This window comes from Aulonocara sp. 'chitande type north' Nkhata Bay, linkage group LG5 (genome assembly GCF_057382095.1).
Source record: "Aulonocara sp. 'chitande type north' Nkhata Bay isolate Kocher_YH1m ecotype deep benthic linkage group LG5, A_spYH_male_GT1.1, whole genome shotgun sequence".
NCBI lineage: Eukaryota > Metazoa > Chordata > Actinopteri > Cichliformes > Cichlidae > Aulonocara > Aulonocara sp. 'chitande type north' Nkhata Bay.
Window position 1 is genome coordinate 32,086,447 of NC_141348.1, and position 66,408 is coordinate 32,152,854.

The 66,408-nt window shown below is 40.6% G+C and overlaps 2 protein-coding genes across 2 annotated transcripts; both read left to right on the plus strand.

Annotated features, from left to right (window-relative positions):
* The first annotated feature begins 26,400 nt into the window (after window positions 1-26,400).
* On the plus strand, window positions 26,401-28,550 carry LOC147331033 (uncharacterized). The gene is made up of 3 exons (XM_086294083.1): window positions 26,401-26,748; window positions 26,838-28,486; window positions 28,534-28,550. The coding sequence occupies exons 2-3, from the start codon at window positions 27,085-27,087 to the stop codon at window positions 28,548-28,550; spliced, it is 1,419 nt and encodes a 472-aa protein (XP_086150209.1). The 5' UTR covers window positions 26,401-26,748; window positions 26,838-27,084.
* A 3,593-nt stretch (window positions 28,551-32,143) lies between these two features.
* Window positions 32,144-56,615, plus strand: LOC147331034 (sodium- and chloride-dependent taurine transporter-like). Its single transcript, XM_086293040.1, has 15 exons — window positions 32,144-32,390; window positions 41,843-42,072; window positions 42,161-42,295; window positions 45,787-45,875; window positions 46,201-46,346; window positions 46,526-46,658; window positions 48,115-48,249; window positions 48,637-48,740; window positions 48,852-48,976; window positions 51,503-51,615; window positions 52,714-52,851; window positions 54,620-54,722; window positions 55,381-55,481; window positions 55,778-55,948; window positions 56,178-56,615. The coding sequence occupies exons 2-15, from the start codon at window positions 41,844-41,846 to the stop codon at window positions 56,334-56,336; spliced, it is 1,881 nt and encodes a 626-aa protein (XP_086149166.1). The 5' UTR covers window positions 32,144-32,390; window position 41,843; the 3' UTR covers window positions 56,337-56,615.
* Window positions 56,616-66,408: the final 9,793 nt, after the last annotated feature.

Below are 66,408 nucleotides of genomic sequence, written 5' to 3' on the forward strand. Positions count from 1 at the left end.
CGGGTTTCAAATTGATCTCTTCTTTTTTTCTGTCCTTTTCCCATCCTCATTTAACTCTGTCTTTGAATTCTTATGAAACATCGAGGAACAAAAGAATGTTGTAATGTGCTTTTGTTAAAATGGCTAATAAAGGAATGGCCATTCTACAATAATAAACGCCACTCTATTTATAAAGTTGAAGAAATTTCTTTTTTCACTCCCTTCTATCCTCATGCATAACTGATGTTCTGCATGGTTTTCCTTTACACTGTATTAACTGACACTACCAGTTTACACTGTGAATCTTATTCAGTGCAAGCACAGAAAGATTGCATCATTGAGAAAGTAGACCTATCTTTTAACTAGATACTGAGTGTTACATATAATATGAGCACATATTATTGTAACCCTTCCTTGTTGGTGTAGAAGGCAACTTGTTATATTCATTTCTTTATTTTTGGCACCAAGGCAGATCTCAAAAGAGTAGATAAACATTGTGGTAAAACTATGCTCATTGTCTGATTATGTAGTGCATGAGTAGTGAGTAAAAAGTTGCTATTGCTAAGTGGCTCTGCAGCATCTGCACTCTTCTATTAGTTTTATACATATACAAACAGCCTACAATAGCTAGTAGATTTAGAAAAAGAAACTTAAATATCTTGTATTGGAACTATAATCACAAGATACAGTTGTGAAAACATTTTTTTCACATGACCATGAAGCTGACCTTTGAATTCCAGGTGGATGCTATCTGTAGAAAAGCTGACAAGCACATATATTTTTTTTTATCGGAAGCTTTGGGTGTTTTATGAGACTTTTATGAGAATGTTTTATTACTTTTTTATTGAATATGTTCTCACATTACATTTTGTCAGCTGGGTTGTCCAAATGAACTCGTACATTCACAGTATACAGCAGAATTGCTGGTGCTACCTTTAATGACCTTCCTCACCTTTATGTTAGCACTTTGAAGAGGCCCACTACAGTAGCCCTGAAAGGTCAAATGCACTTCAACTTAAAAAAAAACAACCCACCAGCAAATAGAAAAATAATGCAAAAGCATGCAAAACACAACAGAAGAACGCAATAGAAACACTGCAATAACTTTAAAAAAAAAAATCAACAAAACATAACCGGTTGTGGCAGACGGCCTACCCTCCCTAATCCTGCTGGAGTTTTCTTACTGTTAAAAGGGAGTTTTTCCTTCCCACTGTTGCCATATGATTGTTTTTCTCTGTATGTGTTATTGTAGGGTCTACGTTACAATATAAAACGCCTTGAGGTGACTGTTGTTGTGATTTGGTGCAGTATAAATAAATAAATTGAAATAAATTGAAATTGAATAATGGAAGACTTTGCGGGGGAAATTCCTGATGAAACACTTTCGGAAGTGACTAACTGTCACGGCTGGCGGAGAGCCGTGTGGAGTGGAGGAAAAGGAGGACCCAAAATGCAGCAAACTGATGATACGAGTGACGTTTATTTACAGGGTGGTAGTGGCAAAAACAGGCAATGAAGCATGAGTAATCACAAACGGAAACCTAAACTGGGAGAAACTAAGTGACAAACCTGAGACCATACAAAAGGGGTGCGGGGCAGAGAGACGCAGAGACAGGAACACCATAGAACGCAGATGAATGTAGATTAACGCAGTGATACATGGATGAACGCAGACGAGCCGACAACGAACACAGACCGACACCCACTAAATATACACACACAAGGTAATCAGGTAATCACACACAGGAGGGAAGAACAGCTGAACCTAATACACCTGGGGACCGGAGGAGACAAGCTGAACACAATAACAACAGACACAGACCTTCAGAACAGAACAGGAAATCCAGAACACGAGCCTTCAAAATAAAACAGGAAACAGACTGATGTACAACACAACACGGGGACATGAACAGAGCACCAAGGACAGACACAGGTAGGGCTGACAATACACCAAACTTCAGGTTAACCCTAACTAATACAGATCAGAAAAAACGCAAGACGCTGGGTCAACGACCCAGGACCATGACAGTACCCCCCCTCCAAGGGCCGGCACCAGACAGCCAAAAACAAAAACAAACGACCAACCCAGGGCGGGCGGCGGGGGCCCAGGACGGAGGGACCAACACCGAGCAAAACAAGCTCCAGCGGACCGAGGGAATTGTCCAAAACAAAAACACACATGCTGGAGTACAAGGACAAAAACACAGTTCAGGAGGCCGGCCCAGGGGCTGACAGCTCAGAAGTCCAGGACAGTTCATCTTCTGAGGCCGGCCACGTCGGCGACGCAGATCCATAAGCCGACCGAGCGGAAGGCAGCGGTGGCGGAGTGGAGGCAGTTCAGGGGGCCGCCCGTGCACACGGCAGCGGCGGCAACAGGGAAACCGTTCAGGCGGCCGACCGTGCGGACAGCAACGGCGGCGATGACAGAAGTCTGGAGGCCGACCGTGCGGACGGCAACGGCGGCGATAACAGAAGTCTGGAGGCCGACCGTGCGGACGGCAACGGCGGCGATGACACAAGTCTGGAGGCCGACCGCGCGGAAGGCAGCGGCGGCGTCTAGGAGGTCGTCCATGTTGACGATGACGCTCCACCAGCGGCCTGGCAGATGACCGCCGATGTCGAGGCGGCAGTTTGGGACCCGAAGGTGGCGTGGCCGTCGCAGCACCAGACGAGACCGAAGCAGAGGCTGGACCAGACGAGGCAGCTGATGAGGATGCTGAAGCAGAGGCCGGACCAGGCGAAGCTGAAGCAGAAGCCGGACCAGGCGATGCTGACGAGGATGCTGGAGCCGGGCCAGGCGATGCTGAAGACACGAAGGCTGGAGCCGGACCAGGCGATGCTGAAGACGAAGCTGGACCGGGCGAGGATGAAGGCTCGGAGGCTGCAGCTGGCGAGGATGATGAGGCTGCAGTTGGCAGCTGGACGGGCTCCTCGGGCCCTCCAGCTGACGAGGCAGGAGGCTGGCTAGGTTCTCCTGAACCTCCAGCTGACGAGTCTTGAGGCTGGACGGGCTCCTCGGGCCCCCCAGCTGACGAGACAGGAGGCTGGCTAGGTTCTCCTGAACCTCCAGCCGATGAGTCTTGAGGCTGGACGGGCTCCTCGGGCCATCCAGCTGGCGAGACAGGAAGCTGGGCGGGCTCCTCGGGCCCCCCAGCTGACGAGGCAGGAGGCTGGACGGGCTCCTCGGGCCCCCCAGCGAAAACAGTCTCTGGACCAGTGGGCACCGGGGCCCCTGGAACACACAGGTCAGAACCAGTAGGCGCACGGGCCTCTGGCAGGCACAGTTCAGAACCAGCAGGAGCACGAGCCTCTGGCAGGCACAGTTCAGAACCAGTAGGCGCACGGGCCTCTGGCAGGCACAGTTCAGAACCAGCAGGCGCACGGGCCTCTGGCAGGCACAGTTCAGAACCAGTAGGCGCACGGGCCTCTGGCAGGCACGGGTCAGAACCAGCAGGCACACGGGCCTCTGGCAAACACAAGGCAGACTGCAGCTGCACAGAGCATTGACCCAGCTCGGGCAGCGACAGCCGGATACAGTCCTCAGCTGGCTTCTTAATCTCCAGGGGTCCAGAGTCGGCCGGGGGCTGGGACCCAGCCTCTGGGGAGGCCCTGGAGTGCGTCACAGTCTCTGGGCTGGCCAGCTGTTGCGGACTGACTACTGCGTTATGTGGTGTGTCTCTCTGCTTGACATGAACAGGTGAAAAACAGTGCTTTTCCGGTTGGATGGACTGGACTTGTAGTACAGGCGGAGCTGGTGAAGATGGTGGCTGAATAGGTGGCTGAGCTGGTAATAACGCTGATGAGTCTCTTGCCAACTGAGCTATTGACTGAGCCACGGATTGTAACAAGGTGTCTAATAGGTCTGGCTGTGACTGTAATGGAGGTGGAGATTGAGTGGCTAACTGAGGTAGCGGCTGCAGGGCAGCTAACCGAGCTACCGGCTGGGCAGCTGGCTCAACAAACACAGCCCCGGAATAAACAGTCATGCGAGCTGGCGAAACAGACGGAGTGTCTTTTCCACTCACCACAGCCGGCAGATCCAAAGTCCCAACCTCCGGCTGTGGGGCGACGCGCCGACGGCGCGATCGTCGCTTCCTCCCGGGCAAAACCTCCGGCGGGCCGGGCAAAACCTCCGGCGGGCCGGGCAAAACCTCAAAATGGGCTGGGTTGGGAAGCGGTAGCGGCTGGAGGGTGGAGGTGAAGTTCGTTAAGGATGAAGTCCTGTGCGAGCGGGTGAAGAGAGTCGAGTAGCCAGCAGTGAGCAGACATCAGCTGCTGTAGCCTAGCTTCTACAGCGTGGTGAAGCTCTTCATCCTCATGCTCCAGCCACAGGTTGACCAACCTGGAGACGCTGTCGATCACTTCCTCCCGAAACTCCTGGGACGGTGCGGATGCTGCTGGGTCCATGTTTGGTCGGCTCGTACTGTCACGGCTGGCGGAGAGCTGTGTGGAGTGGAGGAAAAGGAGGACCCAAAATGCAGCAAACTGATGATACGAGTGACGTTTATTTACAGGGTGGTAGTGGCAAAAACAGGCAATGAAGCATGAGTAATCACAAACGGAAACCTAAACTGGGAGAAACTAAGTGACAAACCTGAGACCATACAAAAGGGGTGCGGGGCAGAGAGACGCAGAGACAGGAACACCATAGAACGCAGATGAATGTAGATTAACGCAGTGATACATGGATGAACGCAGACGAGCCACTGTAGCCCAGTCTATCCTGGCAGATCTTTGTCATCCCAGTAGTTGAGGTTGTCTTCTGGCCACAGATACAGATGCCAACTTGCAGGGGAAAGAGACTGAATAACACATTTGACTTAAGTGCTACTGGTCTTTTAAATAACTCACTCTGTCCTTAATGTTGTTTACCTCCCTTTTTTGTATGTTTTTATTGTCCGTTTATTATGTTTGCTTTATGGTTATGTGATTTCTGCTGACTGCACAATATTCAATATTCCTTGAATGCCCTTTGATGCACACTGTTTAGGAGTGTGAATTTTTGTTAGCAACCATGCAATTGTAGAAGAATAAGTGCTGGTTTAATGAGGAATGTTGTATAAAGTCCTTGAGTAGAAAAGTGCTGTATAAGAATCAGTGCACACACACACACACACACACACACAGGATTGAAAGACCAGATACACACATTTGCAGCTGTTAGTGGTTTTCACCATGAATGGTTTTAACCCTAACCATTCTAATAAAATAATGAATAGCAAAACACACGTTGAGCATTTTTTTTATGATCTGTCTATAGCTGAAGGCAATATCTTGGGGTATAATTCACATTCTATTTAAGGAACTGGGAGTGAGAGTAAAGCGTAGATGACGGTTAGACATACTGAGTTTACTGCTAATTCACATCAACCGTTCATTCAGGATGCCTTCTCATTGCAAACTCAAACTAAAGAGATGCTTGCAAGCATGTTGATAGTCCATGTTGACAGTCCAGGTTTAATTTTGATTTCATATTAAACAAACACTGTATTCAGTTCAACTGAATATATTCAGACTTTACTTAATAAATTTAATAGGCACTTTACCTTTACAAAACATACACTTTTGGCTTATTATTTCGCCATATACTGTATTACATGTACACTCCAAGCAAACTAGATTTGGGCAAGTATTGTATTTTTGAGATACTCATTCACAGTGTGTTGGAGGATGCAGTATTTTTCTGGGAAATAAAAGGAAACGTTTTGTTAAGTTTGGTTTTAGTACACCAAAAATGTCTGCTGTTCTTCGGATATAAGAACAGTTTTAAATACTCTATATACAATGCTTTTCCTTTCTATTTCCATGTCAAGCTGTATTTCATTGTGTTATTCGCATGGTTAAGACACTTTAAGTCAGAGATGTCAAGCAAACTTTAAATGGTGGGCTACATACAGTTCATTTTGATCTCAAGTGGATTGGACTAGTTAAACTCCTCATTAAACTCATAGTAAAAGTTGTAAACTTGTGAAAATACAGTGAAGGAGGACATAAAGTTAATGCTTTATGCCCCCCTTCACTTTTCCCAATTCCCAATTCTCCACATTCATTAAAGTGCACATCTTTCCTTGTGACTTTTTACCTAAACCCTACAGTAGATACATAAAAAATGACAAGCCCACCTTTATTGCTGAATTAATCTGTGTATGAAACCCTTGAGGCAAACAACACGTAGTTCAGGGTGGGTTTAGCACAATCCTGAATACACAACATTAAGAAATAAACTAAAAGTAAAGATATTAAAAAAAAAAAAAAAAAAAACAACTGCAATATAATGAACCTTGGGTCCTTGGGGGTGATGTACCATATTCAAGAATCAAAATATTACTGTTCAGATTACAAGCTTGTTTGACTAATAGGATATATTATCCTTAAAACATCAATTCTATTTCAATAACAGATATCCTTTCTTGTTTTCAAATGGTTGATTACACATTATGGAAGAATCACTTTTGCAACAATGGTTGCAGACAGAAAGCGAAGTGTTCTAATGACTGCAGGATAATCACCAAACATTATCATTGTACTTTGCATCTCCATCTGTGTGTCAGCATTCTCCAGGCTGTCAGCTGAGAAATCTTGTCTGCCAGGAGTAGGATGCAGAATCTCAGTGGGCTCTGAAGACACCTTGTTTCCATGCCAACCATCTGTTAACTCCTATCCTTCACCATGCCCACACACTTTGGAAAATCTCATCTGATTTGAATGAGATGTCCCTCTTGAATGACTCCCAATGGGACTGCCATGACACATATGTGCAACATTGTCATAGTAATGCAGATCACAGTGCTTTTTGCGGTTAGTGAAAATAACACTTGACGTACTGAAGTAACACTGCAGGATAAATAAACATTACATGTTGTCTTATATTAAAAGAAAATAACTGTGTATGGTAACAGTAAGCATAGTCTTTGGCCAAAATATTCTTACAGTGGGATAAAACTAGTATACCCACATTGCAAGCAGGTCTGGCCCGGATCTGGTATCAAGCCGGCACTGCTGGCTGACTTCTGGCATGATAAGACGTATGTCATCCAGATATGGGCCAGGCCTGGCATAGATGGCACCGTCTATGTGATGGCATGCCACATCTGGCTCGATTGTGGTTTGGTTTATGTGGCCCAGGCTCATAGAAAACAGGTCTGGCCCGGATCTGGTATCAAGATGGCACTTTTGACTGACTGGTGTCATGGCAGGGTGTATGTCAACCATATGTGGTCCAGGTCTGGCAATGATGCCACTGTTTATGCGATGGCATGCCATATCTGGCCCGATTGTGGTTTGGTGTATGTGGCCCAGGCCCATAGAAAACAGGTCTTCCCTGGATTCGGCATCAAGCTGGCACTCCTGACTGACTGGTGTCATGGCAGAGTGCATGTCAACCAGATGCGGGCAAGGTCTGGCAATGAGGCACTATTTATGTTCCTATTTTTCTATTTTAGTTAGAAGACCCAAATCCCATGTTGCAATACTATACTGCTATGGTAGCCAATGTTTCAAATGCAGGTTTGACAGGTTTGTGAGTAGAGATGGACCGATCCAATATTACGTATTGGTATCAGTCTGATACTGACCTAAATTACTGGATCGGATATCAGAGAGAAATAAAAAATGTAATCGGTCCATTAAATATCAAGAAAGCACCTCACAAAACTTGCGACATGGCATAACCCAGCTCATAACCTTAGCACATCGGAGCAGTATGCATCATGTGATAGAGCGGCTGTGGCGTGCCAGACCTGTCGGCGGTCTGGTTGAGCATTTGGAGCCTCGTTACGAAACCGGCATTTCATCTCCGAGAAAGTTATCCCAGAGAGAAGTAAAGTAAGTGTGTAAGTTCATCTCTGAATGTTTGTAAAGCATTCCCACGTTAAGCTTAACACCCAATATGTGGAGCGACTGCCTGTTCTCTCTTCCTCCCTCTCCTGCTGCTACTTCAGTCATGAAACTGATCAATGATCAGTTGATCGGCTTTTCTGTCGCCACTCTCGTCTCTCTTGTTTGTTTTTGGCCCACTTTGCACCAGAAAGAGGAAACCAGCGGCTGAACAAGAGCAGCACGTTTAAGCTTGATACGTTTTTGCTAGAATTTATTTAATATTACTTTCTACACCAGGATCCTTTTCTACGTAGCTGACGGCTGGTAAGGCTGAAAGGGCCGAGCTGGTGCTCACCTAACCAGCAGGTGACCCCCCCAAACTACCCCCAAATCAGAGCCGCAGACTGCGACAGGGAGGGGAAGGTCGCGGAGATATGCCAGCTGCAGCCCTCGCTGCCCCGAAGGCGTCCCCACTGACCGACCGACCGCTGCTACTGGTGCGATGAGCCTGTCCTCATCCAGAACTACGTAGCCTCAAGGAAACGAGGGGGGGAGCGGTGTAGCACGGGGACCACTGCTCCAGCTTCCTGGCCCCCTCCAAGGACGATGCACATTGGTGGCCCAGTTGGGCACATCAAGGGACTCTACCTGAGCTGCTATGTCGAGGGCCAGCCCTGCCGGGCCCTGGTGGACACGGGGTCTACCATTTCCCTAATACGACCTGGGGTGCTCCCTGGGACGTCCGGGCCGCTTGTGATGGGTTGGTCACCCACCGACACCCAGCTGATGACGGTGACAGGGGAGAGGACTGACATGCGAGGAAAGAAACCGTTGCGGATCCGAGTGAAGGATCTGGAGCTGGTGCATGACTTCTGGCTTGCTGACATCCAAGACCAGTGCATCATCAGCCTTGATCTGCTGACCAGCTGGTTGGCTTGCGTTGACACCGCGAAGCTGGCTATCACTCTTGGTACAGAGACTCTGGCCCTCCAGTGCGGTCAAAAGCAGGGAATGGAGGGGACCAGAGACAGACAAGCCGGGCTTCAGGCATCTGCCACTCAACAGACTTCAGATGCCGGTGGCTCTGGACCATCTCTACTCGCCTCAGCCCCAGCCTCTAGGCCTGACAAACCTCCCTCTACCGACACAACCCAAGCTGTTGATGACCTCTGGCAGCTCAGCAGCGTAGGTCTCACTGTTGACCAGTGCCAGAGGTTGAGGTGCCTTCTGGATGAGAATGTGGACATCTTTGCCGCTAGTGACAAAACTCCAGGCATACACGGCTGGTTCAGCACACCATCGACACCGGCTCTGCTCAACCCATCCGTCTGTGCCCACACCGGCTGCCCCTCTCGAAATGATAGGAGGAGCGGGCCGAGGCTACTGCTCAGGCCACAGCCAGCAGAAGAGGATAGCTCCTGTTGACCACGCAGCAGCTGAAGCGGGAGCAGGAGGCTGACGCGACGTTGGTTCAGGTGGGGGCCTGGTTGGAGGAGGCACAGCGCCCAGGCTGGACGGGGGTGTCAGGAAAGGGGCTCGAAGTGAAGGCCTACCACTCCCAGTACAACACTCTGGAGACCCACGACGGCCTCCTATACCGGAGATGGCGGGCCCCCGGTCAGGGCAAGGATCTCCTGCAGCTGTTGGTGCCTCGGTTGCTGCGGTCGCAGGTGTTCGAGCATATCTACGGCTCGGTGGTGGCCGGCCACTATGGGAATGTCAAAACTCTCCGCCGTCTCAGGGGACGGTTCTATTGGCCTGGTTGTCGACGGGGTGTGGAACTTCATGTGCACTGCTGTGACACCTGCACGGCACGGAAGGGCCCCACTCAATGCTCCACTGACCCCTGCAGCAGCACCTGGTGGGGGCCCCAATGGAGAGAGTGGGAGTGGACGTTCTAGGGCCTTTCCCTGTCACCGAGTCAGGGAACTGGCACGTGTTGATGCCCATGGACTGCTACAGGAGGCGGAGGGAGCGGCTGCGGGTGGCTAATGACTACACCCAGTACGACAGAAAAGAGCCTGGGACACCAGGTGCTGAGGAGGGAGCTTTCGTGCCTGGCGACAAGGTTTGGGTGTACTGCCCGGTTCGAAAGAGAGGAGTGTCCCCCAGGCTGTGCAGCGGTCATGGAGCGGCCAACAGAAGTGGTGTACCGGATCTGCATGCCGGGCCCGGGGCGCATGGTGGTGTTGCACCAGGACAGACTCTCACCGTACCGACCGCTTGCTCCAGCACTCGCAGGGGCAGGGGATGCTGGTGGCACCCCATGTTCTGATCCGCGTGACTCTTCCCCTGCTGGTCGAGATCGGCCTGTGCGCCGAAAGAAGACACCTGGACATTTGCGGGACTTTGTGTTGGGTAAGAGGGTTGTCGGGGACGACTGACCCCTTAGGTGGGGGCTATGTAGCGGGTCAGGGCTGTTTGGGGTTTGACAGCTATGTTCTATTGTTCTGTGTTTTCTGTTGAATGCTAATAAACGGCTGTGCTCCCTGGCTAACTCGCGGGAAGCAAGACCAAACGACACCTCTGTCTCCTCCTTGTCTGAGCTTGCCACAATATATAAAGGGAAGGTGTTAAAGTGGGATTCAACAGGTGGAGGCTAATTGTGGGGAAAAGAATAATAACTGTCAATAATTTCTATTGCGAGCTCCAGTAGATTTTCTAAGTGTACAAGCTGTGATCAGTTGACCTGCTGCTCTTTGTGGATGTGCACAACTTAATTCAACCAGATATAAGCAGATATTTCATGAGTTGTCCTGACTGATTTCCATCCTGTACTTTGACAGTATACTTGTCATGGTTGGCTGTGTGGCAGGCGGGCAAGCAGGAGTGGTGGATCCAAAATGCAGGACTCAGACACAGAAGTTCAACTTAAAGCGCAGCTTTATTGCTGGAAACCCTCTTACTAACTAAAGGCATCAAAAGACAAACAAAAACGCTGGTGGACTAAAACACTGAAGCAGAAAACACTGAACTGGAAACAAAACACTGAACTGGAACTGGAAACGCAACACTGACTCAGAGAAACACAGGGACTAAATACACTGGGAAGTAACGAGGAGAATGAGACACAGAAGGAGAGCACAGCTGGGGGAAATTAGAACTGATGAGACAAGCAAAGCAGGACACATTCACATAAGACACGGACCTACAAAGTAAAACAGGAAGGATCACACAGAGACGCGAACTTGACACAGTGGAGACAGCAACTAGGAAACACAGAGACATAAACCATAAGGCAGAGGACTCTAAGAACCGATAGACACGGAGGGGAACTCAAACATGCAGACACAGACTTACACAGAACAGAGGGGACATAGAGAAACATGAAGGGCAAGGGATCGAAACTAGAAACCATAGAAACTCACACCAAGTACAATAATACAAAAAATCACAAAGAACTAAAACGCTGGGTCAGGAGACCCAGGACCCTGACAATACTGTTTATACCGTCTTTTTTCTGGATTGCATAAAGTCAGTGGATCTAAGCATCATCAACAAAATTCATATGAATTTCTACTACAGTTGATGTAACCTAACACTGACGGTTAAACCACAGCCACTGTGCACCAGTCCAACACGCTGTTGTTTGCTTTAAATCCATCACTGTACAGCAAATTAACCTGTTTTTTTCTGCACTTACCTGTAAATGTTTTTCACCCGCTTAAATAAGACAGTTAATCCAGTCTAGTTGTAGCATTTTTCAGTTGGGAAACATGTTTCACAACTAGAAAAACACAATGTCACGTGTACAGACCCAATATCTGATTTTAAAAAAATGAGGACTTACATGAAAGTTTTAAATCGGCACTTTGTCAAACACCACTGAGCAGTCCTTACCTTTAAATCTAACCTCTCATCGTCCTCCTCTGTCTTATCTTTCTCCATCTCTGAGTGACCTTTAGCTAGCAGCACACTGTGTGACAAACTACACACAAACAGTTTGTACCAGTCCTGATTTTTGTTAAGCTCATCAAAATGTTGCATTTGAAATTACCTGCCACTTACTGCTACTCCTTTTATGCTTGCTCATCTTCAGTAGCGCTAGCTAGATGCCGAAATACCACAACCACAACCAGTCATCCCGTTGTTGTGGTACCCCCCCCCCCCCCAAACCCTGAAAAAAAAAAACTGCATCTCTGTTATGCAACATCTGGTGATTAATATATCAATAGGATTGCCTTTCATGTGTTACTGTTTAGACTCAAATTGGTTTGATGTTTGGAGGCAGCAGTGACAAAATAATAACTTGACCCACATGTGTTAAAGAAAAGTAACAAGCCTGTTTTAAAAATGTAAGGAGTAGGAAGCATAGATACTTGTTTAAAAATGTAGGGAGTAAAATTAAAAAGTTGTCAGGAAAACTACCCAATATAGTTGGGTAAGTACCAGAATATACCAGAATATTGTACTTAAGTACAGTAATGAAGTATTTGTACTTTGTTACTTCCCACCTCTCATTACAACTAAAGGCACCTATGCTTTCTGGATAAAGGTATCTGCTAAATAGCACTGAGAATGATATAAACTATCCGGTAAGACAGGGAGGACAGCTTCCAGGAACACTGACAGGGAAAACATTAGACATTACCAGTTAACTGTACATCAATACCAGGCTGGATGTGAAGCCTCTCTCTGGTTCAATACTGCACAAACAGGATGATGCGTGCTGTGCTCTCAGTTTTATTCTGCTCATAAAGTGCTCAAGTGTGTATGTGTGTGCACCCTTCCTGTTCTCATGATGTTAATGCTGTTTACTTTGTGTCTGTACATTAATATCATCATATATTCTCACTCTCTTCTCAGATTTATCTCTACCTCTCTGCTCTGTCTTAGTTTGTTAAGTAAACAAACAAAATTATGTCACACAGTTTTTTGTATTTGGCATCTTTGGATGTGTATCATTCATTAATTTTACAGGCATAACTTATATTAACATTTGGTAATCGGAAGGCATCGCATGTAGAAGCAAGTTTTACAAGCTGTCTGCTTTGCTGTTTTTTGCTGCACACATTTTACATCTTCATTAGTCCTCATCAATATTCATGAACCCTGTTTCTAATAGCAGCAGACACCTATCTTCAACTGATAAAAGCTCTGATAAACAAGACTATATATCAGCAGAAAAAATGTAACTAAATTGGTTGCTAAAAGCTAAATGGACTTTCTTCCCGAATTCTCTGTTATACTTGTCTTCTGGGCTATGTGAAGAAAACGAATTATCATTAGAGGCTCTGAAACTGAGCCTGATTTGGTCATGTATTTAGCACTTTGATTGTTTACTGTGCTGCAAAGGCATACTAGGAATGAATGTCACGTTGTTTTACATCAGTTTAGTGAAATTAAAAAGATACTGTGAGCATCTGTGTTTGACCAACACACTCTGAAAGCAAAATTTTCTTTTGCAAGTATGCTTTTTTAATATTGTTATTAGATTTTAGGGAGGTTTTCTATTCATCTTCCACATCTGGGTCAAACATAATCACATTTAGGAAGTCAGCTTGATCCACTCCTTCTTCCTGCAATGCTCACACACTCAGTATTATTATCTGAAGTTTTTTCATCTGGTAAGTCTTTTGTTTGTAAAGAGAGCTTCAATGTGTTTTTAACACTGAAAATCTCATGAGGCTAGCCGATGTCCCGAGTTACAAAGGCTCAAAAGCGTTTGTATTAAAATAAAGCAACTTAAAAATTGTAATTTTTTGACCCAATCTTATGTACTTCTGGGACATTGCGGTGCTCATTTTACTACATGAGAATGATTCATGTAGTAAAATGCAGCTGATCCTCAAGCTGACATCTATAAGTGATCAAAGATGCCCTCCAAAGGAAAGTCATCATTATTCAAAAGTTATGTCTTGAAACTCATTTACCGCATCATCAACAGAGCCAGAACAAGATGCCCACCAATCTATCCAGAGAGGGCTCTATTTTTATCATAATAATAATAATAATAATAATAATAATAATAATAATAATAATAATAATAATAATAAAATCAACCAAATAAACTTTATCATGGAACAGGTTTTAAGATGCTGGTCCCGTGACCTCAAGTGGCCGCAGATGTCTTCATCTTTCTTCATCTTTGTGTTGGTGTTGCCATGAGGTTCTCCAGAAAATATGTTTTCAAGAACATATAAAAGATCTCGTGAAAATAAAGTTGGTTTAAGGGATAGAAAATCCAGAATAAGATAAGTTAATTACATTTGATAAGAATAAAAAGAAGCAAAGGGGTATTAGCAATGAGACACTTTGAAGGATGTCAAGAAATCATTCAGGGTAAATAAAAAAGAGAAGTAGACAAAGTTGGAAAAATAAGATTAGTAAGATGGTAAGAGGAACTATGGTAAATCGGTTAATATATGAGACTGAAACAGTAAACATGTTAAGAAAGGTTGAACTTTTTTAACTGACAGGTGTTAGTGCAGTAGTCTAATCAAAGTCAAAAGGAGATGAACCTGGTCTGAACCTGGTCTTATTTTAGGTGAGAGGGGGCAAGCCTGAGCAGCAACAGAATGACAGCAGTAAGGCAAAGTGACCCAAAACCAGCTGGAGCCAAGATCAGAGATAAACACATTCCTAAGGGCATGCATCCCTGGTCCCTAAGAGAGAAAGAGAGGTAAAGAAGGAAGAGCAACTGAGAGTATGTTGAGGTAAAAGTAAACAATGTAGAAAATGTTTATATCCATAAAAACGGTTAAGTGTTGTGAAGAGGGGAGGAAAATTTAGAGGGGAAAAAAGGAGATTATGAACAAAGACAAAAACGTAAACATTAAATCCACAGGGAGACCAATTTCAAAGCTTGAGAGAGAGCTGAACTGAGAGAGGTAAAGGTTTGAATAAGAGGGAGTTTTTCAAGAGACTGCCCAGTGTAAACTGTTCTTGGATTAGAGAGAGAATGTGTTTATCCCTGAAATCAAGTGAAAAAGAGATTTGTCATTTATTTCAAAGGAGAAAAAAATAAGTGACTTAGAACATTTAATGTGTGGAGCCCAGCCAACTGGATAATGCTTCTATAAGGAGATGCTGATTGACCTGTTGGCTAAACCCGCTACCAACCAAACAACAATAATGAAGTTATTTGTTAAACAATAAGTAGAGAGCTGTAGAAACTTTTTCTTTTAGTTGTGGATATGTTGCATAAAAATGCATATTATTGTGAAAAACTCTTATTTTACAGTAATATAACCAGTGCCACACTCAAGTCTGACTGCAATAAGTAGCCTATAAAGTTCATGTCAGAAGGAAATTTGCTTAGCATAGCAAGTACTGCTGGTCTTGAAAAAAACAGTTACAAAACACAACTCCATAAAACTCCATAAAATATATATATAAAACTATATATACAAAACTGTAAAATAAAACTACACAAAAGTAATGAAAGCAAGGAAAGCAGTTTCAAAAACTATAAAATTCTATAAAGCCAGTAAAGCCCAAACATTTTTTAACCCTGAACTTATATAACAAGATAAGATAAAAAATAAAAAAAAAGAACTGACCAAGTTATTGTAAGGTTTGTTTATTTGTTGGGTGGGGGTTTACTCCTTTAGGTCCTACAGTCCCAATCAAAGGTTTAAATGGCAAACAATCCTATTTTGCATTAAATTCGTTGCGACATGCTTGATGCAAGTGTTTCCATAAGGTGAGTGGGAACATTTCTCCAAGTAGTGAAGACGGCTGCACGAAGGGCATCTACTGTCTGGAACAGTTGTCCATTTTTGTAAACTTCCCTTGCCATCCATCCCCAAAGGTTCTCAATTGGATTTAGATCAGAGGAACATGCAGGATGGTCCAAAAGAGTGATGGTATTCTCCTGGAAGAAGTCCCTTGTGTACTGTAGCGTTGTCCTGTTGAAAAAACCAGTCATTACCACACAGACGAGGGCCCTAAGTCATGAGGGATGCGCTCTGCAACATCTGGACATAGCCAGCGGGCGTTTGATGCCCCTGCACCTCCTGAAGCTCCATTGTTCCACTGAAGGAAAAAACACCCCAGAACATTATGGCGCCCTCTCCACTGTGGCGTGTGGAAAACATCTCAGGTGGGATCTGCTTGTCATGCCAGTAACGTTGGAAACCATCGGGACCATCAGGGTAAATTTCTTTCTCAGCAGAGAATAAAACTTTCTTTAACCTTTTAATGTCCCATGTTTGGTGCTCTCTTGCAAAGTCCAAACGGTCAGTTCTGTGGTGTTCACGGAGATGAGGCCTTTGAAGACATTTTTTGTTTTTGAAGCCCTTCAGTCTCAGATGCGGTTTGATGGTCATGGAGCTGCAGCAGGCACCAGTAAGGGCCAGTGTCTTAAATGGTTCCGATTTTTACACTTGAACTAAAGTTGTGTTTTTTATTGCCTGTTATGCTCATTTATTTAACCAGTTTCAGTCTAGCCTATCTCATGTGTTAAGTTAAAGAAGTTAAAGAAAAGTTAAAAAGTGAGATAATTATAGAAATTTAGAAATTAGACAAGTTTAATTAGACAAGGGAGGCTCGGTGTACAGCAAAGAGAGAGGAGGCAAAGGAAAAAGCAAAGGCTTATAGTACGTTTTTCATGTATAACAGGATTTCTAAAGAATGGAGAAAGATAATGGGTTTTAAGAGTGAAGGTGATGTGCAGAGCTGTATTAACTACTGAGGAACAAAACTGATAATCAATACCATGAAAATATGGGAAAACGTTTTTGTAGCTAAGTTTAGGAGAAAGGTGATATAGTTAATGCTGAAAAAGAGTACTGCATATGTTTGCTTTGAGAGTGTTGATGAAGAAGAATAGAAAACAAAGTTTATGACAGAATTCAAAGAAAGGGACAGCCTCGATAATCAAACCTGCAGCCTCTCATCCAGTAACTTCACCTCCTCAGCTTTCCTATTCAGGCCTGGAACCATTTTGGGTGCTGTGCCCTGAATTTCTCTCTTTATTTGCCTGGAGATGAGTGTCAAGAGTGAGTTTTGACAAAAGGATATCATCACAAGTGAAAGAGAAGACAAAAAACAGTAGGTAGAGCTAGAGGTAGAGATTTTCACTGAGAGTGAGTAGAATGGACAAGATTAGAAATGAGTATCAATGGATAGCTCAAGTTCAGTGGTTTGAGAACAAAGTTAGAGAGGCAAGGTAGAGATGGTTTGGTCATGCACAGAGGGATAGTGGATATATCTAATATGGAATTCAATATGGATTTCCCAGGAAGATGGAAAATAAGAACAATTCATGCATGTAGTCAAGAAAAACATACATAGGGTTGGTAAGACAAAGGAGGATGCTAGGGATTGGGTGAGATGGTGACCCCTAAAGGGAGCAGTTTTAAGCAGTCTAGCCTATCACATGGGACCAATTTGTGTTTCCACAAATAGGAGCAAAAATGTAATCAAAGTATTGAATACTGTGTCTAAACCAGGGGTCTCAGATTTAAATGAGCTGTGGTTCACTGCTGGCACTGTCATCTCATTGGAGGCCCACTTTAGTGTTCAAGTAGTACAAAAAAACCAACCAAACAAACAAGAAAACACTGACAAATGTTTCCAAAAATGTACTGTACTTTAAAAAAAAAAAAAATTACAAATATTGTATAGCAAGACAAAACTGCAAATGTGAATGCAATTTTCTCTCTCTCACTCTTAACGCTTTCATTGAACAACCAAATAAACTAATTGCCACTCTCTTTCTGGTTTTATGAGCATAAACAGGAAAAAATGAAATTGGTTCCAAATTTCAAAAATCATCCTTCCTTGTATCATTGTCAGAGTATTGACTGCACATACAAAAAAAAAGAATCTGCATTAGTTAAACATTTATCATTTCCCAAGTTTCTTCATCTAAAGAACTTTTCTTCCCCAGAGATCTCATTTTTGTAGGCATGTTTCTTTCTCGAATTATCTGTGCCACTATGTGTGTATATAATTTAATCATACTGCATGAAAACAACATGACACACACCTGCCCTCAGTGCAAATCAAGAAAATGGGGAATGTTTTGCATGCATGGCTAATAGACTCTGGCTAACACAACTCTCTCCAAGAGTGCTCTGCAAAACACAGCCTCTCCCATGGTAACAGATCGACTTTCTGTCTCATGCAGTGCAGCAGTTATTATTTCCATGGCAACATTATCAAAAGTTGCATGGCAACAATCATAAGCATGTCAGCTAGATCTGAACAGTAATGCCTTCTCTGTCCTTTTGTGATTTTCATTTTGTGCTGAGAAAATCATAATATAGCATCTCAGTTCCTGCGTCTTGCCTACTGAATTGACAAAAGTCTCTTTATTTGAGGGCAATAAAAGACTTTTATATGCCAAATTGAGTTGTTTGCATATATAATAACAAGTGACAGAAGAATGACAATGATTGAAGACGCCATGCTTTGTCTTTACATTGCAGATAAGATTTTAATCATAACTTATACTCTTTGTATAGAACATAAATATTATTTAGCCACACAAGATGTCCAAGGGCACATCAGCAGCAAACTTAGCTCTTCTGTAGAAGTGAAGGCATATCATTTAGCACAGTGTAGCAGCGATATTACAGCAGCACATCCTGCTCCTGTGTTGTTTGATCAGTCTTAACACTATCTCTCTTTACCAGCTGCACTTTTTTCCACACATTCAGTTTAGTTTCCTACGGTGCCATCACTGAGTTGAAAAAGTTAGCTAAATGTAGCCTTAGCTTCTACATGATATTTTTTTTTCTAATTTTCAATTTGATGGTACCAGCATATCTAAAACAAAAGTTGGGATGGGGGCAACAAAAGGCTGGTGAAGTAAATGGCAATAACCAGAAAAAAACAATTATTAGCAGATCATCTGTAAAATATCAGTAACATGATATAAAAAGATCATCTTAGAGAAGCAGAGTTGAGACAGGTTGAGGTTAACCAATCAGTTAAAAAAAAAAAAAAAACATCTCTGCAAATTATGGAACATTTTCAAAATACGGTCCTCTGTAATTTTATTGAGATAAAGGCACTTAAAAAGAACTGAAGTTTTCTGTATTTCTGTTTTACTACATTGTGTGGTTTTTCCTCCATGCATCAAACTGCAAGGCATTTTTCATGAATCAGCAGATTCATGCATGAATGAAAACACTGGCATAAATCCATAATTAAAGTAATCATTACATGCAGTTTTATATAAACACTGTGAACAAATATCAACCAGTTACACTATCAAAATGCTGCCTACACATTAAGTACGTTTTGATAAAATGCAAGGTATCTCATTTACTTGAAATGTTTTTCAGGTTCTGCTGACTTCACAAAATCTTTAACAAGTTGAAAAGAACTAAATGCATATATTTAGATCTGGATTTGTACATTTTATTAAAGAAATGTAAGAATTCAAGGCCAAGAGCTGCTTGCAATGTTCAAGATCGCAATAAAAAATCAAATTTTCTTTAAAGAAATAGCAAAAATGATACAAAGCATAAAAAATGTGTTAAGTTAAAATATGAAATAAATCAATAACTAATAAAAATGCTTTGTTCCTTTAAAACAATCCTGACGCCAGCGGTGGTTGCCTAGCTGTTCATGGCTCACTGACTGAATGCATGACTGTGAACAGAGAAGTAGGCTGAATATTTGACGAGGTCTGCTAAAATGTAGGGACAGGGAAAGGGGGACTTTTGTAATTGAGAAACATTTGTTCTTCACAGAAACTAACTGCCTGCCTTATACATAATGCTAGTGTTTACTGGGAAGTGGTGCATTTATTTTGGTTTAATCCCTCTCGCTGGCCAACGGGATAGTCAGATGACAGGCACTAATCTCTGGACTCCTGGCCTGACTGACTGCCTACTTACTAATAAGGGATTAAAACCTAGCATGCCTCCATCACATAGCAGGCTTTCAACCCAACAAGTGGGGTGAATAGAGATGCTAACGCTGATGAAGTGGAGGAGTCAGATGATGAACTGTGTCAACTGCCTTCCTTCCTTTTATATTCTCAGACCTATGTCTTTGTACATTTTGTGTTCCCTTTGAAATACAGCACCTACTTAAACCATGAACTCACATAATGTTATAAACCAGTGATTTCAGATCTGCTACTCTCTCTAGTAAACCTTAGTTTTCCAACATAGATGCTTCTCCTTATTCTTGATACTCATCATTGGGACCAATGAGACTGGTTGACGAACAATCCATCAGCTAATCATAATTTTTAAAAAGCAAACGTTATGGCCATGTTATGTCCATAGACATCATAAAAGGTGGACATATTTATCATGATATCATATTTTGGTGTCTTAAGGCCTGTGCTGAAGGCTCGACAATTGGGTTTTCAGCATCACCATCTTGGTTTCAAAAACCTGAATGTGCTGAAAATTCTTTTTAAATTTTTTTTATTCAGTGAAACCTAAAATGAATGATTGAGGCAATAAAGTCATCAGGAAAGTAGAGGTACTGGTCAAGACAGAAAGACATTTTCTGGTGGACTTCTACAGGACTGAAACTACAGCTATTTCTATCTGGTAGCCTTCAGATAGAATGCAAACACTTCTGCACTGGTATAATTTTTCTCACTCACAAGCTATGGTAAATGGTAAATGGCCAGTATTTGTATAGCACTTTACTTAGTCCCTAAGGACCCCAAAGCGCTTTACACTACATTCAGTCATTCACCCATTCACACACACATTCACACTATGGTTATGTTTTATAGTAGAAATGGTTGAGCTACATGTAGGGTACCCTGGATTCAGTACATTTTATTGAAATAAATAAACATAAAAGCCAGACCAAAATTGAAGGTAAAACCTGGTACCATGGTAAAAGAATATTTTTCACAATACAACCACCACTGTGGTTCAGATGCTAGCACAATCACTTTTTAGATAGAGCTGCTGCTGTGTTAGCATGCTAGCATAATTACTATAGGCATGAAATCTAAGTTTAAGCACAAATCTCAGGTAGCGTGTAGCACTAAGTAGCATTACATTCTCTTAAGTATTGCAGTGATTAAATTACACTGCTCACAAAATTAAAGGAATGATTTTTAGCGACTAATGTTTTTAATAACATTAAATAAATTAAGCTTCTGGGATAATGATCCTGTCTGTTAAGTACCAGAGACTATTGTTAATCAGTTTCAGCTGATTTGGTGTTAATTTAACTAACAACAAGTGCACTAGAGGGGTTACAATTAGATGGCCCCTAAAGCAGGAATGGTTTTACAGGTGGAGGCCAATGACATTTTTTTCTGACTATTTTTCTTTTTCTTTTTTTTGTAATTTAAATTTAGTGTCATTGTTATTAATGTGCACCAGCATCTATTTATTTTGGGTGGAAATGTGTGGAACTGGGGGCAGCACGGTGGCACGGTGGTTAGCACTGTTGCCGCACAGCAAGAAGGTCCTGAGTTCAATTCTACCATCAGGCCGGGGTCTTTCTGTGTGGAGTTTGCATGTTCTCCCCGTGTTTGCGTGGGTTCACTCCGGGTACTCCGGCTTCCTCCCACCGTCCAAAGACATGCAGCTTGTGGGGATAGGTTAATTGGATAATCCAAATTGCCACTAGGTGTGAATGTGCGAGTGAATGTGAGTGCGAATGGTTGTCCGTCCCTGTGTGTTGGCCCTGCGACAGACTGGCGACCTGTCCAGGGTGTACCCCGCCTCTCGCCCTATGACAACTGGGATAGGCTCCAGTGCCCCCCGCGACCCTGAAAAGGATAAGCGGAAGTGGATGGATGGATGGATGGATGGATGGATGTTATTAATGATAACATGAAGCAATGCCTGCACAGGTAATTCAACTTCTTGAGGATGGCATATCAATAAATGCCATTGCCAGAAGGTTTGCTTTGTCTCCTAGCAAAGTCTCAATACCACGGGGGAGGTATTCTGGACTGATATGTGCTGCTTTGTGCAATGAAGAACAGGATGAGCGTCCTGGAGCCATTTGGGCTTAAGATTTTATTTTAACAGGAAACACATGACAGTGCAGCATTAAAATTGTTTTGAAATGCAGTTTCAGTGAGAGTTAAAGCACACAGTCAGTCTTAAAATCTGCCTCTTCTGGTCCTCTGTGAACAAATAGCATGCATTTTATTCTTATTCTTTCTAACATTCTGCTGATCTCTTTGAGCTTAGTTTCTTATTATTGTCAAAACATTGATTGTATGATTTCATGTGGAAATTAAAAGTGACGAGATATTCAGTTTGAAAAGAATAAAACGCCTGGTACCATGACTCTATTTTATAAGCAAGAAACAGAAATATAAATAAATAGATATAAATGTATATATAGAGAGATTAAATGATATCAAGAGTAATAAACGACTAAGGGAGAAAGTCTGATTAAATTTACTACTGAACACAGCTTTGCCTTTATTTTCTCTTTGCCCTTTTCAGGAAGTCTACCATCTAGATCTTTGTCACTTTTCCTGTCACATGACCTCGAGCTGCACTAACAGTGGCTGTGCAAACACAGTAACACCCTTTATGGTGTTAGAGTCTGCAATGTGCCCTGGGATTTTTTTTTTCTTTCTTAGCAGACTGTTCTGGCATCTGAAAGAAACCAAAGAGAATAAATTAAAATCATTGTTTCTAACTCCTTACACATATGTATGCACACATATATATGACACACAGTGTCTTTCTTAACACAGAAACGTTATTTGTATTTAGGTTACAAAAAAGAAGAAGTCTATACTGCACATTGGACAGTCACGCACAATCAAGTTATTTCCTGAAAAGACCTCAGAGTCACTGTATATTTTATGAAATATTATTATATTATTATCATTAAAATAATCTGCTAGACCCACTCCTTCAGTTTGGGTTTACAGCTCCTGAGCTTCCTATTACCATTGAAACCACTCTGGATGTCAACTTCGACATCTTCCACAACTTCCAATTGTTTCTTCGGCCCCTGGTACTACTTTGTTTTCTCATGCTTCTTCTGTCTGACACTCTTGTCTGCTGGGATTGTAGCACCAATTACAGTGGTCTTGGCAGTGTTCTGCCTGTTGTCAGCTAGCACTATGTCTAGTTGTTTAGCCAGTCTGGTCATACACTCCTGGTGTACTGTATCAACCAGTAGCTGGTGCTTTGATATCTGGCAGCTCAGAAGGCCATTGGAAGTCTTATGAGCCTACTCAGCTCCTGATGCCTGAGAGAAGCTTCAATATTGCAGAGAGGTAAGTAACTGGCCTGCAGTTCAAAAATACTATATCTTTGCTTCTTTCATGACCCCATTTGTTCTGACCTGTGTTATCCAGTCCTGGTGAGTACCTGCTGTTACCTGCAATCACTTATTTGTGGTGCCTGGCATTCATGAAGTCATAAGTGTATTCTTCCAGGAGGTGCCGATTGTGTTACTCTTTCTGCCTGAGACTTGCTGTTGGATGTCCGCTTTGTGATGTTGACTGGTTCTGGGACATTGTTTTGGTCTGCTCTCAGGTCCGACCCAGCTCAACTCTGGGTGGGTCTGTACTTCTTTACTTTTTTTTTTTTTTTTAATTTACCCTTACCAATAAAAACATCACATGGTACATCTCTTACAGTTGCAACATTTATCAGGTGGCTTTTAATTTTATCCTTGTGAAAATTCAAAACAAAAAATGGAAAAATCTGCATCTGCATCACACCATAACACTCAATCTGGTGAAGGCTATTTTATTATCCATACCAGATTACTTCATTTGAAGTCATTTGGCAGTGTAAGCTAATTGTTTGGTGCATCTGAACAATTTTCATAAGTCATAGTGAGTTATTTGTCTGATTCATTTGCCACTGTGTGTGTTTATATAATCTTTCCATTGAAGAAGTTTTCCTCAATGTGTAAATGGCAGCATGGGTGTGTTTGTATTTGCATGCGCGTACGTCTCTCTGTGTTTTTAAGCTAACCCAAACAAATCTGTCCTTGGTGATTACAAAAAAGACAGAGTAACATGAACAAAGCATTATAACTGATATAATTCATGTCTCCCTGGTATTCTCTGTGCTTTGGGTGCATGTTGTCTTCATTGTCTTTTGACTCATGGGAATGTCATATTGGTTCTTCAAAATGATATCTTATATCAGAAAATATCATTTTCTTATGATATTCTTTTTTTTACAAAAATGTTTTCAACCTTAGTTTTAAATTCATTTCTCTATACACCATTTTAGTCTCCTTGAAAATCCAAACATCCTGCAAGTATTTTTTAGTTCCACTTGATTGGTTTTAGTCAAAGGCAGGACTGGTAATTTGTTTACCTGGCACAAATGAACTCACTTGTACACCTCAGATGCATTATCAAGCCAAAGGTCTCAAAACATAGAAGAGCAATGTATTCACAGAGTTGTCAAAGCGCCACTGTGACATGACCGATTAAAGCTGACTGAGGATGAGCTGCTGATATGCTGGATGTTGGCATGCATGGCCAAGATGCTGCAGCCTTCGTTGTCAACATCAGAGCACCATCTCTGATCTGACTGTTCTTGATAGAAATCAAGAATAGTCAGATGTGACAAATCTATTGTGACAATAGATGTGACAAAGGTATCGCGATGAGGTGGATGAGGAGCATATCCACATGCAATCTTCCTTTTCCAACATGTAACCCTGATAGCCCCAGGATTTAGTGTTCTGTCGAAGATGCCTGGGGAAGGCTGGGTTGGCATTTTCAGAGGCAGCCACAGCCAGTGACCACTGCTGCAGGCTACACTCATTCAGGATTTGCCTAAACAATAGATCTGGACACCCATGCTGTCACTGGACAGATATGTGACTTTTTGCATTGTGTCCAGAGGAGGCCATATCTTGTATTAAATGTCTTGTATATACATATCGTGTTTGTCCATATAATCTATTTGAAACCCAAAAATTTAGTTTCTTTCTTTCTTTCTTTCTTTCTTTCTTTCTTTCTTTCTTTCTTTCTTTCTTTCTTTCTTTCTTTCTTTCTTTCTTTCAAACTAGTAAATGAATATATTTAAGTGAAAACCAATGAACGTGCTATTTTGCATGCTATTTCAATGAGGCACAAATGGAAAAAAACTCTGTCCTACAACTTAATGACTTTAAATGACCCATGTTTGCCGGCAGTATAATTATATAGTGTACACACTTTCATAGGAAATGACTCCTCAAAAAGTGTACACTTGTTTTGAACAACTGCTCTGTCAGAGAGTCAAGAAAAGAGGAAGACCAAATTGACAGCATAGTCAAACAAACTGTAGAGGCCTTTGAATTCAATGCCTCTTTCCTCTGCTGCACCGTCTTCCGACTCTAGGGTACTTTGAATACAACTTGCGCCTGCATAAAATCTCGTTTTAAGTTCCATTTCATGAGTGTTTCAACGGAAACTGACGTGTGAAGAATTGGCACACAAATCACTCAACGAATGGATACCTATCAGTATTGCAAAACTCATCTTTTTCATAACATGAAAAAATATGCAAACACCTGCTCTTACCATCTGGTGCATGTGCATGCATGATTCAAAAATTCCTCGTGAGTGAATCCAAAAATGATCAAAGACAGTTCTGAACCTGTGCAGACCTCGCACCCTTATTCTTTAAACTATCTAGGATTGTTTTTAGTCATCTCCAATTAGGACTTTGCATAACTGCACGGTATGAACTGATTGGTCATCATAGCAAAATTATCAACAGACATACCAATATGATTATGTAGTCATTCATTTCAAGTGAGAAAGCAATTGTCATTTCAACTCAAAGTACACACTGTACAAAGTAAATGTATCAGACTAAAAGTGATGTCTTTTTCTGGGAGTCAACAATGACCAACAAAGAAGATTATTTCAACGGAAATGTAGTATGACATGTAGTATGACATGTAGTATGACAGTATGGCAAATAACCACATTAGTTGTCTTGTTAATTTAATTTGAAAATGCAAAAAAAAAAAAAGAAGAAGAAGAAGAAGAAAAAGACACCAACAGCATGAACATGTACATTTTAAATGAAAGTAGAAACTGTCCATTGAGGCCAAAGCTATTTCTGTTAATATGAGAGTGTCTGTGGACTGAATAATTTTTGAAGCAAGCCTCAAGTGGCCACTAGAGGAATTGCAGTTTTTGTCACTACACTGTTGGCTTGCCCAAAGTGTAGCATGCCCCTTGGACATACCTAATGTGATTATCATTTTCATTTCTGTGGATGTGAAATGCAAAAGAGTATGATAAGAAAACCAAGTGAAGTACTGTAACTGAAACAGTTAAGCATGCAAATGAAGAGAGATAAGAGGAGTATTTAACAGGTAAGATAACAGTACAGCTCTAGCTTTTTTAACAGCATTTTAAGATTACAAGCAAAGTAAAGTAAATATACAGTGCCTTTACTGAATATGCAATGCGAGAACATTATAAAATTGGAAAGCTCTCACTGACTGTATGCCTAAAATATGTTTTCCATCTTTAAACAAGAGCGTTTCTTCTTATTTTTGATCAGGCAGATTTTTCAGGTAAGAGTGATATGGCTGAAGCTAGTCCATTTATCAGTTTCCACCCAGATCACTTAAAAGTTATAAAGAACCGACCAAAAAGTACTTTGTCATATCTGGTACTCTAAGAGAAAAATAATTATCCGAGGCAATTCTCAGAATGTGTAAGGTCAATGAGTTCATCACGGTGCTCTTGTCACGGACCCAGTTCCAGGGATTCGGGGTCCGTGAGCAGTGTGGACTACTATTGTAGTTATTATTATTATTATTATTATTATTATTATTATTATTATTATTATTATTATTATCATTATTGTGGTTGTTGTTATTATGGTTGTGTCTGCTGTCCTGTTTTTCCGTGTTGGTGTACTGTCAGGTGTTTAGGGGTGTGTGCTTGTGTATGTGAGGGTGCGGTCGTGGCAGGCACTTTTAGGCCTGGTGGGTGTGGCCCTGCCAGCTGACCGGTCCCACCCAGGAATCCACACACACCTGGCGCCGATCAAGCCTCGTCAGAGGAGCTTCAAAACAGTGTGGCTGAGAGCTCCTCGACGCTGGATCGTTGAGTGACTTCCCGTCAGTCTTAAGTGTATTGTGCAAGGTTAGTGCAAGTCTACTGTTAGGTTTTGTACTCACGGCTGCCTTTGGTATGCGTGTTTCCTCAGGAGGAATTGTGGCGACCAGGAGGCAGCACACGGAGAGTACACAGGGAACGGAGACAGAGCACGGAGCACGGGATAAAGGAGAAGACACGGAACGGGAGTTGGGATCGCACGGGGGGATTTATTGTTGTTCGGATTGTCACCACTGTAAATAAACACTGTTGCACTGTAGAGTCCTGCATTTTGGGTCCTCCTTTCCCCACATCCCCACGGTCTGCCAGCGAGACCGTGACAGAACGATCCAGCCATTATGGGCCCAGCGGACTCAAGGACCGTCTCACAGGAGGAATTGCTCGCCCAGCTCTGGAAATACTGTCGGAGCATTATCCAGGCGGCGGATCCACATCAGAGACACATGCAGGTCGTATTTTTTGATGCCTTCCTGTCATCAATCACCTCATCTGTGAGCTTTTTGGACATTAAGAGACTAATTTCGATTATAACCACGCTGAGGGAAAGTTCCTGTTTTGAGCTGTTTGGTTTGGGCTGTCCGGGCGAGGAGGATATGGCAACCTCCCTGGGAGCCCTTGCTGCCTATTTCTTTTTTCATAGGCTGATAGCCTCCCCGCCGTCGCTTGCAGCTCGCTTGTTGGACCCTCCATTGCGGGGGAAACGTTTCACACGCCCTCTGCACCTCACCACATCTCCACTCACCTCTGCGGCACCTGCTGAGTCAGCAGACCAAGGACCGGCAGCTCAAAATCACACAGCTGCTCTCCTGTCCGGCCGGCTGGTGGAACCTCAGCCTGATACGCTGGCCCCGGCATCGTTAAAGAAGCGACGCTTGCGCCGCCGGCGTGCCTCACCGCAGTCAGACTCTAAAACTTTCCAACAGCCGGCTGTGGTGAGTCATATGGACAATTCATCTTCATTCACCTCATCTGTTTATTCACGGGACTGTGTGAAAGCTAACCTCGTAGCACAGCCAGCTGCCCAGCCTGTAGCCGTAGCACAGCCAGCTGCCCAGCCTGTAGCCGTAGCACAGCCAGCTGCCCAGCCTGTAGCCGTAGCACAGCCAGCTGCCCAGCCTGTAGCCGTAGCACAGCCAGTCCAGTCAGCCTCTCGTCTTCATCCTCAGTTGGAGGCTGATATGCCTGCTGGAACTACCCTGCCATTATGTCACCCGCCTGTTGTTTCTACATCGCTGTCCAGTCTACCACGAGTAGCTGCCGCACCATTATCACCTCCGCCCTTTGCAGCTACTTCTCCACCAGCGTCCCATCAGACTGCAGCGACCGCAGAACTCTCGACTTCACCATCCACATCACCCGCTCGACCGTCATCTTCGCCACCTGCAGCTTCCGCATCGCCATCTTCACCTCCGGATCAACGACCATCTATACCCGCGTCGCAGCCGGAGGAGCGGCTCAGCGAGCGGGAGGAGCCCGCGTCGCCAGCTGTGGAGCTCAGCGAGCCGGAGGCGCTCAGCATGCCCGAGCGGGAGCTCAGCGAGCGGGAGGAGCCCGCGTCGCCAGCTGTGGAGCTCAGCGAGCCGGAGGAGCTCGGCGAGCCGGAGGAGCTCGGCGAGCCACCAGCAGAGGAGCTCGGCGAGCGGAAGGAACAACCGGCGCTGCCAGCCGCGGAGGGGCTCTCGCTGCCAGCCGCGGAGGGACCCGCTCAGCCGGAGGTCAGCGAACCGGAGGGACCTCCACGTCTAGCGCGGCCTCCACGCCATCCACGTCCAGTGCGTCCACGTCAGCGACCGGCGCGTCATAGACCATGTGCCACGCCTCGCTGTTGCTCACCGGAGCAGCGACGTTGCCATCGGACCCGTGGCAGGCCACCAGAACCGTTCCGCTACCATCATGGGGTTGGAGGTAGGCCGCCCGAACTGTTTTCCCACCACTGCCTGACCCGTAGCGAGTTTTGCCTGCTTGCGGTCCACTGGGTCGGCCGCAAGAACTGTTGTTCCCACCATGGCAGTGGTTGGACATTTGAACTGGGGTTTTGGGGCCCTCCGTCCGGGACCCCCCGCCGCCCGCCCGGGGTTGGTTGTACTGTGGTTTTTGTTTTGTTTTTGTTTTTGGGTCGTCGGGTGCCGACCCTTAGAGGGGGGGTACTGTCACGGACCCAGTTCCAGGGATTCGGGGTCCGTGAGCAGTGTGGACTACTATTGTAGTTATTATTATTATTATTATTATTATTATCATTATTGTGGTTGTTGTTATTATGGTTGTGTCTGCTGTCCTGTTTTTCCGTGTTGGTGTACTGTCAGGTGTTTAGGGGTGTGTGCTTGTGTATGTGAGGGTGCGGTCGTGGCAGGCACTTTTAGGCCTGGTGGGTGTGGCCCTGCCAGCTGACCGGTCCCACCCAGGAATCCACACACACCTGGCGCCGATCAAGCCTCGTCAGAGGAGCTTCAAAACAGTGTGGCTGAGAGCTCCTCGACGCTGGATCGTTGAGTGACTTCCCGTCAGTCTTAAGTGTATTGTGCAAGGTTAGTGCAAGTCTACTGTTAGGTTTTGTACTCACGGCTGCCTTTGGTATGCGTGTTTCCTCAGGAGGAATTGTGGCGACCAGGAGGCAGCACACGGAGAGTACACAGGGAACGGAGACAGAGCACGGAGCACGGGATAAAGGAGAAGACACGGAACGGGAGTTGGGATCGCACGGGGGGATTTATTGTTGTTCGGATTGTCACCACTGTAAATAAACACTGTTGCACTGTAGAGTCCTGCATTTTGGGTCCTCCTTTCCCCACATCCCCACGGTCTGCCAGCGAGACCGTGACAGCTCTGGAAGTGAACCGAAGTCGTCGAGGTTGTCCAATCACAGAGCTTGGAGCAAGAAAGTAGGGAAAGTCTGCTATTTGCCACGCTGTTTCCAACAAACAACACCTTGTTACATGAAAAACTCCTGCCCATGCCAATAGTTAGTTTCAAAACTCTTATTTTTTTCTTAATATTAAGATTTGTTCTGTTTCTCAAAGCAGTAAAATAGTAAACATCCTTATCTTCACCCAGCTGCTTTAGCCTGCCAGTGACCTTATGCCAAGTTCTTAGTTAACTTTTGTGACACATGGACGCTGCCCATTTGCTCTGAATAGATAAAGCAGCAATTTAGTGACAGTTTGCAGGAGCACAGTGTGTGTTATACATAACTCAGTGTTTACATTCAGTGTTACTCCTCAATATGCAGTGTCTATGTCCTTGAACTATATAAAATGTTGAATATATTTTTCGTCTTAGTGAAACAACAATGCATTTTAAATGTATTACATGTGTCTCCCCCCACTGTTGTACTGCTGGCACAGTGACACATATTTGCAAAATAAACAGAAAATGGGATCTACTGAAAAGTCTTTCCTCCCTTCACTTTGTGAAATTGTCATCCAGGTCAAGGCTGAATGGAAAGTCCTGCAGAATGGTACACAGCTACTTCTGTGTATCCACACCCATTTTTTATTCATCCTGTGCACTATGGTGACAGTGCTTAGTGGGACAGATCTCATCATCTGCGTATCCATATTTGGTTATGAGCAGTATATATGATAGTATTGGATTCCAAGAGTCCACTGTCGCTGTGGCTAGTTTTCCTACTGAAGAGATTACTAACGGTGCCACTAGCATGGCTCTCTTTGAAGGCCTGAAAAGAGTTGCTTTCTAAGGTGGCACTTGGAAGTTTGCATTAGAGGCGTTGAATACGTATGTTTCTGTTGTTTGTGCTTTAAAACTACTACTACTACTACTACTAATAATAATAATAATAACAACAATAACAATAATAATAATGCTTTTGAAATTCAATGTTCAAATCCAAATTTAACAGATGTTTGAATGGAGTTTTGTCACATTGTGTCTGTAATTTTCCATTAAAGTTTCTGAGAAATTGCACTGCCCTTCTTACAACAACAACAACAACAGGTTGCAAGTTTCAACTTCTCTAGTATTAATAATCTTTCCTTGAACCCCATCCCAAACAAACAAACAAAAAAACTCAAAACAATATTTGCAAGTTCCAGTTATGAATGAGTCTCATCTAAACGCTTGCTTTTTGCAACATATTTGCCATCATATCCAACTTTTCTCATGATGGCTATGTAATGTATAGTTGCACTGGCCAAAATCAAATCAATTTTTTAAAAATGACCATAAATCAGTTTCCCAGATCAGAGATTACATAGTGAGACTACAGTCTGGATTTAAATCAGTCCTTCAATAAGGTTAGAGAAAATAATCTGTCTTCGCTGTCAGCTGAGAGTCTACAACAAAAATATCTCCAATATTTAAGTCCAATGTTTTTTGGCCCCTCCGTCCACTTCAACATCTTCTCTACACAATCCTTTTGGTCAGTAACACCAAAAGGTGTTGAAAATTAAAAAAAAAAAAAACACGTGTTATTTATCTATTTGTTAATGGCAGGTTAGCCTCAAAACAACAGTTACCAATAACAACCCTTCAATCACCCTAACCCATTTACCAATATGGATAAAGTATATGGAGCCATAACCTTATACATGGACTGGTTCTTATATAGAGCTTTTCTACTTGGAGCACTCAAAGTGCTTTTTAGAGTTTTTAGTTATTTGTTTTTTATAGTGTACATCAAGAGTCTGACGGAAACATACAGAATATAGGAAGACAATTATCAGTTCCTTATCAAAGCATAGGATTACAAAATAACAGAAACATCTTTTTATTCACAACAAAAACTCTGTCAGGCAAGTTAGTTTCGATTTAGATTTGAGCTTGATTTGTTTGTGATAACGTTTTTTTTTCTATTGTGAAAATAAAAAAAATAAAATGAAATAAATAAATAAATAATAAAAATGTGGCTACACATTAAAAAGAGCTGCTGAATCTGTGTTACCACAAAAGGTGTTATCTCGTAGAGATCGTTTATTTCCACACGTGCACTTCTTCGCCTGTCCTCGGCCGCGTGTGGGGAAGTGGAGCTAATTCAAGAACGCGCTCGAAAATCTGAGCGCGTGCTCGTGAGAGGCGGATAAGACATAGACTAAATGGAGAACTTGGCACTTTAATATCTATTAATGCTGCATGTGATGCTTGTAAACACCAACTTTTTTTTTTTTTTGGATGGCCCAACATAACCTTTAAAGGCATGCTGGTTGAAGTAACAATAACTCTAACAACAAACAAACAAAGGAAACAAAGTATAGCCTAATTTAGCAACAATTCCCAGATAGAACATGAAAAAATTGCTTAATTTAAACTATTATCATAAATATGATCATAACTACTAGCTAGTAAATGGCTATATTCATTTCCTGATGCTTTGCAAACGCGCAGTTTGCCTTCACAAAAAATCCGAGTGTGCTGCTGCACCCTGAAGGCACCATAGACCTCTCCTGTTGCTCAGAGAGGAGGCAAGCCGGTGATTTTCCACTGCTGCTGCTTCTCTGGTCCCCCAGTTTTAAGAGACAAAGGTCAGGAAGAGAAGCTTATAAATAGGCTTAAATATAGGCTCCCGACGCGTTCAGTCCTCAGTCGCTCTAACGGACTCAAGAGGTCACGGACAAGACGAAACGGACAAGGGACGGCGCTCAAAGGACATTAAAAGGACAAAATAACAGAGGAAAGCACATCAACATTGCAGGTAAAGACAAAATGCACCCTCGTTGCACACCTACAAAATATTTCACGGAGAGATGATGGTGTATCTTACATGCATTCTCTTATAGATTTTTTCTAAAATATCAAATTACGATTTTTGATGTTTTGACTTATTTCGATTTTGTGTCTGAATGGAAACCTTTCCTTTTAAACCCCGAGGAACAGAAAAAAGTTCTTGTCCATTTCTAAGTTAAATCCATCGCATGTGTTTCATTATTATTGCTGGTTTTACTGATGGCAGTGTATACACGAGATGTCCGGGTGAAGATCTGTGAGGAAGCTGTGAGGTAGATTTGGGTGAAGGCTGTTCTCCCCTCGTCGGTGAGCGAGCGTTTAGGAAGGATCACTGGTGGACTTGTGTTACCCAGATGGCTACAGTGTCATTTTGTATTATTGGAATATGTACAATTATCTGTTTTCATCAGTAGCTTTGTCATCTGTGAGATGTCGCGGATTCACACATGTCTACGTCAGATGCTTTTATTTTAGAGGATCTTATTAATTTCTACCATTTGCTTGCTGTATTTATTTATTTATTTATTTTAAATCGTCTTTGTTTAGGATGGCGAGCAGCGGATTTAGTTCTGTTATCTGATTATTTGCTTTTACAGCCTACGCGAGTCTTACAGTCTTTGTCTCTCTTTTTTATATACATATATGTCGCTTTATTCTTAGGTCCTTGGATATCCACATTATTTAAACCAAATGAGAAGTTATATTTTTGGTCATTTAGGTTTATTATATATAGACTTTGTTTCGAATAATTGCGTTGCTGAACTAAAAAAGAAAGGGGAAGTGAGACGAGAAGGCGGAGATGCTCGTTTGTCGCTCTGAAAGCATCACACGCTGCTTCCCCTTAAAACGTCTCTCTCTCTCTCTCGTCCTCTCTCGTCCTTTTTCTTTCTTTTCTCCTTCGCTTAATTTTGTCTCCGTAACTGCACTATTTGTGACAATGAACGGGGGACATTTTACCGTCTCCAGTAACAAGTGCATGTGCAGCGATCATTAGCTTCCTATTGCTATTTAATTGTTAGAGTATTGAGAAATTACGTTTTTCGTCTGTATACGTTAATCTTACGCGCTTCGTTCGGTCTCACATTTATTCACAAGGGGTCGCTACAGTGGATTGCTCAATACCGGGGACCTTGTGTTAGGTGAATGGGTAAATCACTACACTACAGGGCTCTTAGACGTCTTACAAAGGTTGGAAGAGAATAAAAAAATGATTACTGGTAGCCTCAGTGTGCCTTGGAGGGGTTTGGTTCTGATAACAAGTAGTTATTTCCTTTTTGGGTTGGTTTCAGAGTTGGAAATTTACCCAGGATTTTTAACTCAGGAAGATGATAAAACCTGGAATGGAATATCTTTCACAAAGAGACCTTTACAAAGCGTTTAGGAAACCGAATGGAGAGAAAATAAATCTTATCTATGAAGTTATTTATACTATTTGAGTTTGAAATTGGATATTCAGCCTTGACAGAATTGATTAACAGTTGATAAACAGTGAGACATCTCCCACACAGACCATAGATTTCAGTGCAAGGTTAGATTAATAGTGTTTTCTTTTTTTAATCATTTATAAGTGTCAGTTACCAGTTCTTGTTAACTTTTAACTATATTAGGGGAGCAGTTTTCTGTGTTTTAGAGCCCAATGACACTGAGTGGAAAATATACTGGTATATAGGGCTAGTGTTGGGATTTGACAGAGACATTTCTGTGTGTATTTTCTCTGCTAGTGGCCTTGAGTTTAATCTAATCTTGACTGATGTAGGCAAAAATCTCGTGTAACTGAGTCTGCTGGCAAGTGACTAATTTCAAGGGGCTGTAAAAATTTATGAAAATCAAGAAGTGTTCAGTGGTTCAGTCTATCAGAATCATATACCCTCATTCTCATGTCTTTTTATGAAAGCTGGCAAACTTTTCAGTCAGTTACATGTTTGATGCTGTCATCGGTATCATGTGGGATGAGGGACAGTGGAGCTTTGAACAATGTCAGGAGTGATGTTAATACGGTGGGTTGGAGTGATAAAGAACGAGAGTGCACATAATGAGCTTAAAATGCCTGCAAAAGACCCCTACACATGTGACAGTTTATGGGTCTTAACAGACTTAAAAGGCACGTGAGTTTGAGTGCTGAGTTTGATGTGTGAAACTCTCGAATAGCACTGGAAGCTCAGGATAATGTCAGAGCTAGCTGGTTAGCAGGGACTGATCTTTTCAAATTAAGAGAGGTGATGTTTCTGTAGTGAAGTGATTTTGAATTGTGTTGTCCTCTTGGATGTAAAAAAAAAAATAAGTAAATGACTAATAAAAAGAATTTCTGTGTGTGGGGAAACACTGTAGCCTGTCCAGAGATGCACTTCTTAGATTTTACATCACGCTTGTCTTTGTCTTTTATATTTGTGTTTTAATATCTAATCTGCAAAGTATATTTCAATTTTAATATGTTTGTTGTATTGTAAATAATAGTCATTTATGTAAGTGAAAATGTAGTGGGAATTTGTTGTTCCCTTGTCTGACAAACTACTGCTGAAAGCTGACGTGTCAACTGTAGGCTGTTGCTGTTAAATGATTTATTAAGTCAGTAATCTGAGGGTAGTGGAGCGTGCGTGTGTGTGTGCGTGCGTGCATGTGTGCGTGCATTCACGCATGTGTGTGTTTGTGTGCATTCACGTATGTGTGCATGCATGTGCATATTAGTAAAATCTTAGTCATGGTGACAACAGCACTTTTTACAGATTAAATCTGAGAAAGGTGGTGCAAACCTATACTGACGTGGAGGATGAAAATATAAACTGTTGCATTGCATGTGCTGATATCAAACATTTATGATCAGGTGGCCTTGACATCAGACATGCCGCACTAAATATTAACCAACTTGAACCGGTAAGCAACATAAATTCACACCATTATGTAAGTTCACTATGAGCTCATTGCTGTTGGAGCTGCCCCATTAATCTTGTATGACTGTATAAATGTGTTGAGGTCTCAGTTTGAACATTTATTTAAAAAGCATTGACAGCTTTGAAAGATCTTATTTATCTTGGCTATTGAAGGTGAAAACGACAACGATAGTGATTAACACCTTATATATTTGTATATCAGGCTGATGAAAATTGCATATGTGCATGCGTTATCATGGTGATTGACTTTAATACATTTCATGCAAGATAACTGACAGAAGATAAAAGATCAGCATCACCTTGTGGCTAACAATCCAGTTTACCAGGAAATGTAGAAATTTAGGATTCTTTTAAGATTCCCAAAGAAATGATTAATCAAAACAAGACACTGAGAAAAATTTTTTTGCACAATATATTCCAGAGAACTTGAACTCAATACTTCTGTAGACTTGATGAATATGGTGGAAGTTGCAAAAAAACCCTCAAGACAAGGGAGATAAGCTAGGGTTTATTCGCTTCTTGTGGTGGCAGGGACCGTATCAATAATTAAACTCCTGTGAATACTATAATGAGTAAAATAGAGCTTCAAGTGCTATCCTTCAGTCTCCTAGTAGACAAACCTATGGTATCAATTTGAAACTCCTACGTCGCCTTATTTTCAAGTTATTGCATTTACAAACTTGGGTGTCCACAGCGCCAGTCTGTTGAGGTGACGACAATACCCCATTGGCCTTTTACAGCTGAGGGGTAAAAATGAAAACAACGAATTTACAATGTATCTGCTGGACATGCAATTTTGAATCTGTGAACCGAAACGTTTATGACGAAAGGTTCGGTTAAAACCTTGCATTATTCTTTCATAATAAACCTCAGCTTATCAGGAATCTCTTAAAAACCAAAATATGACCAAAGTTTTGGGCAAAACGTTGAAATTACAGAGACACTAAAACAAGCCATAATCTTTGAAGTTCTTGAATGTTTAATTGTTAGATACATATTTGCAGTATGTGAATAATTGAAGCTCAGCTCCACTGACCTGTTATAGTTTGCAGAACTAGAGTGGAAAAAAAATGTTAGCAGAACCGACAGTGAGTGTTAACTGTAGCTTGATAAGCCTTTTGGTAACTTTTGATAACTTTCTGTTGCCTCACATGCTCATACTTCTTGTGATTCTTGGTGTTCAAAGAAAAGCCTTTAGTCTCTTTTTTGGTCCATCAGCCCAACATCTATTTTTGTATTTGTCTGCATGTGACTCTCACATGCCGTTACCTTCTGTAGCATGATTAATTTTTAGTAACAAATGTGTACACGGACCTCATTGTTTCTTTTTGTCTTCATGCCATTGTGTTTTCAGCTTTCCCCATCCAAGTTAATCTTTAACAGCTTTCAGTCACTCTTTCCTTTGTCCCTATGTTCCACCTATTTCTCACTCTTTTTTTACTCATATTCACTCTCTGTGTTTCGGTTTCTTTTCCTGTCTTTCTTTTACAAGTTTTGTATGATCATTTCTATTTGTCTGAAATGAAAATGAGAAAAGAGCATCGAGAAGTGTCTGTACTTATGCAAAGTGAGGTAGCATTAATGGGGGAAAATTGTAAATAAACAAGAGTGTCTAAAGGAGTGCCTTGTAGAAAATAACCATAGTAAAATTAAGAGGGAAGGTAGCTATTGGAGGGAAACAACAGAAAATTTGCAAACAAGGACAAGCTGATTTAAAAAGTGACCCAGGAGGAAAAGGGTGAGTGATTACAAGAAAAGGGGGTGGGGGCAGCAGAAGCAAGCTGTGGAAATAAAGTGTGGGGGTGGGGGTAAAGGGTCGAGACTTCTGAAAGGCCCTGTGGGGGGTTGAAACATGAAGGATGTATAATGAAGAAAATGTAGAAAAACTAAAAGCAAAGGAGGTCAACCAAGATGATGAGAAAATGGGAATTGGAAAGGCAGAGGACAGCTGGTTTTGTGTTGCATCTCACTGTGTTTGGAAGACTGCTGTTGATTATTTTGTTACTGAAACGTCCAATCTTATCTCTAGTCTTTGGTAAAATATTTGAATCTGTCATCCTTAAGCCCTAAATCCAATAATTCTATTCATTGCTCATAAGCTAATAGGCTGAATAGCCTAAATAGCTCATTTGAAATGAATGAAATATCTAATATTGACATGTTTGTTAAAAGCACAATGTGATGAGCGTAAAAGAAGACTTTAACAGAAGACAAAATATGGGCGAGGAAAAAAGAAAACAAATATGCAGGGGATGAGTAAAAGAAATGTGAGGCAAATAAAGAGGAGAGTGGATGTAACGGGCAGCTGCAGCCAGCCCAGTGGAAATGTACATGGTCTCAAAATAGGAGAGTGTGTTATGTAAGTACTTTGGGACTGTAGTAAATATGTGAAGTCACTGAATGCATATCCAGAGTCTGGGTCCAGTGAGGTCCACCCTCACACACAATGGTTCTCTGTTGTGCACAAAACTTTTGGCCTGAACTTTAAATCATCCCACAATTCATAGTGGTTTCCAAGGCCAGTCTAACTCCGTGGGAGTCATGTTGTAGGAAATTGTGGAATAGCAACATTCCCGTGAACAGATTGGGTTCAGTCTCTTTGAAATGATGCCTTTTTCTTGGGATGAACCACCTGAGCAGCTAAATCTACAGCTACACATGGTCACCACTCAATTACTTCTGTTTTCCACCACTTATCTGGGTCCAAGTCTGTAGTGAAAGCAGACTACACAAGATGGATGATGTGGCAGAGAGGTAAAGCTATCTCTTCCTGTGAAGTCCTGAAGCACTCCCAGGGCAGACTGAGTACACATCACTTCAGAGTGTTCTCGGTCAGCCCCAGGATTTAAACGCAGTTAATGTGCCTAGAAGATCTAATCTTAGAAGCGCCCAGGAAACATTCTCATCAGATGCTGTTTTCCAGTGATGTTCAAGACGATTCATTGCAGTATGCTGAATCACTAGAATCAGTTAGTTCAAAAGAATTGTTCAACAAATCGTTCAGCTTTGACCGAATTGTACTCACTGGAATTCAGCACAGTAACATTTCTAGTTAAAGGAGCTAGTGCTAGCGATCATAACGGACAAGCTAAATGCTATTCATAATTCTTGAGATTTTAATGATTTCCTAGCTGAAAATTGGGGAGTAGTACTAGTATAACTGTCAAGTCTTTATTTTTAAAAATTATTTTAAGCTACTCTGCAATTCCCTCCAAAACATGAGAGGTGATTCTGGCTGTTTCAGCAACTGACTGTCACTGCGTCACTTTACATTCACTGTAAAGTACTGAAAGTTACAAATCATTAAACATAGGCCATTCCCCTGCAGCAAAACGATGAATTACTTTTGATCCTCTACACGCTTTCCTAATACAAGGAAGTTTGTTCACTGGCCCTGCTGGGAACTTGAAGGTATGTGTTTGTCTTCGTATGGCTTTGTAAGTTTAACAACATGATGAATTGAATCAGAAAACAATGGCCTTCCTGTCAGTGTATTCCTGTGCACAAATGACTTAAAACACTTGGCGAGCAAGTTATTCCTACATGTTCACCAGCACCTGACTGGGGACAAAAAAGGTCATTTCAGGATATAATTCTGTTCACTTCACAAGTTAAACTCCTTGCACAAAGCTCAATAGATTGTACTACATATATGCTATGTACAATGTCTTAGGCCGTCCATTATACTTTACACTTCCACAAGACTGTTGGGGCCCCCAAAAGCTTAATCATCAAATCGTCAAAGTACCTATGTACCTGCCAATTTTTGGGGACTTTAGAATACTTCAAATGCACCTATGCCACTTTTCCTTGCTTTTTAGCATGTTGTTGATACTAGAAGTGCCCGATTTGTCAAACTGTTTTATTACTGGATGATTCCCAACTACTACACTAGTAATTTCCAAAAGAACTGGTAGTACACAGTACATCCCAGCTAAACATTTTAATCTTGTTGTGCTTTTCTTTTTATGTATTTGATTTAACTTCACCCTAGCTATTTTAGGCAAATGGCTTCACTCCCTGAGTCAGTTTATTCAGCTTATTGCATTAATTCCTGTGATGTTGCAACACAACAGAGCACATTGCAGTATCACGTGAATTCCTCTTTTGTCTACTAGCTGGTTTCCTTTTTCAATTTAATATCTTAATCCAAATATATACAGGTATAATGTCACATATCTAGTGCTGTTAGGGGTCCTTTGTCTCTCCTAGCAGAAAGTCACTCACACAATATATGCACAAAAAGCCAGTTCTCTCCTCCTAGCATTACTCATTAACTTACTATAGGAAGTTATTCATGAAGATAAATATATGTGTCACTAACTGTGAAATCATTAACTTGTTTGAAATGAGAGATGGTATTGTACAGGGCTGTTTGTACTTAGTCAACCAAATATTGGCAGAAAAAGCTAGTATTTAGGCATGAACAGCTTTTTTTCCCCCAATTCTACCTTGGTTGAAGATATCTGCTGATGCCAAACACCAATACACTAGTCTTAAATTAACAAGAGGCTAGGAATGATCCTTTATGTGCCTGATTTAATCATTGATTTACTAACTTATTTCCATTAGTTAGTTTGTGTTCATTATAAGATTTGTAGGCTACTGCTTAATGCTGCTATTAAAAAACACAGTAGTTTCTCCTTTTGTTTCAGTGTGAGTGTGCCTCCCTTTAGTTCTAGTCACACACACAAATAATCTTAGGTTTCTCTTCAGACTTCATAGCTTTTGCGGCTTAGCGATCTATAAGCCGCTCAGATAACGGATAACTCTCTTGCTGGGGTAAATTTTTACCCACCTTAGTGTACATCAATACGTTACAAGCATTCACCCATCAATGCAGTTGGTCACAGGATAATCAAAAACAGTGTTTCATACCTGCTGGCTGCTGCCAGCATGCCAGCAACATCTCATGAAGGAGTGGTGGCCATCCTTAACCAAAATGCTCATTTCTAACTAGTAACAACCCCACCCCACCCCCAATCTCTCCAAACAACGATATATTATATGAAAATATATATATATATATATATATATATATATATATATATTTTTTTTTTTATATCAAAACTTAGAATTTCAGTTTCAAATCACTTTTTCAAATGAATAAAACATTTGACCCTGATTTAGCTTCCTAGACAGGTGAGATGAAATGATATCAGTGGCGCTGGCATCAACACCTTACTCTGCAATAAAAGCCTTTAAAGAAATGTTACACTGAACATGACAACCGTTCATGTCCAGTCACTTGACCACAGTTTGTGTCCAATTTAAAAACAAATTCAAACAAAAAAGCTGTAGGTGCAACTAAAGTGAAATACTTCCATGCTGTATCTGATTCAAACATAAGAATCATGCATTCTGACTAACATTCCTGGGTCTGGTAGAAGCAAGGGAGAAAAAACCCAACAACTTTAATTTAAATATCCAGGTAAATATAAACTGGAAACAAAGCCTGTATCTGCAGATAGCCACTGAAAAGTAGTCTTTCCCTCAGTTTTACCTTCTGTAAATATCATCCTGAAAGACACAATAAGATTGAAAGATGAAGACAAAGAACTAGAGGGTGCAGCAACCTAGGACATGGAAAGAGAGGGATGTGGCATTTTCCACAGTGACAGACATCTGCTGACTACTAAGTATGTCAGTCTCTTCCACGACTGTCTTTGTGTCCCTCATTGTCATTGCTGAATGGAAATTTACAGCTACAGTTGTCATCGTAACCCTTATAATGTTCAGCCAATCACAGCGCCATATTAAATAGTTTCAATGAGGAAGTGCCGAAGAAGGAAGACTAGTTTTACGGTTTCATCTTAAACGTGTTACCATATATTCAAATCTTTTTATCTTGACTCTGATCAGTTTTAGCTTTCATTTGAACAAAATGCATTCAAATTGAACTGTTTATTTTTACCAGCTTTCTTTTTCATGTGCTATTTAGTAAGGATTAGGCAACAAAACCTCTCGGTGAGCATTAAAAAAAAAAAAGATATACAGTTCTTTTTGGGGTGTTTGTTTGTTTGTTTTTTGTCAGTAATCAGTTTCATGTATCCAACAGATAATTTTTTTATGCACTTATTTACATGACCACAGGAGGTCTCCTAAATATTCTTGGTCATTTTCTTCTTAGAACTGACAAAAATGGAGGATGCCTAACCTGATGGTTTATGAGTGGGTGCATAACCTGCTGGTAATGCCTGTGGGAGTGATTACAACTGATAATAGCCATTCAGTGGGATGGTTTGTGAAGCAGATGATAATTTTACAACTTCCTGAATCTTCAGCAACTGTTAAGCAGTTCTCCTGCCTCAGCTAATGTGTTTAGTCTCACAGTTCTTTGTCTCCAGTTCAGTCCCTTGCCACAACTGAAAAACTCAGTCTCAATCGTTCAGTAAAAATGCAGTGCATTCATGAAAGAAGGCACCAAAAATAATATATATATTTTAATTATTATACATTAATAATATTTTTGTTTTTGTTTTTCATGAATGCAGCTCTGACTTGATCTCTTCTTTGTCTTCTGTTTCAATAGAATGGCTCAAAAAGAGAAACTTCAGTGTCTGAAAGACTTCCATAAGGACACTCTGAAACCATCTCCCGGTAAGAGTCCTGGCACCCGGCCTGAAGATGAAGCAGAGGGCAAGCACCCCCAGCGAGAGAAGTGGGCCAGCAAGCTGGACTTTGTTCTGTCTGTTGCTGGGGGTTTTGTTGGTTTAGGGAACGTCTGGCGTTTCCCATACCTCTGCTATAAAAATGGTGGAGGTAAGGCTTTCAAATGCTGCAACAATTTATGTCAACTCATGGGGGTCATATTTTTAGGTTAATGGTTTCCCTTGTGTTCCCCATCTAGGTGCATTTCTCATCCCCTACTTCATTTTCCTGTTTGGTGGAGGTCTGCCAGTCTTCTTCCTGGAGGTCGCCCTGGGTCAGTTCACCTCTGAGGGTGGCATTACCTGCTGGGAGAAGCTCTGTCCCATCTTTACTGGTATGTAGTCCCTAATTAGATCCTCCCTGCTCAAATAATGAGCTTTTTCTTAGGAATCATATTATAGGTGCCCACGATATCAGTTCTAAAATAAAGAAACTGGAGATTATGGTGGTGGTTAGATGGAGTATTCACCCTAATTAACTCTGTCTCGGGTGTAACTTGTCTCATGAGGACTTTCCTCAAGGAAACCCATTACTTACTGCTGTTGAATCAGTAATTTCAGACACATCACTATAACTATTTCATTGAAATCTTGGGTATTATAATGATCATAAAATTCCAGTTATTGACTTAAAAAAACTTTCTTTCCATACACCTGCACCTGCACTTGTACCTGTGAGTTCAGCTTCACTTACTTCCCCTTCTTTTGATAGCCCGCCAATTTGACTGAGTGCAGAGTACTTTCCATATCCAATCCGAGACTTTGAATTTTTCCAGACCTCTGTTTTTTCCACTGAGAAATGGCTGTGTAACATAAGGCTGAGTCACACCAGGTTTTCATCCAATCAGGCTGCTGAGACTTTACCCTGCAGCCGTTACCAGGCAGCCAAGCCTGCACTGGTACACCAACATACTGAGGACTCTATTGTGCTTTAACCTTCTCTGGCTCACACCTGCCAAGAGGCATTTCTTCAGTGTACTCTGACAGGTCCTCTGTAGTTATTTTCTTCCACTTTACTGAGCTCAAGTCTTTTCTTTTTTCTTTTTCTTCTTCTTTTTTAATTCTAACGTCTTCTTTCTCCTCCTGTTATTAAATGTCTTATATATTATTTTTCCCTCCTGTCCTTCTGTCCTGGGCATCTCCACTTCCCCTTCTTCATTTCATTCACTGTTCTTCTCACCTCCCCCTCTCCTCCTGTTCACTACCAGCCAAATAAGGTTAATGTATTCCTCCCTGTCTGTTCAATTCTGAATAGTCATTTTTTTGTAATATTTATACTGCTCCATCTTCAGCAATTGCACATTAACAGTCATTATTTCTGAAATGCATTCGTGGCTTCAGTTCAGAGCTATAAACACATTCATTTCTTTCTTATGATCTTAATTATTTACTTGTCCTGCTATTCTTGCTTTCACATAAATACACAATCTTTCTTCTTTTCAGACACATTATCCTCTTGCAGTCTTGTACATGGATATCAAAGACAGACAGACACACACACACACACACACACACACACACACACACACACACACACACACACACACACACTCTCTCGCTCAAGACAGTGTACAAAGTGTCCTGAATCACACGTTGTTATGGCAACAGCGCAGCAACACATCAGAGAGATGATGAGAGAGAGAGGGGAAAAAGGCAGAGCACAGATCTGAGGACCAGACAGATGGATTGACAAAAAACAGGAAAAGGTGGAGAGGGATTTAACAGAGGAGAGAGGTTTGAATGGAGAAGAGATGATGAGAGTGAGGGAATTAGAGGAAGACAGGGGGGGAAACAAAGCATGGTAAAAGCAAAAGACAAAATAGAGGATATGAGTGAAACAGAAGCGAAAGGTCTATACTACAAGACTTAGAAAAAATAAAAAGAACATTATAAACAAGGGGAGAAAATCCAAGCAAAAAATTATCAAATATAATATGGACTTACTGGTATTTGTTGTTGCAATATATTATGTTGTGGGTTTAAAGTGAAATGTGATGTGATTAGCTTGGATTCAGAAATTTGAACTGTTGATGGCATTTTTTGGCTTTAAGGCCAAAGAGAGGCCAATAAAAACGGAGCAGATAGTATTAGACAGTATTAGATAGTATTAGAAAGGAATAGAAAAACAGCAAGAACTATAGACTGCATCTCGCACTCTTACACAAATAAATTACTGCTTCTGTGTAAACTGAAAGTTATGAGGGCTTGAAGAATAAAACTGTCATTGAGTTGTTGTGGCTAAACAGAACATGAACACAATGTCAGTGAGGGTAAACAAAATTACAACTTGGCCTTATTTGATTTGAAACAAAGCTTGGTAAAACACATGGGTGGCAACGTTGTGATATGTTATTCATAAAATGAGGGCTTCTAAGGTCAGCAGATGAACGCAAGATGTGACGTCATGGAGGAGGGCACAGCTCTTTGATTTGCAGCGTACCATGTGATCCAAGTGTTTGTGTGTATCTTGTGAGCATGTGCATGTCTGTGTTTTTTAGACATATAGAGGTTATGATGCTGCCAATTAGCTCAGTGATTAAAATAACATAATACAATGTTAAAATATTCCATGCATTCATTAGCACACTAACACGCACAGACACAGATTGCAAATTAGAATTTAGTCAGGCAGTTCACAACACCAGCACACACACACACACACACACACACACACACACACACACACACACACACACACACACACACACGCACACACAGAAGGCCAGTGACGTTGAAGGACATTAATTTGTATGAGTGGCCTCAGTCGGCTGTGTTTACAAAAGCAATACAAAGCTTTTTCTGATATACTTACGAGGACCGTCGGTGACCTCTAAACTAAAATCTAATCCATGTCCAAATCTTGGTCCAAATCCCAGTTTCAACATCTGTTCTCATCTGAAGCAAGGGTTGGGGTTTTTCTTCCCTTCATATCCTTGTGTAGTGCATAAGAGCACACAGGAGTGCACACACAACTCATGTGTTTACCACCAGCTTATTCAAGTCATTCAAGGCCAGTACTGATGCAATGAATCTTAGCTGATATTAAACATATTAGATGCACTATAATTAAAACTGAAGGTTAAAAAAGAAATAAATGATTGCTTTAGACCTTGTATTGGGTAAATGTTGTCCTGTACTTGTGATATCATTTTATAAGGACTAGCTATTTTGTAAAAAAACGGATCTGATACTGCTGACTTTTCTGCAGATGTACAAATCTTGCAGTTTGCACTGTAAATTCTGTTAAGCGCATGTAACACTTAGTGCACAAAACCATTAAAAACAGGAAGTATCACTGAGACTCAAACTTGTGAGGATGCAATGACTGGCTTGTAGAAATCTTTTTATCTAGTGAAATCCAAGTTTGCAATTTTCAGTTCTATCTTTTTTTTTTTTTTTTCTTTTTACATTTTAAAACTATTTTTAAAATGGTGTATCATATATTCAACCACTGCCATCTTGTGCTTTACACAAATTTCCCATAGAGTTTTGCTTAGGATTCAAATCTTTGTTTTGTTTTTTTTTCTCTCCTTCTTTTGAACATCTCTGCCACTGGTCTCGTCGTCTTTTGTGGCCAATCAAACATCAGCATTAAACCTCTTCCTCTTATACAAGAAAACTGTGTGTTGAAAATTGTGGGGCTTTGGAAACAGTCACTAAAATATCATGTCTTATATAAGTTGACGTGCCAGAAAATGGCAATATTGAAATTGTTGTATATTATTTCAGAGAAAAGTAATAGTATAACTAATAATTATTAATAGTGATTTAATAGTTTGATGACCCGCTTCTTGTTTAATCCCCTGAACCGCTCTATTCTCTCCAGGCATTGGTTATGCTTCCATTGTGATTGTGTCCCTGCTGAATATCTACTACATTGTCATCCTGGCCTGGGGCCTCTACTACCTGTTCCAGGTAGGTTTGAGGGGGGGAAAGACAGCTGTTGAATATTCCATTTCATTTTCCACTTGTTTCAGGCATGTATTATTTACAATGGAGATAGGTGAGGAATTTACATCCGGGTAGTGCAATCTTTGATTCTTGTTAATTTAACTACCAGCTAACTGCCATGCAAGTTTTGTCTAAACTTACATTTTTCAGGGGACACATTCAACAATAGCTGCATAAAGAAGTGACTAGCCTGCTACCAGAACATGAATATAGTAATTATTATTAATAATAGTAATAATGCAGTTGTCATCATTTATCTTTTTTTTTTTTTATTATTATTATATCCCAGTGTTTTCAGCCTGAGCTGCCCTGGGCCAAGTGCAATCAGCCCTGGAACACTGATCATTGCATTGAGGACACCTACCGCAAGAACAAAACCCTCTGGGTGGCTGCCAACGCCTCCAACTTCACCTCCCCCGTCACCGAGTTCTGGGAGTAAGTTACATAAAACCACACACACCTGCACACTTGCATAACCACAAACAATTGTTCATTCTTTGTCATGTAAAAGTTCAGTCAAGGTGAGGTAGAAAGTCGGCAATGAAACCTGCAGCTTGCAGACACACACCTACAGAGGATTATTTATTTATTTACCCATTTATTTATTGTTACAGGCATAATGTACTCGGTATCTCCAGTGGTATAGACGAGATCGGCCCGATTAAATGGGACCTGGCCCTGTGTTTACTGCTTGTGTGGGTCATCTGCTTCTTCTGCATCTGGAAGGGCGTAAAATCCACTGGAAAGGTAAATATCCTGTAGTGTCTCGTGTTCATTGCTTCGTCACTTCTTTATTCCTCTTAGAATACAGGGACCTGGTTTTTACAGGACATTAATTTCAGCTAACATCCAAGACATGGTCATGCTTATCTGATTTTTATTTCTCGCCTTTGTGGTCTGACCAGGAGAACAATTTGCTATGTTTACATTTCCTTGTGTAAATACAAAAATAAGCTCATAGGTTTTCAAACTAAACAAAGGCAAATATGGGTGACATAATTCATGTTTTAAATGTTACAATATTACTATTTAATACACTACTGTGTGCAGAATGTAGTCAATGGTGACTAAAAGAGGACAAAGTTGTAACACAATTTCTTGTTGCGTGACAAATCACTACGGATTTTTCTGATAAATTGATATTGGGTGCTTCCATGCATCAAGAAATTACCTAAGAATTTGTAGATTGCAATTGTTTTATTACTAAATATAATATCTACAGTGAAGAGCCACTAGTGTTGTAATGTGTATGCCCCTGCTTGTGCTACAACAATGTCTCTGGCCTGTTGAGACACAAGTTCTCCTGTTCTTTACAGGTACTGAGACATTTGCAGCAAATCTGTAGAGCGTGAGGGGGGTTTCATATGTTACACTTCATTTCCTAGTATGCTACACAGATGCCTGGTCAAAGGAAGGTCTAAGAAGTTTGGACAACAAGTCAATGCCATGAGCATTTTGGCATTTTGCCCAAACCCTTCTTGAACTCTTGTTGCTGAGATGCTTTGACCCTGTTGTCTAGACATCTTAATTTGGCCCTTGTCACAGCTGCTGAAATTTTATGCTTGCCAGTTTTCCCAATTCCAACATCAATTTAAAAAAATGACAGTTCACTTCCAGCCTAATATATCCTTGACAAGTGAAAACTGTCTGTTTTATAAATTGGTATTTTCTCTACATTTTTCTATAGTATTGCAGGATAAATGTAATCTTGGGTATTTTAATATAAGGAATATTTCAGACCACGTTGAATTGCTGCTGCAGTAACAGCAGCAACAGCTTGCTCCAAGACCAAAGGCAATCAATCCCAGACCGCTCTTTTTATAGCCCTAACACACTTTATTGATTGCGCTGACCTGATTGATACTTTCTAGTTGATCCAAGTTGTAATTCTTGTATTATTGTCACTCCTGCAAGGCCAAATGTGGTCACAGTTTTCCACATAAGAGATACTGGTACACCGCTATTGATTTAACGGACCACCTGTGGTCTGTTGTTGTCCAAAATATTCCCAAGTTCACACACTGATCAAATCCATTATCTGTAATAAAGCCAGAGTATCAGCTAGCTGGCAAAATAAAACTACTGTGGATGGAGATTTGATAAGCTAATATATTGGCAGTAAAATAATTCAAACTGGATCATTTAGAGTTTGTCTCCGAAATGTGTGACCTTGCTCTTCTGTACCTGTGGTCTCCCCTTATAGGTGGTCTATATCACAGCCACGTTCCCTTTCGTCATGCTCATTGTGCTTTTGATCCGTGGTGTGACGCTGCCAGGTGCTACTGCAGGCATCAAATTCTACCTGTATCCTGACCTCACTCGCCTGAAGGACCCAGAGGTAGGTGTTAACCTGAGGTGCATGAGCAAGAAAACACTGTTATAGCTTTCCTTCACTAGTTTGACCACATACCTGTCCGGCTGTTCATACAGAAAAGAACCAAATTTAAATTCCAAAATTGTTGAACTCATAAAAATGGAACATGTGGTTTACAAGGAAATGAGACCGCAATAATATAATTGCTGTTGTCCTTTTTTTGGTTGAATGGCAACAAAACACATGCCTGCACACTGATTTGTAAAATGTGGCAAAAGAAAAGCCAAAAAAGGTTTTTCATAAACAACCAGAAACACAGTTTTATCCCACTTGCTTCGCTGTACAAAATCCCCTTAAATTCCCCCCCATCAGCAAGCCTCAGCCTTTTTGTCCCCACTTCCTTCTTGGTAGGTGTGGATTGATGCTGGCACCCAGATTTTCTTCTCCTATGCCATCTGTTTGGGTGCCATGACGTCCTTGGGGAGCTACAACAAGTACAAATACAACTGCTACAGGTGAGCCATTAGTTTTCAGTGAGGGGGTTAGCGATAGGGGAGAGAGGGGGGGCTAAAGGGATCCTTGTGTGTTCATTAACAAATCCTCCTCATGACATATGTGTGACATAGGGACTGTTTGCTGCTGGGAGCCCTCAACAGTGGTACCAGTTTTGTGTCTGGCTTCGCAATATTTTCCGTCCTGGGCTTCATGGCACAAGAGCAAGGGGTGGACATTGCTGATGTGGCAGAGTCAGGTACGAGGGTTCTGTAAAGGCGGCAGTGATGGTGGGCGCTGCTTCCTGGTTAACAAATAAAACAATAGCAATTATGAAGAAAAACAGCAACGAAACCTGAGTGAGAATTCGACTACACGTCCAGTTTCGAAATGAGTTGAAATTTGGAATTGAATGGATTCGCTGATTGATCTTGAATGACGGCATCAGAATATAAAAGCTTCCGAAATCAAACACTCCTTGACAAAAAGTAGAAATATTGACTTGATTTGTTAGCGCTCATTCGAACGAAACAAGTTGGGGCTGAGATGCATCTGAAACTCGATTGTGCTTTTTTAGGCACGCGTTGAAAACTGTAGCGGAGTGCACTTAGAATTAGCTGTGTCATATTGTACATGGATCTTGTGCCAACGTGATGTAGTTCTGAATTGTTCCTTTTGTGTACACGAGAGATTCCTGCCACCATTATTGTGGTTCCTTTTTTTGCGTGACATTGGCATATGTGGTTCTTGATTCTTTCTATTATTTATTTGTTGTTTTTAATCATGGTAGCTAGAGCCAGCGCCTTTATCTGTTTGGGTTTCTTTTCCTCTCCAATCATGTTGTCCATGTAAGACATGATTTTGTTTTGAATGCATGACTATCAGTATACTTTAGGTAAAAGAAAAAGAGTAGTTGTTTTCACGGCATCGTGAGATTGAGATATTTTGGAAAATGGCTTTGAGGGAATTGTAAGTGTCGACATCTTTTCAGCGTAGGAAGTGTAGTTTTCAGACAGAATCACAGGATTTAAGTTAAAAGCAGATGTGCAAAGGTATAAGTCACCCTCAAATGTGTTGGCACATGAAGCTTTGTCAGATGAGTCACAAACTTGAAATCTATACTAATATTTGTTTTTTCTGGTATATCATCATCAAATGCTCTGATCTTCATCTCTGCCCCATGATCGACCAAGAAAAAAACCCAAAATGTAGCTTTCAGTCTGCTAATGTCAAAAAAAGAGAAACTGTCCTTGCTGCCAGCCCAGTTTATATACACTTAGAGTGGCAACGTATTGGTGGGGTGTGCAGAACTTTCAGAGATCAGTGTTGTTTGGTGAGTGGGCTGATGCTCCACAGGGAACTAGAATAGAAGTGTTGGTCAGAGGAATTGAGTCGAGCACCCTGCATATCATGGTTATCAGCTTGGTTTTCATGCCTTAGAAAGTTTGTCCACCTTTGTGGGTCTATGAACACGGAAGGTTACGTAGACAGCAGAATATAATAAGTATTGGAACATCTGCATGCTCATCAAGCCAACTCAGGCAAGCAGGTTATGAAAAGCCCCAAATCATCAGAAGTAAGTCTGCCTTAACTGCTAATGCTTGAATGTTTTGTGCACGACAGAATGTGCTGACTGAATACTCAAAGAATACTGTGGTTTTCACAGTAGAATGTAAGCACACACGACATGGCATTCAAATGCAGCTTTGGAAGTATTTGTAGAAATGACTGATCAATTTCATTGAGTTAATATAGCATATGTTTGTTTCAGGTATAGGAAAGGTTTTTGTTTTTTTCTTTCTTTCTTTGTTTTTTTTTTTGTTTTTGTTTTTTTGAGTCAACGCGCGGTGTTTGGTTGGATGCCTCATCATAATAATACAAAAAATGCAACACATTGACACATCTTGTTATCAGCTGCAATGCTGTTTCGCTGTTATGGCTGCTTCCCTGTTCTTTGACTTCTGTTGTATAGTTCCCGATGTAGCAAGTCAAATAAGACCTCATTTAAAAAAAAAAAAAAAAAAAAAAAAGAACATGTTTGCTCTTTATCTGACCACTCATTTTGCATCTGCTGCTGTTTTGCATTGGTCCTTTTGCATTCCTTATAGAAAGGGTCATCCTAATTTCAGTCAGGAATGCAAAATGGCTTGGGTGAATTCGTTGAACCGTCTTTAGCAGTTGAGGTTATATTTTGCATAGAATTGCTGCAGTGTTGTGGTGTTGTATGGTCTTTTTGGTAATTTTATTCCACATAACCCATGTACCAGTTTTATTCCATTACATAATGTACATGCATCCATTTACTGAATGCTTTACAAGTTATCTCATGATTTACTTACTTCCACAGAGCTGCAGCTACATTATACTAAAGCGTGCATTTAATGTCATACTCTACCTGTATTTATTTTTCTGTTTGCCTTTTAGTGTAAGAATTCAGTGTAATATGTCCTTGTTAATGATATGAAACTGTGCTGTGTTGAGTGTATACAGTTTATAGTGTGCCATAATGTGTTGCTCATAAGAGGTAAGTATGTGTATTACATATACTTTGGTGTTAGTGCATACTAGCTATATACAGAGTCATAAAACCAAAGTAAATAATTGTTCCCAACATTTAGCCAGTTTTTTATGATGTGTTCATATCCTGTTCTGCGTCTCCATTGTTTGGGGCTTCTTTTTCTCCCCCATAGGGATGCAGATCAGATGAGTTTATCATATGGTTCTAATGTTGCCTTACCCCCTTCCCCTTCTTTCTGCTCTTACCCCCTTCCCCTCTCCTCCGCAGGTCCAGGCCTGGCTTTCATTGCCTACCCTAAAGCTGTAACCATGATGCCTTTTCCTACACTCTGGGCAATCCTCTTCTTCATTATGCTGCTGCTGCTTGGCCTCGACAGTCAGGTTAGAGGAAAAACAAACTTTCACACATGGGTGACTGTTGGAGCTTCAGGAGGTTCGCCATAAAAGGAAATGCTGATGACACTTACAGGCGTCAGCTATTTTTAAGGTTCCCATAAGCAAAACATTTAACTGCTCATTGGCCAACCACAGAACCAAGTGTGTGAAGAAGCTTGTGCACAAATACAGTAGTGCTTGAAAAAGACTTTGGCTGGATATTTCGTGCTTTAAAATGTCTGTTTCTGTGCATAAATATAGACACAAAAAGTCATCAAATAGTATTCATTAATAGGTGAAATTAATAGGTGAACGACAACTGGAAAAAGATTTATATAAGATTATGTTTCAAATTCAGGAGAAACTGTTAAAAAAAAACACAACATTACATTACACAAACATTACTCTTTCAAGGTCATTTTTCTTTGAATCTTTGCACCACTCTGCAATAATCTTTATTATCAACAGACCGAGAACGTCTTTAACACCAATAAAACGTATGCAATCATGTGTATATATCCTTGCTATTGACCCCCTGTTGAGGTAGGCTACGATGCACACTTTAGTTGATGATTTTTTTTCTTTTTTTAATATAGAAAATTTATATTTTTCCTTTCCATATTCATTGTTATAATTATTTTCCTTGTTTTTGCTTTTATCAAAGCCACAGGGAGCCACTGCATGTAAGCCAGAGCTGCATTCAGCTATGGAGTGACCCAAAATGTATTTCTTACCCGTGCCCTGTAAGTGGGTGCATGATAGCACAGTGACGCGCACCACAACTGAGGTGGTTTGTGTGGTTGAATATTCGTCTTTAGACTCATAAGGGAATAACAATAGAACTACTTCTGCTTTTTACCTGAGTTCTAAGCTTAGACACTTTACACATTGTACCACAATTTCAAAAGAACCAACAATAACAACTCCGCTTCACCCACTCGTTAAAATGGCCACTGACTAGTCTGTGTTTGAAATTTTACACAGCCACGTCATATAGTGCTGCCAAACCTCAGCAACAAAAGTTGCACTGAAATATTTTGGATACTTATTAGTGCATTTATCCTTTTTTGATTAATGCCACTGTATCTCTCGGTTCCCCTGCAGTTTGTGGAGGTGGAAGGGCAGATCACATCACTGGTGGATCTGTATCCGTCCTTCCTAAGGAAGGGTTACCGCAGAGAGGTCTTCATCGCTATTATCTGCTGCATCAGCTACGTGCTTGGACTCACCATGGTTACCAAGGTAACAACACAATGGAAAGTGAACACAAAAGAAAGCACCAGCAATCATGGCCAGAGCACTTTTAGAGCACTTAGAATCAGTGTAATCATTAGAAAATTATAAAACAGTCAAACTCTGATGTGTTGTGAATTACAAAAACAGTACTCGAACAGAAATGAATCACTCTGCAGTATTTCTGCAGTATTTCTCCACATGTTCACTACACCCACTGATAAATATACGTACATACATACATACATACATACGCACACTGTGGTTGCTGACCTCATTTCAGGCTCCATCTCCCAACTCAATACTCCAGGAAAAACAGTGTTCAGACAGCTATTAGTGTCGATCCCAAAAGAGATGACAGGGGGCTATTTATACTGTCAAGTCATGAGAACTTCCCTTCCCTCGTTTGATATTAATAGATACAGTAGACTTGATATAGCTTTTCTAAATCTCGTGCTTCCTCCTTCTTCTCTCTTGTTCCCGTCTGTTTCTTTTGTCTGTTGTTTTTCATCTCATTTAATTTCATCTTCCCTTTGCATTTACCTTGTTTGTAGCACCTATCTACAGTTTCCCTCAATGTTCTCTCATCCTCATCCTCCTTAAGCTTCATCTTAGCTGATTCTGTCTTTTTCACCTTTCTTTACTTGTACATAAGGCTCCTGGCAGTTCCTCATTATTGCAGTAATATCTGTAGAAGCACACCTTTCTCCTTCATTTGAAAAATGCAGCAGTCCTGATACAGCAGGTACCTGGTATTGTGTATATACTTTTACAATATGCCACATCCAGTATGCCATGGGCCATACTCATGAGAAATGTTTGACATGAAAAAATCAGGTAAAATGTTTAATTATGTTATGATATGAGATGGCAATCACTCATTTTCAAACCTGACTAGAAATTCTGAGTTACTTAATACAATCAGCCTGACAACTCCATTTTTTTGTTTAAATTGTTTTTTAATTACATATTTTTGTTTTCTTGAACACGACCCTTGATAACCCAGTTCCACTTCTTTGTTTAACAAAACAGAAATCTATAATGACCAATTTTCCTTACACCAAAGGTGGGAAAAGCCCAATATTTTCTTGCTTTATTACTGCAAAGTAAGAAACACTTAAATGAGAATCTACAGGTCAGTAATTATACAAAGTGGGTTTTTTGTTTTGTTCTTCGGCAATCCTCGTACTTCGCTTTTTCTCCTACGATCAACATTTAAACATTATCTCTGTACTTACAACCTCCCATCACTGTTTTCTGCCCCAACCCGTGCTCCCTCCCCTTCTCTTTCACGCCCCCTCTTGTTCCCATGACAATATCTTTTTATGGCAGCACTGGCCTGATTTCAGTTCAGGATTCCCATGACTAACTTCTCACAATGGATAAACGTGTGCACACTCAAAGTACATGTGGACATTTTGGCTGCTCACTTTTACTCTGTATTTACCTTAGCATCCTATAATAGTCAAATTAGTACATGTATGATTAACAGTTTTTCATAGTTGAGTGTTCTTGTCACACTTGTCATTCTTACACCAACTCATTGCAAAGGAAAACCACTATTGTACTTATTGTAGTATAACCCCATACACTTAAAGCCACAGTAATGCTGTTATACAGGTCTTTCTGTTGTAAAGCATGGTAACAAGATGAAAACTGAAAATACCTGAAATGCACCTGGACAGAGGAGAATTTAAAAAACAACAACAAAAAAAACAAACTTATTTTAAAACTAAGTCTGTGTTTTGTTTTGTGTTTCTGTTGTTGTTTTTTGCAGGGTGGCATGTATGTTTTCCAGCTGTTTGACTACTATGCAGCAAGCGGTGTGTGCCTTCTGTGGGTGGCATTCTTTGAATGTATAGCTGTTGCCTGGGTTTATGGTGAGTACTACATAAATAATACTTTTTTTTATTAATGCTTTTCTAATGAACACCAGTTAACATGACCTTGTGTTGTGTATTCAGACAACAACAAGTTTACTGATTAAGTACCTAGTAATGTCTACCTATTTAATATCACAGCTATTTGTGTGTACACTCTTTTGTTATAGAAGGTGACAGACAGACAGCTTAAAACAGAAAAGTCCGCATAGACACCTCAAATCTATCTTGTCAGAAAAAATATACTTATTTCTGATCATGAATCTGCAAACAATTAATAAAGGATGAGGTTGTCTAAAAGTAAAATTTTCTAAATTATTTCCTGTCTGTAATCTGTGACATGTTAGTTACTTTGGCAGGTGTCTTTCATGCTGTTGGAATCCATAATTTTGGTTCAATTTACACTGATAGGATTTGAGCCTTCAGATTTCTAATTTGTGGATGAGGCCTAATGTCATAGCATCTAAATTTTATTTTATTTAAATATTTATTTCTTTATCATTTTATCATAATTTCTTTATTTTTTTCAATTTAAAATAATGCTCTAAATTGGCTGAAGTGCTACAGCAATATGACAGTAACAGATTTCAGTAAGAATTCAGCTGCAGTACTTCACAACAGTTAGGAGGCAAGCCAATTGAGTATTTTATCTCCACAGGCGTTGATAATTTCTATGATGCGATTGAGGACATGATTGGCTACAGACCAAATCCTTGGATGAAATGGAGCTGGACTGTGGTCACTCCTTTACTGTGTATGGTAAGGACTGTTGTTTCATCAATCAGATAATCAATTAAACTTGTTCTCATTTCTGAGAAATAATTTCAACTTTTTTCCTCTGAATTAACAATCGACAACTTTTTATTCACTGAAAATTGTACTAGTGTCATCATGAGCTTTTCTTACATATAGTTTAGAGATATTTCACCACGTTATACGTTATGCTTTGGGTATAACACAGTAATTTATTTATTATTTATTACCAAATAACCAGATACAAAATAATTAAAAATACATTTAAAAAAACGTACACTTCTGCTCCTCTTCCAATCCAGGGTTGCTTTATCTTCTCTTTGGTCAAATACAAGCCATTGACGTACAACAAGATGTACCAGTATCCTGACTGGGCCATTGGAGTAGGGTGGACTTTGGCCTTGGCTTCTATGATCTGCATCCCCATGGTGGTTGTCATCAAGATCATTCGATCTGATGGGCCGCTCATTGAGGTGGGTGCCTGGCTGTTAACTGTTTAGCTCTTCTCTTTCTTCTCTATTATTCATCACTTCACTTTTAGTGGAATTAATGGAATCTTTTAGATTGTAATTCAGTTACAATCTGTCTGACATATCCTGACATCTTTTCATAAGACTTTGCTCATCAGTTGTCCTTTCTACTTTCCCTATAACTTGACCATTTCTTACCTTCAGTTTTCTAATCCCACCTTTCTCCCCACAGAGGATTAAGGCAGTGGCAGCCCCAGTTCGTGGTGGAGCCAGCTCCCGTCCTGCAGACCACCGTGGGCCTAAGGAGCTCTCCTGTCCCCTGGACCCCAATGGGAACAAGGGCCTACTGATGAAGGCCCCCACTCACACCATCGTAGAAACCATGATGTAAAGGAATGAGGCGGAGGCTCTCCATGAGATCGCTCTCCTCCCCTCTCCTGTCCTCTAAAATGCTTTTAAAGCTAGCTAGCTTTCTGTCTATCTGTCTGTCTTTGTCTGTCTGGTGGACTGATAAGGGTTTTAAAGAAAAAGTTCAAATCTTTTAGGAAAGTTTTGAAAGTAGTTTGCTGTTGGTGGTCTTCATAAGAGGGTAACAGTCACATTTCAAATCTATTTCTGAATGACTTAAACTGTTTTGTTTTTTATTTTTCCGTATAAATTTTCATGTGACTACACGTCCCACTGTGTTCTTGCTTTAAAGGCAAGGTGGCAAATTAGAAACAGCCAGCGGCCATGTTTCACTGGCTACTTTTGCACATAACCAGCCATTATTCTAGAAGAAAGTGGTTATTGAGTCTTGGAATCAAATCATCTTTTGTAGCCACTATATACAGAGAATTCCTACAATAGGCACTGATCACCAAAAATTGTTTTTTTTGTGGGTTTTTTTAGCTGCTTTGATGGATATTTTATTATTATAATAATAATAGTAATAATTATTATTTGCCAGTTATACTATGATCATCGTATAGTTCTCTGAGGGCATGTGCCACAGGATTACGCTTTGGCATATTCTGTTCCATTATGTTCGGCAGAGGCCTTGTTGATATCAGAGTTATTAGCTTTTTTGCCGAAATATCAAAAACGCAACTCTGCAGACACCAGCGTTAAATGGCTTATCACTGCCGGCTCTTTTCCCCTTGTAATCATAGATTTTAAAATATCAGCAACAATGAGCTTACCACATATTTGGGTTAGTGTTACAAAATATGAATAAAAACAAATAAAATCAATTTCAGCATAAACCAAAACCAAATCAAATTATAATCAGTGACTTTTTTTTAAGTTAATATCTAATCATAATGATGAAAACAGAATCCTCTGAATTCACCTTGTGCCCAAATATTCTCATCTTTCACAGTCAAACAATGGGCCAAAGAGAAAACTAGCACTGAAACTGAATTGGGGAACTTTTTTTTTTTTCCTGCACAAAGAGAGATATCTGAAAGGATTTGAAGTGTGGAGGTTCAACCCTTGACTGTGTTGTTTGTGACGTACTGTACAGTAGTGGCTAATCAGTCTATCAGTATCTATCTCTTTATCTATCTTTCTCTGTTCTAGACCAGTTTACAGTACATTAGTGACTGCACTAGGCACTCTTGGCTTAAAATTTTGGATTGAATTTGTTTTATTTACTACAAAGGAAGACACATTATTATTATTATTATTATTATTAGTTCTTTTTTCCTCTGTCAGTGTTTAGATTTTTTTTAATTAATGTTATTGATATTTACTATTGCATTGCTGTAGTTTTATATAGAAGGAGGAACACTTTCATCTGGTGAAAATACTAAGCTATTATTACAAACCATACATCTATATTGGCAGCCATTGTAGTAAAGTCTTTAAATTTCTTGAGCTTTGGTCCTAGCAACAGTTGTCTTAGGCATCATAGAAATAAACAATGCAACTGTTTCCCCAAATATTATCTCTTACAGAGGGGTGTGGGCCAATTTTTATACATACAAAAAGAATTGGAAACCTGCAATGGCTCCAGTCACAAGTTTGTAATTCTTGGGTTTTTAACTTTTCCTCTTCTGGAAATACCAGGACACAGTATTTATTTCAAAGAAATCTAGCTAGGCAGGACACTACAACCAGTGGTTAAACAAAATTTCAGTAACTCAAATGACTCACATTAACCAATGGTTGGAAGAGACTCCCAGTAGATAAACCAGTGTCTGACTGTCAGTTCATTTCAGACACTGAAATTTGGCAGATGGCTGAGTTTGGTCTTTTCTGGGGTCTCCATGTTGCTTGCTCTCACTTCAACTGAGACCTGAAAAGCTTCACTTTTAACAGCAACTGTTCAAACCTGTCTTTTCCCCATAAATGAATACAGATAATATAAATATAGTTTTGGATTAATTATGTCACACGTGTTGCAGTAGAATGCCCTTGGCACTTTTTTTGTTCAATTTTCATGCACACCAGTGAAACTAGTGATACCCAGACCCCATTAACCCTGTGATGGATTAACTCTGTCTTGAACTCTGTTTGATTTTAGCAATCATGCATGAAAAACTACATTCATCTTGTTAACATAGGGGCCATACTTTTGATTATGTGAATAGCTGGCAACCAAGAGCAGACTACGTGAGAGGTATAACATTTACAACAGTTATGTTCATTTTATTATATCTGTGTAACAAAGGGTTTCTCATGTGTATGCGTCACCAGCGACCATCCACTCAGGATCTTCTTTGTAATGCTTTTGTCTACTGTACAGCTGCATTAACCCAGCATCCAAAAAAAGACACTTAACTCTGGGTGACAGAGCTACATTGGTAGCAATTGAAACTAATGTTTTCATCCAGCTTGGTAAGCCATTAGATCCTTCTTTGCTACAGAGAGATGAAAATCACACCATAACTGCCTATTTTAACCGCAGTCAAATATGAAAAACAGTTACTTGACATAAGGCTATATTGCACTTTTTTTTCATTTTAATCCTTTTGATTTCATATCAAACAATGAGGCCAAAAAATATGTATTGCCTTCTTTTTATTCTGGGCTCTCAGGGGCCTCTCCAGTAAAATTGGTACATTTTCAAAACACTCTAGTCTCACTTTGGTTCTGAAATAAGCAAAAAATAAAAAAATTGAAATTAGATCAAGATGCACACATTACACAGTTATACAGTACACATGCATTGCAGGATTTTCATCAACAGCTTCACATGAGAGGTGATAGTGAGACCAGGGCCTCATTTTCATTTCATTTCCTGGCTCTCGTTTCATTTAAGCTTTGAGAACTTTGTGTCCATTTATTTAATTCCTTCAAATAGAATAAAGTAGTTGATATCATTAAAAGGGATTTGTGAAACCAAATCCATCAGGCATCTATTTTCATACAACTTTTCATATATAAGTCTTCTTTGTATAGCTCAGCTCCCGTTTCCCCACTCCCATTTTAATACAGATACAATGCTTTGTTCTATTATTACACTTTTGTATAGATCTGGTTCTCAGTTTCTCTGAAAAATCTTTGCACTAAGGTTTTAAAAATGCAATTAATGATCTAAAGAAAGATCTGCAATTGCAGTTTAATTTGCTCAGATGTGTTGAATATTAAATGAAATTCAAACTTGCCAACAAAAAGGTATATAGAAAAAAAAATGCCTTAAGCATTGAAAATAAGGCTGAATATTTCTTAGTGCTAAAATTGCTTCAGGGAAATGTGGACTAATAATAACTAATGCAGTCATTTATTGAATTATGCTTCCCCTCAGTGTATATTTACAGTATGTACCTGCTCTCCTGCCTTCATACACTCCCTATCAGTTAGCCTATGTAAAACATCTGTTAACATAAGCTAACTAATTCTCAAAGATCATGACTTTTCAATAGAACTAAAGCATTAGCGATGCACAAGTTTTTACTGATGGATGTTGAAATGTGAAAGTCACCTGCAGGTGAACGTAAAAAGTTTCTGAAGATTTTTTTTTTTTCATTTAAAAAGTCATTTATTTTTATTTTATACTGATCTTTGTCGAATTCTGCAGTTTCTCATTCTGTTTTATTTTAGATTGTCTGTTTGTCACATTTGCCTTTTTTATATTTCAGATAGGTTTCAAATATGCAAATCTGTCACTGGAGTGACATGTACAAATATTAATCAAAAAGCAAACACAAAAAAAACAACAACTTATGACTTGTTGTGCAATACTGCAAAATATTTTTTAGTACCAACAGGTGGTACTAACCTTTAAGTAAGACGTAATTTCCTGAAGAGTAAATATTTGAATCTCCAGTTAAACTAAACCCGACAAAGAATCCTTTGTAGTTTGGAAAGTTAACCAAACTAAACCACTATCCACAGTCTTGTCATTTGAAATGCACTGATTAAATATGTGTCACATCAAACTGAATTTTGTTTTAGCAAAATATCATATTTTTGTGACTGATAAAGGTATGAATGCGTGAGGGGTATGAAACACAGTAGCACTGCCACTAAGCCCATTTTCTACCTACTTATATCAAAATCTCGTGTGTGTGTGTGTTTATGTACATGTATATGTGTGTATTTGAACCTTGGAAATTATTTGTGTGTATATATATATATATATATATATATATATATATATATATATATATATATATATATATATATATATATATATATATATATATATATATATATATATATATATATATATATATATTTTTTTTTTTTTTTTTTTTTTTTCTTTGAGAAGCCGGCCCTTTGCACCAAAAGCAGTAAATCCAATGAACATGAGTCCACCATATCAAATAACAATTCTACATTCTGCTTATTTAGGCATGTCTAACTATCTCTCTACAAAATATTCCAATCAGAATGCTTATCAAATTAAGCTGAAAAACCTTATTGGATCCGCACAAGAATAGCCTGATTTCAAATGTCATATTGTCTACATTTGTTTATTTTTGGTTGTTTGTTTTTTTTTTGTTTGTTTTGTTTTTGGTTTTTTTGTCTTTTAATGAGAACAACATATCTGCAAGATTTGGATTCGAATATAGATGCAGCATTAAACAAAACAGGGCTGGATTTTGGGCTATGTAACAGTGACACATCTGTTAATGAATAGATACAGCCTTTTAGTTGGGGTCCAGGTCTAGCTAGGTCTTCTGGGAAAATAAGTTGTATTTTATTTATCCTTCTCCCCACATTCTGTCAACTGTTTGATCATGGTCTCTTTCCTTCATTACACCATATACCAGCCCTTCCTTTTTGAGAATGTACATGGGATTTTTTTTTTTCAATTCGTAAAGAAGAAGAAAAAACATTTTTAAAAGAATTTGAAAGTTTGGGTTTTTGTTTGTTTTTCTATGGCCAATCTGTAAGCTACAAAAGTGTAAAATGTTTTTGTTTTTTTTTCTTAATAAAAAAAAAAAATGTCTTCAGAAAATGAAGTCTGAGTTCCATGTGTCTAGAGTGGTATTTTTATGCACACATATCCACAGTTTGTTCCATTTAAGTTCAATTACCCAACCAGTGGGACTTATGTACCTAAATCCTCCTGACGACACAACCTCTAATCCCTCAAAGCCTGTAATACAAGCTTTAAGGTATTCAAACCAATGAGGGGGCAGCATACCAGCACATTCAGTGCTTCCTATGAGCCTTAAATATGTGAAAGTAATCATTTGGGTTGCATGACAATGCTCTGGGCGAGCCTAACCCTGCAGAAGTCTGACTCGGTTAGAAGACTTGGGTCATCTTAGAGATTTGGCTTACCGAGCTAGACTCTCCTTCATTGTTAGTTGTGGTAGCCACTTCCTCCACTTTCCTCTGCCTTCCACTTTCTTTCTTTCTTTTTGTTAAATAAACCTTTTTGAACAAATTGCATAAACTTCCCTCCTTTTGTATAACTATGACTCTGACATTATAGAGAGAAAACAATGGAAAGCTCTTTATAAGGTCAGAAAAATATTTCTAACACAAAATGACCTTTAACAGATTCAAATTGAGGCATCTGAATCCATATGCCCCAACCATTTGGATTGAGTTGAAGTCCAAGGTGGAAATTAAGAAGATTGAAAAGGCAGGTTAGTGAGACCAGTAGCCACAGATTGAAACCTCCAACTCTATAGATACACTCCACAGAAAGGTACAGGAAGATAGAGTAGACAGAGGAAAAACCACAAATTACAGTAGATGGAATTTACAATGTTAGTGACATGTAATCGTGTCCTATAAATCCATGGAGATTAAAAGGACTGTGGAAACTCACTAGTAGAGTTAACTAAACCGACCTCATAAGTAAAGGCCTCTATAAGCATGGATCATCAACTGTTGTTAGCTGCTGTGGTGAAATTCAAAACATGTTTCTTCCAAAACAGAAACAAACGTGTTGGCAACTTCAGTTAGTTGGACTGGATCAAAAGAAGACAGAGTTTCTCTCTTGGTTTCCACCCAATCTGATAAAACACAGTCATAAGTAGTATGGACAAGCAGACTTAAACATTGAGTGCAGAAGTTTAAGGTCACACAATCTGCCACAGACTGTGTGACTTTCAGAGTCCACCATGCAGAAACTCTCATGGCACAATCTCTTGCAAACGTGGCGGCTCCGTTGTGTGCTTTTTTTTTGGGTTTGTTTTTTTTTAATCTACAAATACAAATGTACTTGTTATGTTATTCACTTGTTATAAATACACGTGTTTCTGTGATTGTTGTATTTGCTTGCGTGCATGTTTTTAAGAAAAAAATTCTAAGCTTAAAAATGTATCACTCTCCTTCTGTGTACCCATTTTTGAATGAATGTCTGTCTAATGAGGTGAAGGTGAGGTGCTATGATTGGTTATTCTCAATCATTGCACAGGTAATGCAAGATTAATGTTTGGCTTATTGTTACCATGGAGTGTGAAACTCTGGTGGCCATCAGATATTCCATTTTCATTCATTTAGCCTTCATTGCCTTTCAATGTACAGGGTGAGCCATTTATATGGATACACTGTAATAAAATGGGAATGGTTGGTGATATTAAAGTCCTGTTTGTGGCACATTAGCATATGTGAGGGGGCAAACTCCTCAAGATAGGTGGTGACCATGGTGGCCATTTAGAAGTCGGCCATCTTGGATACAACTTTTGTTTTTTCAATAGAAAGAGGGCCATGTGACACATCAAACTTATTGGTAATGTCACAAGAAAAACAATGGTGTGCTTGGTTTCAACATAACTTTATTCTTTCATGAGTTATTTACAAGTTTCTGACCACTTATAAAATGTGTTCAATGTGCTGCCCATTGTGTTGGATTGTCAATGCAACCCTCTTCTCCCACTCTTCTCCCATTGATAGCAACACCGCAGGAGAAATGCCAGCACAGGCATCCAGTATCCGTAGTTTCAGGTGCTGCACATCTCGTATCTTCACACCATAGACAATTGCCTTCAGATGACCCATCCATCCATCCATCCATCCATCCATCCATCTTCATCCGCTTTGTCCGGGGCCGGGTCGCGGGGGCAGCAGCCTAAGCAAAGAGGCCCAGACCTCCCTCTCCCCAGCCACCTCCTCCAGCTTGTCCGGGGGAATACCAAGGCGTTCCCAGGCCAGCCGAGAGATATAATCTCTCCAGCGTGTCCTGGGTCTGCCCCGGGGCCTCCTCCCGGTGGGACATGCCTGGAACACCTCACCCAGGAGGCGCCCAGGGGGCATCCTTGTCAGATGCCCGAACCACCTCAGCTGGCTCCTTTCGATGTGGAGCAGCAGCTGCTCTACTCTGAGCCCCTCCCGGATGGCCGAACTTCTCACCCTATCTCTAAGGGAGAGGCCAGCCACCCTTCGGAGGAAGCTCATTTCTGCCGCTTGTATCCGCGATCTCGTTCTTTCGGTCACTACCCACAGCTCATGGCCATAGGCTCCCTTCTCCCATCACTCGCGAACAAGACCCCGAGATACTTGAACTCCTCCACTTGGGGCAGGAACTCATCCCCGACCCGGAGTGGGCACTCCACCCTTTTCCGGCTGAGAACCATGGCCTCAGATTTGGAGGTGCTGATCCTCATTCCCGCTGCTTCACACTCGGCTGCGAACCGTTCCAGTGCGAGCTGGAGGCCCTCACCCGATGAAGCCAACAGAACCACATCATCTGCAAAAATCAGAGATGAGATTCTGAGGCCACCAAAGCGAAAGCCCTCCGCCACTTGGCTGCGCCTAGAAATCCTGTCCATAAAAATTATGAACAGAACCGGAGACAAAGGGCAGCCCTGGCGAAACCCATCACCCACCGGAAACGAGTCCGACTTATTGGCAGCAATGCGAACCAAGCTCTTGCAACGGTTGTATAGGGATCGAATGGCCCATAGCAATGGGCCAGACACCCCATATTCCCGCAACACCTCCCACAGGACACCCCGAGGGACACGATCGAATGCCTTCTCCAAGTCCTTCAGATGACCCTAAAGATAAAAGTCTAAGGGGGTCAGATCGGGAGACCTTGGGGGCCATTCAACTGGCCCACGACGACCAATCCACTTTCCAGGAAACTGTTCATCTAGGAATGCTCGGACCTGGCACCCATAATGTGGTGGTGCACCATCTTGCTGGAAAAACTCAGGGAAAGTGCCAGCTTCAGTGCATAAAGAGAGAAACATACGGTGGCCCTGAGAGGCCAAACGGACTGCAACTTCAGAAAACACTTGCAAAGAGAAAAATGCTGCAAAAAGAAAAACACTGCAAAAAGAAAAATGCTGAAAAAGAAAAACGCAGCAAAAAGAAAAACGCTGCACTGCAATTTCAAGAAAAACGCTGCACTGCAACTTCAGAAAACACCTGCAAAAAGAAAAATGCTGCAAAAAGAAAAACGCTGCAAAAAGAAAAACACTTGGAAAAAGAAAAACGCTGCAAAAAGAAAAACAGTGCAAAAAGAAAAATGCTGCAAAAAGAAAAACACTGCAAAAAGAAAAACACTTGGAAAAAGAAAAACGCTGCAAAAAGAAAAACGCTGCAAAAAGAAAAACACTGCAAAAAGAAAAACGCAGCAAAAAGAAAAACGCTGCACTGCAATTTCAAGAAAAACGCTGCACTGCAACTTCAGAAAACACCTGCAAAAAGAAAAATGCTGCAAAAAGAAAAACGCTGCAAAAAGAAAAACACTTGGAAAAAGAAAAACGCTGCAAAAAGAAAAACGCTGCAAAAAGAAAAACACTGCAAAAAGAAAAATGCTGCAATAAGAAAAACACTGCAAAAAGAAAAATACTGGAAAAAGAAAAACGCTGCACTGCAACTTCAGAAAACACCTGCAAAAAGAAAAACGCTGCAAAAAGAAAAACGCTGCAAAAAGAAAACAGCTGCAAAAAAAATGCTGCAAAAAGAAAAACACTGCAAAAAGAAAAATGCTGCAAAAAGAAAAACGCAGCAAAAAGAAAAACGCTGCACTGCAATTTCAAGAAAAATGCTGCACTGCAACTTCAGAAAACACCTGCAAAAAGAAAAATGCTGCAAAAAGAAAAACACTTGCAAAAAGAAAAACGCTGCAAAAAGAAAAACGCTGCAAAAAGAAAAATGCTGCAAAAAGAAAAACACTGCAAAAAGAAAAATGCTGGAAAAAGAAAAACGCAGCAAAAAGAAAAACACTGCACTGCAATTTCAAGAAAAATGCTGCACTGCAACTTCAGAAAACACCTGCAAAAAGACAAACGCTGCAAAAAGAAAAACGCTGCAAAAAGAAAACACTTGCAAAAAGAAAAACGCTGCAAAAAGAAAACAGCTGCAAAAAGAAAAACGCTGCAAAAGCACACAAAACACAACGGAAATAGGAAAAAACACAATGGAAATTTTTCAGGGGAGACAATAACCCGACAGACCAGTTGCACGAACCAAAACGTATGTATGGCTGTATCCCAATTCAGGGTCTGCAGCCTTAAAGTACGCAGCTTTAACGGTCCTCAAGGGCCGCGTACTCAAAGACCGCTAAGGCCGGAAGTGCAAGGCTTGTAGGCTTGTGAAATGGGACGGTCTAGCCGCGCTGCCCAGGTTGCCTAGCAACCACGATACTAACAGCTGGAAACGTTTCATACAGCTTTGTTTGACAGAAATGAAGGAGAACATATTTTGTACATTTGTTTCTACACGAGCTTTATGTGATTTGATAAGTATCTGAGGCTGAGACCACAGGACTGTAAAACATGATTGTTGGGCTTCATTTCTGTACTGAACAGTCATTTTAAGATTAGCTAGTAAATAACAATTAGCTAAAGTCATCTCACTTTGGTAATATAAATATAATATGGCCAATATTATAGTTATTATATTAATCATTATTAGTTATTACAGCAGTGAGTTTGAACTCCATGTCAAATACTGAGCTTCAGTAAAGATTCAAGTTGCATTTATTTATATATCCTATCACCTTAAATCTTCACTCAAAGACAAGTATCTGTGACAGTGTATCTATAGATGTATTATGCATAAGAGACAAATATTGTTCTTTTAATATGTTGGCATTACTAAATTTGGCTCAATGCTTACATATA

Coding starts and splice junctions, on each gene's coding strand:
- LOC147331033 (XM_086294083.1), top strand. CDS start 27,085: ATGGGCCCAGCGGACTCAAGGACCGTCTCACAGGAGGAATTGCTCGCC.
- LOC147331034 (XM_086293040.1), top strand. CDS start 41,844: ATGGCTCAAAAAGAGAAACTTCAGTGTCTGAAAGACTTCCATAAGGAC. Junction 51,616..52,713: donor TGCTTGGCCTCGACAGTCAG/GTTAGAGGAAAA, acceptor GTTCCCCTGCAG/TTTGTGGAGGTGGAAGGGCA. Junction 54,723..55,380: donor AGCTGTTGCCTGGGTTTATG/GTGAGTACTACA, acceptor TTATCTCCACAG/GCGTTGATAATTTCTATGAT.